Below are 57372 nucleotides of genomic sequence, written 5' to 3' on the forward strand. Positions count from 1 at the left end.
AAAAATAGAACTTCATGTATTTCAGTGGTAAACTCACCTCAACGGTGCAACCAAAATTGAAATCATTAATTAAAAATATGTTTACATGTAATATTAGACTAGGAGCTTGATACTAGTTTTTCTGTATTAAATATTAATTCTTCAAAAAATGACGGTATATGTTGATTGTGCCACAACCCTGTTGTCGGCTATTTATTTTAGTTAATCGAATTCCCTGGGATAAATCCACGATAATACACGTACTTATAACTTAATTTTCCGTTTGGACTGATTTGTAAATATATTATGTATCGGACTTCATTTGTAGTTAATTCAAGGGACGATTTTCCCTCAATTAAAGATAGCATGGGCAGCTTCTTTTATCTTATCGCGGTTCTAGGATCTGTTGACACAGGTGTGGGCTTGCAATTAACAGACATGTATACACATGGACTTCATATGGTGCAACATGATTATCTAATTATGAAACAAGTTGCAGTTTTTTTTTTTAATCAGTAAAACAATCAGTTTTGATCTACCACAGTGGTTTAATGTAAATGTTGCATAACAAGAACAATAAACATTTTACAAGATTTTTTTTAATATGTTTTGGGGAGGAAAAAAATTGTCATTCAAAATCTCTCACTTAAAAGAGTTGAAATCGGGGAAATCTCCCCTATACCGACTGTCAGAGGTTACAAGACCTCAAGTTTGGGAACCCCCTCATGTTTGGGGTACTACCCCTCATATGGCAGTTTTTAAGTCAATTATAAAACTTTAAAGTTATCTAAATACATGCATGCAATTTGTTTAAAGGTGGGAATATTTGTGTAATTTTAAGTAACTTTTGAAAATGAAGTACATTTTTATTTTCATTATTTTTAGTTACAGGCCCAAGTAAACGCAATATTTCAAGGCCCACAACTATTTAGATATATCCTGGATAGGAAAATTGAGAATATTATACTTTTGAAGTGCCTCGAATAAAACGTTTATTTCAAATTATAAGGAATAAGTGAACAATAGCCAATTTTAAAAGGTAAAAAGGAACTACATAAAAAAATATAAATCAAAGGTACAAAATTGACAAAATGACAATATGTCGTGAAATGTTAAAGTAAAGGTATATCTAATATTTAGTAGATATTAGAATAAAAGGTATCTTTATTCAGAAAAATATACTTAAAATACAATAAACATCCCCGCTTTTAAATAAAATAAGACAATTTAAAGACATTATAATGCTATAATGGATGAATAACTCATGTCGAGACTAATAAGGTTGTTGAGAGCTTTGAATTAAATTGTTGAGACAGTTTAAGACTTAGTTGAGACTGGTTGAGACTAAGTCGAGACTATTCGAGACTGGTAAGACTGTTTGAGACAGGTCAAGACTGTGTCAAGACAAGTCGAGACATGGTCGAGACTAGTTGAGACTAGTTTGGACAAGGTGAGACTCGGTCAAGATAACCCAAGTATTTTTCACAAATATTTAGAAAAGTTAAGACAGAGTTGGCACAAGTTAGAACACAATATACCCTATTCAGACTTATATAACTTAATAGTGTTTTTAGCGGTCACTTATATAAAGTTTAGCAGACAGAACACTTCTTTGTCGGATACCACGAAAAATTGGAACCAATCCTCCCAAGATCAGTGTACATATTGTCAAGGGCTAATTTGCCCATAATACCGTCTTTACAGGGCGGTCATGTTTGAAAATTTGGATAGTGAGTGCAAATCAGCAGGATTATGGTGATCTATTTTTGTGACAATTTTGGTTCCAATCCGTTGGACTGTTTTTAGGAATATATAAGAAGAAGGAGAATAAGGGGACACTGACAAAAAATATGTTCCTATGTTTCCCCACTCCGTTTAGGAAACAAAATGAATGAAATTATTACATATTGACAGGACCATTGAAATAATGCCAAAAAAAAGTTTCTTGGCAAATTCTTTTAGTGTGTAAACATGTTATTTACACTGTTTTAGGTATCTTCAGATTAGAATTAATCATCCATATAATCAATATAGTCGACATTATAATTAGCGGCAGTTATAATATTTTGACGTCATTTTGAGACTTCGTCAGCTGTTTCCTCAAAAACGATGTACCTGTGCCTCTCCTTAAAAAGAACAGTCACTTGGAGGTGGGAAATAACAGACCCGTCAGTATACAATGTACTACCAGTGGTTTTGAAGTTTTTTTCTGGAGGACCATATACCGGCAGCTTATGGACTTGTTTAAAGCATTTTCATGCGTCATAGTCTGCTATTAGGCCTGGGTAATACAGCACTCTTCGAAGTTATTGAAGAATGAAAACAAGCAGTCGATAAAAACTTCTACGCTGCTGCTGTGCTTATTGACCTTTCGAAAGCTTTCGGTTGCCTACCACATGGTCTTTTATTATTAAAACTACAAAAAAGTAAAAGACTAAAAATTGAAATAAAAAAATCAGTTTAGACAGTAAGAAATTAAATGTCAAACTCCTGGGTGTGACAATATACTATCAACTTAAATTTGATAAACATGTATCTGAAATTGTAAAAAAAAGCTGCAAGGCAGCTGAACGTACTGAAACATTTTCGAAAACATTTAACAAATTTGGGGAGGCAAATTATCTACTATTATTTCATCATGTCAAACTAATCATTTTTCAATTATTTGGCATTTCTGTGGGGAGGCACATTTTTGTAAATACTGAAAAATGGGAAAAAATTAAGAACGCGTCTTGAGATTTATTTACGAAGTCTATAACAGCCCTATGAAATTTTACTTCGGAAATCTGGTCTTCCAACATTAAAAATAAGGAGATTATGAATGGCTACATAAGTTTTTAAAATGCTATCCAAACAGTCTCCTTTATACTTACAATTACTTATAATTAAATGCATAAATACTTCTTATACTTTTGGAAAGGCAAATACAGTAGAAAAACCACAGGTAAAACAACAATACATGTATTTGAGTTACACTGATTCAGATATGGAGAATCAATATATATGGAATGAGCTGCCTGATAAAATTCGAAAAGAAACCTTGTACAATGCAAGAGTTTCATTAATAACTGGAATGACAGCTTATGCAAATGTGGTTCTTGCAGTTCTTTCTAATCATCTTTACTCATATAGCTTAGGTTTATCTCTAGCATGTTCTTGCCTTTATTTTACTCAGTAATTTTACTCAGTTATTTATTCATAAAGTCAGTGCTCATTTAAGCTTTCAGCTTGCTTTGATTAGTTTATCAATGTGCTTTTTATAGTGATTTAACATTGCATGTACTTTAATTTGATTGATTGATTGTTGTTGGGGTTTAACGCCCGAACAGCAATATTACAGCTATATTCAGGCGATGGACATTACATAGATGATAAAATGAACATGAAATGAAGATGATAATGAAATTAAAATTGGGATGGGACACAATGATAAAAGTGTTGACAAATGTTGGTTGCCACTAGAAATAAGGAGAGGTGGATAGGGTCGGGCAATTTAGCCTCCTGTGGCGGAGCGCAAAGGTTCAAAATTTTATCGAATACCACAGCAGGGTTCTTTAATGTTCGAGGATTGTGGCATCTTTCCCAACACGGGGCGCCACTCTGGTTTGCGGTCAGGTTTTCTTATTATAGCCCGACGATCCAAGCATGTAACATGCCCGGGGTACCCTATTCCACCACCTGGGGCACACAATCCAGTTGCTGTGTGGGCACAGCGCCCTAGCCCCGACAAGGGTTCTGAGCACTGCTTAGGCGCCTTTAACGACAAGCTTATAATTAGCGCTGATGTGGGGCTTTTGACACACAGACCCGCACGGGACACTAATTTGTGTGTATTTTAATGATATATGTATTGCATGCGTCTAATTAATATGCATCTGTATATCTGCATGTTTGCAAGACATTTGTGTAATTGTATGTGTTGTTTTGTTTTGTGAATCGGTATAAAAGCTCTACAGAGCTTATGTTGTATGTAATGTTTGCATTCAACAGAAAATAAAAAAAAAACATGTTCTGTACCGATCTCTAACATTTCCGTTCTGTTCTGTGAGTGGAAAGTCTCCAAATACAGTGTCGGATATCAGAAAAGGATTCCGGGATGGAATTCATTTGTGTTGCAAAAATGTTGTAATCTTGGGCAAAACTAGGGCTAAAATGTGGAAGTGCAGAAAACACCACTTTTATATTTTTGGGTCAGAATCACGCATTTTTTGTTTTTTTTTATTTACCCAGAAATTATACATCATATGTTTTTATTTGTTGTGACTTATATTCCCCCTTCTAAAGTGCTGTGGAAGGGGTAATGTCTATCAGCTGGGGGAATGAATCCTCCACCCTGGCAGACTAAAAACACAGGCTGGGATCGAGTGGTTGTTCTGGTAGTGATTTTATGTCGGTGGACAAAGTTCGGATGTTGACGAATTTATATAATTATGTTCTTCTACGGTATGATGTTCTGACAACTCACAAGAAACCGACTTAAAGTTAGCACTCCAATTATATTCTGTTATATACAAATGTACATGTACATGTTTATTTTTGTTCCGTTTGTTTTCGTTTTTATTTCTTTTTTTTTTAGTTTATGTATAGGTGAATTTAATAAGTATCAAGAAATGGCCACATTGAGTGCTTTCTGTATTTTTTTTCTGTTTTTGGATTTAGTGTTTATATCGGCTCATTATGGCGAAACCAAGATACCAATTATTGATACCCCTTCACCTCAAATTCAGTGAATGGCAACAATACAGTATAAACCAATTCTGCTGACTGGAAGATGACAAAACCCTATATCAAAAGATTAAGTCCAGAAGTACAGCACAGCTTGTTGCATTATATCAAGTGGCAAGTACCTGAAAAGTGTTACGAAAAGGGTAGCAGACAGATGGACACCTCTTGCTTTGATATGGCGGTATAAATGAATATATTCTTGTTTGCAGTATATTGATGTCGTGTTATTTGTCAAAACACTAAAATATTAAATGTCAAGCCCCCTTTCCTCTAGGCCAGCTAGCACCCCCCTTTTCAGAGCATGCCGATGAGTATACCGGTAGTAAATGAAATAATTCACGAAGCGATTACTCTGTCAACCGACAGTGGAATTCCTTAGCAATTAAATTGTTATTTTGTTCTGAAGCAATAGATACGGCGCTCGTAAACCACGTGATTAAACTGAAATCTGACCTATGTGTTTTGTTATGTTATACATTATGTGTTAATACATAATATTTTAGTGATTTGAATATCTCCGTGAAAGTGAAGTTTAGAGTATTTTTATCGATTACGGAGAACAGAGGAAATTTTCAAAATGTGAGTAAATCAATAATTTCAAATCAATATATAAAGTCGTACAAATGTAACCGAAACAAAAAAAAAGGCCTGGGGGTGATGTCCCCCTTTGTGAAACTGAACGTACTCAGATTGCAGTATAGATCGGTCAATGTTGCATGCATGACCTTTCCGCTTCACAGTAGACGAATAAAAAGAAAAAGAAGGCTTATTTTGCTATCGATGGCATCGTCACAAAACATAACAAAATGATTAAATAAATAAAGGAAGGACACGTGTAACTTCTCAAAATAATGTGAGTGAATCATTAATTTCAAATCACTATATGAAGCACTTGTATAAAGTCGTAGAAATGTAATCGCATCTTAAAGGCCTGGGGTGAGGCTGAGAATATCATTTTTCAAGTAACTTATTAAAGTGGTGTATCGGAAATATTCTGTCTGTCTGCCTTGAAATATTCTACTGGAAGGCTTTGCATCATATTTAGATCTACATGTAGGTGATAGATAAAAGATGTATATGAAGATAATTTATGTCAGACCACTGTTTGGGAGGTGGTGGTAATTCCAACCTGGATGCACTTCATTTGTAAGGTTGCTCACAGTATTTCTAGTTTTCAGTTGTCGCCATAGTGTGTTCTTATACACTGTGAGCTAGTAAAAATGTCTATAATATTTAATATGTTTTATATTGGCCATAATACTATTATTGTACTTTAACTTCTGTTTCTGAAAAGTAGCACCTCGATCCCTACTTGCTATAGGGCAACACATTGAAATTAAAATCTGACTTATTGAATATACATCTGTATTTATAATATTTAATTAGAGTATTTGTTCTATAATGTTTTGTTGTAATGTAGAGGTGTATATTTTCATGATAATTAGTTGCATGTCTAGATAAGCATATTTTGTTTTAGTCATTGCACCGTTAATCTTATACCCAGAAGTTTATCTTTATTATAATTTTAAGTGGTTTACTATTGGAAAGGTGATGAAGTACAGTATCATGTTACCCATGTAGGATGTTTTTAAGTAGCTGCACAAGTTTTTGATTTGGTGCTAAGTTGGTGTTGAATTGGTGCTTAATTTAGGTCAGTTAAGTAAGATATGATAATTAAAATAGTTGGTGCATAGTTGGTGTGAAGTTGGTGTTGAACAGTATATAAGGGCTTTGATTTTCAGTTGTTTTTTTTTTTTTTAAATGGGATTGAACTTGAGTAGTGGAATAGAATGGGATAGCCGACTAAACTTGATGTTGAGGAATATACGGCTGCAGGAATGTTGTTTTTGAGAGTTGCAACTTGCCGTAACTGGAAGTTTTGACGTATACTTGCTTTAGGGTGCACTATACAGTTACATTAAGGCGCACTGTTTCGCGTTACCCCGGTCAAATTTTGTAAAACTTAAAATTGAAAGTTGAAATTTGGTGGATATATTGTTTAAATTTGGATAAACATTTATATATAGACAGAAGTAATATATGTTCTGGTAAACAGGTGCAATTTAAATGAAAAATGGTATCCGGAAGGTTTCAGTCTCCTGCCGTGTTAGGTTCTCTCCTCAGCATCAGATGACTGATTTTCAAAATACCTTATTTCGCACGAACTTTTGGGACTAAAATTGTGAGAGAATGAATGGAAAAGGGTCTTATTATTTTTACCTTTTTTCCACCTACTCTAAGCATGCTTTCATCCTGTGGTAGTGTCTAAGTGCCTGATATTTTATAAAACATAGTATTTGGCTGTTAGTTTTGGAAAGGCACCCCTGACTTGTATTAAAACTCAGTAATATTTTTTTCAGTATGTTACCATGGCTACTAGATTTTATAAGAATAATCACTAAATTACTTATAAATGACTTGAACCTCCACACACCAAGGATTTAAAAAATATGCACTTTTTTGTGACAAAACACTAGAAATTTCTGTGTGGACTGCCTCAAAACAGCTTTATTTCAACAAAATGAGACCAAATTTTCAGAAATGACCTAACTGTATTGTACTACCTTAACAGGAAGTATTTGTATCCTGGACAATATATTCCGAGGTTCCGGACAATGGTCCGAGGTTATTGTGAATTATTGACGTTAGTATACATGTAACTTGCCTTAACATGCAGTTATCGTGTTCCGGACAATGGTCCGAGGTTCCGGACAGTGGTCTGAGGTTCCGGACAGTGGTCTGAGGTTATAGATTGTATATTGTTGAAGATAGTATAACTTGCCTTAACAGGAAGTTATCGCTGTATGGAGAATTCCTCGCTTGTTGATGTCTGTTGTATTGTTCCCCTGTGTCATGTGGATCCAATCCGTATTAAGGAATTCGATAACTTGATTGAGCGCACCGTATATGCGAGTTTTCGTAATTTCCTGATGTCGAAATAACTTTTCATTCTGTAACATGTATTTTCTGTATAGTCGTAATAAATTGTAGATTAGTGACAATTCTCTTTATTTTATACCCGCCTGGAATTGTGAGCAACTTGGCTTCTGTTGTTAAAACATACCAGCCAAGAGCTTTGCACATACTCGGCCGCCATGGCAGTAACTTAAAGTTGTTTTTTACCGGACTCAAATTCGGTACCAGTATTTATGTTAATTGTATAACCGACAATTTACCCAGCACATGTGACAGTTCATTTGAATCGTGTTATTCTAGGGCAGTCGATTAAGAACTAAAGATCGAAGAGGATAAAACAATTACGTTTTGTCTAGATTGCCAATTTCTTGGCCAAATTTTAAAAAAGTTCTAAACTCTCTATCACGCTAGGGTGTTGGTAACTTACTACACATATGTATCAAAGGGAATAGACTTGTTTTAATTTTGTGACTTGAACTAGTATAAAGTTGAGACCGCAAACAGACATTTCATTTCTCCGCGCAATGGTTATAGAGTCAAATTGTATATCTCTATGAAATCGTATTACAAGGTTCTATACAGCAAACAAGGTAGATTTGGTTTTATGACATGCAATTTGTAGGAAATATAATCAAACTGTGACCAAAAACATGTTCATGATAGTTAACAACACATACTTAATTACCGCCAAGTTTTCTATTTTAGAAATATTCAGATTGCGTGGTCAATTACTGAATAAGTAGAAAACTATATGTCCAAGAGAGCTTGAATCGCCAACCTGGATAACCATATGCTTTTGAAAAAAACTTGAGGAATGAGACAGGCTAAGTTAAAAATCAACTGAATGGTCAAATGCTGGAAATGCTTTCAATGTCATTTTGATGATCTGAGCCAGAATTTGGCTAAAGGCAACAATTTTTTAATTATTAAAAAAAAACTGGCTTCCGACCACTATATTTCAATTTTGAGTCGTTAATATTGTTACCGACTTTTGCACTTGTAATTTCAGTACTTAACATTTGCATATCATTTGCTTGAATATGTAGTTATACGACACATAATGATGCAGATCCTCGCCGTGTTTACCGCCATAGCGTCATAGTTCTAGCTTCATACGAGATAAAAATGTACCTCTTAAGTATCAAACATGTGTGTTCTACGTGTGTTTCTTGCTTGTACGAGAACGGGAAGTTTACATGAAATCATTGGTTAGCTTTTGATCATTAGCCAGTTTCCGATTCAGACACTGAGACTCGTTACAAGACAATATATATCATATACATTAGCACGCCCCAATATTTATGAATAATAGTCAGCTGCTTAATCTGGTCCCTAAACTGGTTCCCAGGTCAACATCATTAGCGACACAAACGCTACAACGTACCTTTTTAAAACATATACACATTTCTATGCGTGTTTTTTACTTGCATTAGAACGGGGAGTTTACATTATAATAGATAGAATAACCGGTTAGTATTGAATTTATGCCATATTGCCCAGTTTCCGATTCAAACAAAGGCGTTCCTTACAACTGATTATATAAAAGTCAAATATATTATAAGGACACCGATATCTATATACACATATATAGCCATTGCCAGTTGTTTGATCTGGTTCCGGGTAATTGACAACATTCGTGTCATCTCGGTTACATTTACATGTACGAAAGAGTACGCAATCGAATCAAGGAAACCAAGATTTTAGCGGAAGTCACCCGATTTTAGAGCATATCGTATTTTTGTACCATTTCGGATGTTGAAAGTAAACCAAAATTAGTGACAGTGAATACTTGACGATTAGCGACTTAGAAGACTTCAGTCTTTGATTAATATAGGCAGCCATATCTATTTACGGATTAAATAATCCCAACAGTCATTTTGAGCACAATACACTAAAGAATAGTCATGCTTGTTTTCATTAAATGATCTTAATAAATGGTTTTAGAGAAGATTTTCAAAGTTGTACATGTGAAAAAAAGCAAACAAAAACTGTTTCGGGGGCCGTAACTCCTACATCAGTGGATGGTTTTGAAAATTTCGGCATAGGTCCGTCTAATGATGCTGAACGATATCATTCCCTGCCAGAATTTCACTAAAGGCAACGGTTTTTGAGTTATTTGCAAAATAACTGCCTTCTGAGCCCTATGTTTCATTTTTAGTAACGATGGCCATGTTTTTTTCATGGATCAAAAATCTCAACGGAGTTGTGCAGAACACCCTAAGGAACTATGTTTGAAACCTGTCGGTCAAGTAGTTTCAGAGAAGATTTTTGAAAATTTGTCCACGACGACGACGGACACCAAGGAATGGCATACGCTCACATGGTCTTTGGCCAGGTAAGAAAATTAAATTGTTTAATCACTTTTTAAACCCATACCCCACCCCCCACCCCCACAAAGCAGTATGTATAGGTGTACAGGGTACTTCGTCAGTCCATGTAATCTGGTACAATTCTATATTTTAAAACCTTGTCAAGATTTGATCCTGTGTTAAACATTTAATAGTAATCCAATCTAGAGCTACATCAAGTTTGAAAGTTGTGTCCACAGTGTGTGTTCTCTCCCTGTGTTATTTCCATTGACCGATGCAGTCTTATCAAGCTGTGCCCGGCGAAGCATGCTACTCTTGACAGGATCACCGGTGAGGATCACGTAGTGATCCGAATTTGCTAGGGTGGGTTGAGGGATGCCCCACAAGAAGATTTTGAAATATTAAACCTCAAATCTTGCATTCTGAGAGTATCTTGAACAATTTTTCAACAATTTAAAAAAAAAATGCAATTTTCTAAGGGAGCAGCCCCTTAACCCCCCCTCTGGATCTGCCACTGGTACATGTATTAAGATTTTCGATTTAATTAATGCCCCTCTTGTCAAATGAACGAATTTGTTCCACGTCGAGCTCTGAATTCGTCAAGTGTTCCCATGTACTGCCTTTGGGATATTTTATTTGGTTTGGAAGGGGTAATCAGGTTTCAGATTTAACACCAACTACTTTTTTGTAAGTTTGATGACTTCAAACGTGCTACTTTCAAGAATAAGAATGTACAACATAAATTTTAAGTGATTCTTGAAGGTTCTTAATCTTGGATCCCAAAATGATGAAAAGTAAATACAATACGAGACAGGTATAGTGTGTGAAATATGTTATTTGACACCTCATCAGTTTTCGTTGTGAATTTGGGTCAGCTAGTGCTGAAACTGTGTATTACATGACATCATCAGAATTTATCGTGTAGCTACATTCATGTGTAGATCGATTCTGACTTACACGTTACCAAAATTTCATGCCACCCCCCTTTTTTGGAAAAAAATATATATTAGCGAGATATAATGTTATAGAACCTATCAAAACAATATTGAATTCATCATATTTTCGGTATTTCATGAAGTCGACTCATAGTTCAATCATGTATGCTATCATCTCAGCTTTCGCGCGACCTATATAAATGTCAATACGTCGACGTACATTTTCCTCTCTTTGCATAAAATGATAATCTCTATAAAAGTTGACTTGGGTAAAAGTATATGGGTCTCTCTATAGATTTGTACTACTGTTCCCTACCACGATGGATTTACTTCTTAAGAGGTAGGTTCAAAAAGGTGTCAGATCTGGCACTTTTTATTTTGAGCTACCGCTCTTATTAAGGTTAATTTAAATGTTTGGATCATAATAACTATAAAAATGGGCCCCTGTGGTTGTATCAAGCGGCACCCTTCTTTATTTCTTTTTTATGCAAGATTTATAATAAATTGAAAACAGTCTTTGGACTTGAAAATAAAGTCCTTTGAGCAACGGGGGCGTTTCACTGGTTGCGTATTTCATCATGCAGATTACAAATTGATACATGTACATGTCGGTATAAGGGTATTCCTAGACAAAGTACAATGTATACATATATGAATACTGTGCCTCAGATGTACACGTGTACATTCTCTGATATTGATGATGAAAAACATCTAAAATTTCGATTATCATGTACCTCTGCTCCTACTTTAAAAATAAAAAAAAACATAAGTAGTAAGATATGTGTTCAAACTTTAATAGATTTAACCAGAATAAAAAAAAAATTATTTGGACAATGCGGAAATGCTAGTCTCTATTTCTATATTTTAATCACAGAGAGTAAAAAAGTTTGTTGTTATTTGTCTGACTATTTTACATGTGGTACGAGGTGGCATTATAATTTAAAAAAATGTGTATATATTATTTGCATATTTATGCCTCACATAAACTACATCAAATTTTATGTAACTAAAAAATCAGTTTTCGATTTATTTCGCGTCATATGCCACCTATAGAATGCTTATGCAAGCACAAGTACCTAATAACAGATAAATGTCAAATGTTTCAATAGGTTATTTTAAAGGATTATTGATAAGTGAATGATAATGGCTTCAAACTGATGGAACTATAAAGCGACTCAGAAGTAATGTAACTATCTTAATATCACCAGCAGTATCTTTAATGATACAATGTTAAAAAAATGTCAGTTGCCTAGAACATGTATACATGTCTAATGTGAATTGGAATATAAAGCCGATTTTACATCAAGCCTTTTAATTTTAGTACACGTAACTTGTCGGAGGTTTAAATTACCTTGCAAGACCCAAGACTTGTGGTTCTTCACATAGACATTTGAGTTTTGAAAAGTGGCGACGTCGGGCACTTGATATGTATATTTTATCTCACGACATTCATTCAATCACCAGTACTGTCTTCTGAATTTTTCACAACATCCATTCAATTTCTGTACTCTGTCGTCTGGATTACGCAGAGGCAAATTCATTGGGGGGGAGGGGAGCGGACGTTCGCGCCCCGTTTCATTGAAAAAATGTGTATTACGTTTGATTTGTTCCTTTTGCATTAAAGCCATCAAATCTTGTTAAAAAGTAAACATGTATAAAAAAATAAAAATTTGGGCAGCTCCCCCAGCTGACCAAGGTCTTGATCCGCCACTGTTCCCCATCTATAACATTTCACCCGACACGAAAAAGTAAATTGAGTGAATTTTTTTGTACTATCCACATACTTGATTCTAAATTGTTAGTTAATTGTCCAATGAATAAAATACCGACCAGAAACAAGTAGCGATACGATGTTCGAACGCACCTCTTTTCGTGTTGCTAAGAAAGGAGACTTGTACCGTCACGCAATGACGATGCCGTAAAGGACCAGATCTATTTCATTCGGAAAATTGAGTTCTCTGAAGGATTATTAGCATACCATGTTATAGCATTCAAAATGCGATGCTTGATATGCGATTATTGTCAAAGTTGTACATGCGATGTTTAATTCGCATGCATGTATGTGAGATGAGGTTTATGCTAGTCTTGCCTGGACTAGTAAAAAGTGGCTTGATGCTGGCTTGAATTGGATAGACCAAAAGAATTTTCCTCTTCAAAGTATGTACAGTAATACACGATATGCATGCCTTTATACTATCAATAATACAACTTAGTTACTCAAAACACAGCCTTGAACTTGAACTTAGATATCTTTTCACATGTGTTGTAAGGGCGACACAAAATTAATTCCTTTCCCCTGGCGTTGGTTCTCATCACTGACACCAGGCACAGACACTTAGATCGACGGTGTGTACATAATGATTTGTCTGAGGAACGTGTGGTTAGTAAAGTCCCGTCATTGATAGAAGCAAGTTTTTCAATGCCTGTGTTCTCTAGTCGGCCTCCATGTGTACATGCATGCATGCATATAGCATGTACAGTGTACGTCGGGCGGATCACAGGATCTTTCTCCCACTATTAAATTAATCCCTTTTTGGATTCGCCAGTGGCCAAAACAAAAAATATCTCCACCCGTGATTCCCAAAAGGGATTAGCTATTAAATATGCAGCCCCACTAGTATGTAACCACAAAAAGGTTGATCCCTGATTTGGGTGTGTCTTGCCGTGTTTAACTCATTTTTTTCAAATAAAATTGGTTATGACAAATGATAAATCAAATGGATGATGATTGGGGGTTTTAACGGTCCTGACTATGCTTACGGATCTCGCACAACCGCCCCTTACAGGGATTCTGTTAGTAAATGTCTGTTAGTAGTTGGAGGTAGCAGAGCCCAGCCTTTGGGATACCCGACCGAAGAACTCAGTCGGAGTATGTCTTACTAGCAGCTGGGCTGCTCTGTTGACGCTCTGGCCTACTCCCATACCCCATATGGGTCTGAGAGCGTTTCCCCACTCTAACTATTTGAGAGTATGTCAATACGTAGAGTGAATCAAATGGGAAAAAAACAGGTTACATATACTAGTTGGAGCTGTGTGTGTGTGTGTGGGGGGGGGGATTTGGGTTGGGGACACAAACTGACAACTTAGACCGAGAGCTACATGTATATAGTTTTTTGGAAAGAATATAAAAAACATAGGAATGTCTATGATATTGTTCCATAATATTTTCTACCTTAATAGGTAGACTTTGATTGATTTTGGTGATGAAACATGAACTTTTCAGAAATTAGGGGCCAAAAAGGGGGAGTTGAAGCATGCATTTTCCATGAAGGAACTAGGATTAGTTTTGCAGGTTTAACTTGAAACATTTTGGAGTAAGGGCCAAAAAATGACCACTTTTGGTTCTCGTCAAATGTGTCAATGCTTGCCCCCAGCTGTTCAGGGTTTGACCTCTACGTACACATGAAGCTGGTCCCTGTGAAGTACTTTATCTCTCAAGAAGCATTATTTCTGTCTGATTAATTAATTTGATTAGATTAATATTGTTGCTATTTCACTTAATAAACTTCATTGCAAGCTATGCCTTTGCCATATGCATATTTGCATATCATCATGGTCATATATTCATTGGATATGGTGACTTCCAATTTGCAGGTCAAGCATTAACATTCCAAATTCACTTGCTTATACCAGGTTGAGCAATAGTGTAGTAAGTCAGATACATTTTTCAGCTCCACATTTCTGGTAAGCACAACTCCTCCTAAACGATTTAAGCGTTTGGATAAAATTTTATAGTTTTCGTTGCATATTATATGTAGATGCACATGAAGGAATATAATTGCTGTCAGAGGGACTCCAAAGGGAAATAATTCAAATTAAGTAAGCACAACTCCTCCTAAACCCCTCTTGGGATTCTAATGAAATTTTATGGGAAGGTTGGGCATCATGTGCAGATTAGCATGAAGGAATATGTCGGAGGACTCCAAAAGGAAATAGTCCAAACTAAGGGTCTTGCATGTTAAAACCTTGTAAACACAACACCTGAAACTGCTCAAGAAAATTATATACAATTTTATAGGAAGGTTGGTTATCAAGAAATTTGAATTTAAAGGGAGATAATTCAAATTATGGTCAAGGTTCAGTGAGGTCTCACTAACCACTTCCGGGTCAAATGGCCCCCCCCCCCCCCTATGTAGTACGAAAAACACACTGAACCTATACATATGCATTGTTAGTGCATTATTTGTGTGTATTATGATTAAAAATAGTCAAAATGAAGCTGAGAATGTGTACTTTAAAATCATATATGTAATTAACTACAAAAGTGTATGAATATTGTTTACATGTGTGAGTAATTTGCCTCCATGCTGTCAGTTAGCAGAATAGGTAAAAATGTGGATTTTCAGTATTATTTATGCAAGTAAATTTTGTGAAGAATTTCTGCTATCATCGTACCATTAGCATAATGATTTTGGAAGCCTTATTTTCCAAGCTTCGCAGCGGTATGCAACTTTAAGATGTCATTTGTCCTGGGAATTCACAGTGAGACTTTGAAAATTACTTTTTTAACATGTAAAGTAATGGAAACATTAGAAGTGGTTAGTGAGACCATAAATTAAATTATGGCATATTTCAGGGAAATGCATAATTTGAGAAAAAATGCCTTTCCTGGTCATTATTTCCATTTTCCCATAAAATCAGTATAGTGATATTGGTAATCTGGCTATATTTTAAGAGGTGCATTGTGCAAGGTATTTTAAAAAACAACATAGCAACAAGATTTTTATCAGTAATAGTGACTCATAACTTTACGTCATCCATGAAATACACAACGTCACTGCTTGGGATATTCAAAGTACTCAAATAGTCACACAGCACAGACTTAGAATCACACAGTAATAAAATAGGTATGATATAAATTGTTGAAATCTGTTCTTTTTTCATAATGATAAATGATATTTGCTATTACAACTTCTTGAATTATCATAGGTATCACTTTGGTGTGACAAGTTAGTTAAAATTGTAATTTTTTAGTAATTCAGGGAAAATATCACTGAGGGGCATGATATAAAAATGACCATTTCTTTGTAGTCCTATGTCTGATTTTGATAGTTTTGGTCTTATTAGACTCACAATACCACAAGCTTTCATCAAATTTAAAAAAAGAAAAACATAAAAACTCATAAAATGTTTTTAATGTCTCACTAACCACTTCCGGGTCAAATGGCCACCCCCTATGTAGTACCAAAAACACACTGAACCTAGACATATGCATTGTAAGTGCATTATTTGTGTGTATTATGATTAAAAGTAGTCAAAATGAAGCTGAGAATGTGTACTTTAAAATCATATATGTAATTAACTACAAAAGTGTATGAATATTGTTTGCATGTGTGAGTAATTTGCCTCCATGCTGTCAGTTAGCAGAATAGGTAAAAATGTGGATTTTCAGTATTATTTATGCAAGTAAATTTTGTGAAGAATTTCTACTATCATCGTACCATTAGCATAATGATTTTGGAAGCCCTATTTTCCAAGCTTCGCAGCGGTATGCAACTTTAAGATGTCATTTGTCCTGGGAATTCACAGTGAGACTTTGAAAATTACTTTTTTAACATGTAAAGTAATGGAAACATTAGAAGTGGTTAGTGAGACCTGAGGCATCTGCCCATAGAATAAAAAAAAATGTTAGAGCTTGTCATTCGACATAACACTCTAATTTTCAACATAGGTTACAGGGTTTAATGGAGAAAAAACAAATTTCATTTCAAGCAATAAGTAACATAAAAATATATAGAAATCACTGGAAATCTAGTAATATATACCACATTATGTGTTGTTATTATACAGAACACAAAATCTGATACATAAAATTTCTTGAAAACCTTGTATTCCTTAGTATAGTATAGGGAACATTTTTAGTAAATACAATTTTAGCGTCACCAGCCTTGTTTATTCACTATGGACATTGTTAGAAACTTAATTGTTGGTCAACATAGACCCATCATAAGTTATGTAGACTGCACTGTACATTTCAAAAGATATTGAGCCTGCTTGATTTTACATAGACTCCGTCTGTAAGTCTACTGTTAATTTCTTTCTCTGCATGGACAAAGAGATATGACGAATTTGTTATAAAAAATGGAAAAAGGGCAACTTTACCTTGTTTTATGGGCTTTGCTTGTCTCTTAATTTTATTCAATGTCTAATAGCATAGAACTTAAGTTTCTGATTTAGTCATTATAAAGGTCTAACCAAGGACATAACATGCATATTGCTGGAAAGTAAAATGACTAGCCTTTGAAAGAAATAGTTCCTTGTTAATTTGTATAACTTCAAGAGTTGTGACATATTTTTGAATTCAGATGAATCGTTTCTTTCGTTATTTTCTTTCTTGAAGGTCAATGCAATGTGCATTGTTTCTATTATTATTATAGAATTAATCAGCTTGAAACAGTTTTAGGTCAAGGTCTACCCAAGAATTTTTTTTTTAAAGATTTAATTTTCATCATAAGTCCCTGGAGTATTTATGGCGAAATATGAATATTCCGTTAGGCTTGGATAACTCTTAACCATAGAAATCACTGGAATTATAAAGGTTTCGGTACAACCATTTGATTTCTAACTATTAGAATCATAAGCTGATGAATACAGATATCTATGGTAATTTGAAGTACACATACAGTTACTTGCTAGGTGCAATAAATGAACTATACGAGATTAAGTTGTTTGGTTGTAGTTTCAAGAAACCAAGAGGTTTAACATTTTTGCTAGAATTACACTTCCAGTAGCAAATGCTGTAGTGGTCCATACTTTGCTACCTGTAATGCACGAAACAAGTAAACAAGTGTAGAAATAGATAACACAATATGTTAAAACACACCAGATTTTTACATTTTCAGAGCACATGATGTCAGTCATTATTAGCAATTTAGTTTAAAACAGGATTTCATTATTTTTTATTAAGCATCAATAGACAAGCAGTGCTATAGTTCAAGAAAAAATTAATTGGATCCGGTTTAATGGTACAAATGTATTTTATAAATAATATACATAATGGCTACTTAACCAAGCCAGACATAGGGTTATAACGGTTAGCATGTTAAAATTTTTGACACTTAGTTTTCATTGTTTTGTTTTCAAATGGTGGATGATATGCATTTCTGGTGCTTCAAATTTTTATTGGATAAGAATGTCTTCTGTGACCATAAATGATAGAACATACTCTTTTGGTTTAATGGTCTTATGAAAAGAAAGGCTTTATTTTTTTATAATTGCTGCTGTTCTAAAATGCATGAATCTGTGACGGATACATTGGGATGATTTCGGGATTAGGTCATCTTTTTTTTCATAAATTATACTAAAAAATGAGCAAATAATTGCCTGGTACCCCTTCCTCTATTTGAATTACTGTTCCATTTTATAGCTCACCTGGTAGTCGTCGGTTGTCGTCGTTGAAGTGCTCACCTTTAGCCACTAGCCTGATGCCTGGGGCTAGTAAAAATTGATTCGGCTAGTGAAATGATATGTACTTTTCTTGTTTTGGGCTAGTTGAATCCCATACAGTCCTCTATTATTTGGGCTAGTTGTTGAGAATTTGAAGGAAAGGACTGTCGCTGTTGTTAACAATTTTTCAAAACTCTTCTCCTCTGACAATACTTGACCAATTAGAACTTAACTTGGTATGAATGTTCCTTTAGGTATAGAGCTATGGTGGGGATTTTTGATCTGTCGAAAATGTGGCTACTGTTACTAAAAACAGAACATAGGGGTCAGAGAGTAGTTTTTCACAAAATTATTTCAAAATTGTAAGGCTTAGCCAAATTCTGACAGACGATAAAAGTGTTCAGCATGATGCGATGTATCATAGGTGAAATCATTGTTTTATTCTGTTAAGCTACATGTACATGTACATGTATGTTGGAGTTATTGCCCTAAGACTTGTTAGCTCACATACAAAATGTAGCTGACGGCCATGTGAGCTATTGCAATCACTTGGTGTTTGTTGTTGTTGTCGTTGGCGTGCCCCGTGCTGGTCCGGATGTCTAAAGAATAGGCCTGCAGCAGCGCTAAGCTTGTCGTAAAAGGTGACTAAATAGTGCTCAGAAACCTAGCCGGGGGCTAGGCGCTCTGCCCACAGAGCAACTGGGATGTGTGCCCCAGGTGGTGGAATGGGGTACCCCTGGTGTGTTATATGATGGGGTTGTCAGGCTATAATACGGAAAACCTGACTACACACGTTAAAGAACCTGCTGTCGTATTTGATAGGAGTAGGATCCTTGGCGCTCCGCCACAGGAGGCTAAATTGTCCGACCCTGCCCATCCTTCTTTTTTGTCTTGTGGCAATCAAAATTTGTCGACCCTATTATCATGTTGATCGCCTGAATATAGCTGAAATATTGCTGCTTGGGCGTTAAATCCCAATAATCAATCAATCATTGTTGGCATTGTCATCCATTGTTGTTAAAAATTTTTCAAAACTGTTTTCTTCTGACACTACTTGACCAGTTAGAACCAAACTTGGGGTATTCTGCAGAGAACTGATGTAGGGATTCGTGAGCCATAAAAAAACATGATAACTGTTACTAAAAATAGATCATAGAGGTCAGACAGTATCTTCAAAACTGTTCGGTTTAGCCAAACTCTGAAAAAGTGAAAGTGTTCAGCATGATGAGATCAACTTGTGATCAAATTTCTGTTTTAATCCGTAAAGCCATATTAGAGTAATTGGTGAACCTGGTCCATGGTCACAGTTTTTAGTGGAGTCCGAGTTGCTCATATACTTTTGTTTCTATGTATTATTTTAATTCCTTTATGTTCTTCGTTGTGTTTGTCTGTTTTCCATTCTTGTCTTTGTCCCTGGATTACATTCATTTGATTTCTGCTGGAATCTTGATTCCCTTGATTACTCTTTTTGCCCTTTTATGATGTTTTTTTTTGCTATTTGTAATGTTATTTCTTGAAAAAAATCTCCTTTAAAACCTCTTGACAAATTGGAACTAAACTTGGTATGAATATTCCTTGGTGTATCATGCATATAACTGATGAGAGGATTTTTGAGCAATCCAAAAACATGGCTGCTATTACCAAAAATAGAATAGGGATCAGACAATAACTTCAAAACTGTTAGGTTTAGTCAAATTCTTTCAGTTGCTGAAATGATACTCATTATAAGGCCTAGAAAAGTTTCCAAAGGATCAAAGTTGTCAGGTGACTCTTGTAAGAGTTATTGCCCTTGAAGGTGAAAAAAGATGTTTTTTTTTTTTACAGTTTTCCGTCAATATCTTAACTCGAATAATTTAGCGCCCTCTATCAGTCAGAGTCCTCTCAAGTTAATGGAACAATCAGAGACAGTGGAATATAAAGACTGATATTATTCAGGTTGAATATGCTGAAATGATCCTTATGATAAGGCCTACAAAGTTGGTGGGTATCAAAGTTACAATGTATTAGACAACTCCTTGTTGTTTTATGCAGTTTTCAGCCAATATCTTAAAAACTATAATAGATAGAATGAAACTTTCAAATGAGCAATACATATAGGTTCTGATATGAGTACATGTATGAAGTCAACTATTTTTAATTTGGTTGTGTTGTTAATTCAAACCAAATTAATCAGCATATTTAGTTTGGAGTTAAAGTTGTGTATTGGTTTTATTTATTTGCTTAAATATCATGAAATTGATTCTGATATTTTAGAAATAATGGTAAAGGGTAATTAAGTATTTACATTAGAACCTAAATGGTGTTTGCCAGTGGAACTATTTTTTCTGCGTAGGTGAAAGAGATAGTTGTATATGCTAACATGCTTTACAAATTTATAGGCTCTGGCAACTGCAATATCAATTCTGATCTATGATCTTAATTGATAACTACTGTAATTAATAAAACTGTCAATGTTTGGTGCTGTCCTGAAACAATTATATGCAAATGTATAAAATTGAACTGGACACGCTTTGCTTACAGTATGCATGTGGAATGTGAAAGTTTAATATATAAAAATAGGAAATGTGGTATTATTTTACCAGTGAAATACTCACCAAATCCCAAGAAATGAACAAAGATCCAGAAAAGTGCAGCACTCCTAGTGATCAAATTCAGGCTGTTTTTCTTCAGTGACGTAACAATACTACATAGTTACCCCTTCTGCAGCATTCACTACTAAATCTTTATATTAAGGGTTTTGCATGTTAAAACCTCATAAGCACAACTTCTCATAAAGAGCTCAAGTGATTTTTATTAACTTTTATAGAAAGTTTGGGCATCATATGTAGATGACATGCATATATGAATATAATTACTGTTCGAAGAATGGAAATGGAGATACATGTAATCCAATTTTTTAAGATTTTTACTTTATGAAACCCTGTTAACATAACTCCTCCTAAACTGCACAAGGGATATTTCTTTAAATTTTAAAGCAAGGTTGGGCATTTTTTGAGGCTGGGGTATTCTTTTCTTGAGCTTGCTTACAGTATTTCCAGTTAGCTAAGGCTCAGATAGGATAAATGTATTTATCGAAGGGGATATCAAATGCAGTATTGAAAGTTGAAGTACTCTATAACATCATATTTTTTTTCTTGTTTCTAAACATACATTCATTCATTCATGTCTGTATATTACAAAATCAGCATAACAAAATAAATGTATATTATAATACTAACTATTGCTATGGTATGTAAAAAAAATGCTTTCTAAATATTACTTGCTAATGTATGTATAATCAAAGTGCTGAGGCACTGAATCAAGGAAGGTTTCAAAGTAATCAAAAATATTCATGTAACCAACTTGTAGGCTAAATAAACCGATCAAAACTTAGTCCTTTTAAAGAATAACCATTTGTTTTAGCGCCGTGTATATTTATACAGTCCGTTTATCAATATATATTTTTGGATCTTATTTTGTATTGTTGCTTTTGGTATTCCTGGCTGTACACATATGTTGATGTCCTCAAATTCCTGAACACTTAAATTTGCATATCTTACAAAATATGAATTCCACTGAGAATCACTGACTATTAATATTCGATGAATTTTCAAAGTTAGAATGGATCCACACCTTGAAATTTCAGTTTGGAGATGCATGAAGTAGAAATGAATCCTGTAGACTGGATTGATTGATTGATTGTTGGGGTTTAACGTCCGAGCAGCAATATTTCAGCTATATTCAGACGATGAACATGAAATGGATGATATAATGAACATGAAATGAAAAATGGGATGGGACACAAGGACGATAGGGTCGACAATTTTTGATTGCCACAAGTCAAAAGGGAGGGATGGGTAGGGTCGGGCACCCCAGCCTCCCATGGCGGAGCGCAAAGGTCCCTGCTCTCATCGAACACCACAGCCGGGCCCTTCAACGTGCGAGGAATGTGGCAACCTTCCCAACACGGTACACCACTATGGTTTACAGCTAATCTTTCCATATTACAGCCTGACAACCCCAGCATGCAACACGCCAGGGGTACCCCATTCCACCACCTTGGGCACACATTCCAGTTGCTCTGTGGGCAGAGTGCCCAGCCCCCAGCCAGGTCTCCGAGCACCACCCAGTCACCCCTCACGACAAGCCCAGCGCCGCCGCAGGCCCACCCCCTGACACCCAAACCTGCACGGGGCTCGACAAAGTTTGATTTCCACTAGAAAAAGGGGGATGGGTAAGGTCGTTCAATTTAGCCTCCTGTGACAGAGCGCAAAGGTTCCTACTCCTATTGAATACCACAGCAGGGTTCTTTAACGTGCGAGGAATGTGACATCTTTCCCAAGACGGTGCACCACTATAGTTTGCGGTCAGGTTTTCCGTATTATAGCCTGACAAGCCCAGCATGTAACATGCCAGGGGTACCCCATTCCACCACCTGGGACACACATCCCAGTTGCTCTGTGGGAAGAGCGCCTAACCCTGGCTAGGTTACAGAGCACTATTTAGTTTTTACGACAAGCTTAGCGCTGCTGCAGGCCTATTCTTTTAACACCCAGACCTGCACGGGTCCTTTAGACTGGAGGAAGTTGAATTCAGTAGCCTAATTCAGACAACAATAACATGGAAAAATTTTAGTTTCATGACCAAAAAAAATTCTACATCAAAGTGAGCACAAACAGGGAAAAGTTTTTTTGCTCATTTCTCCCTTGAGATTTGGCCTCTGCAGACTGGAGGAACAAAGGCCTAATCTCAAGGGAGAAATGTGCAAAAAACTTTTCCTTGTTTGTGCTCACTTTAATGTAGAATTTTTTTTGTAATGAAACTAAAATTTGTCCTTGTTATTGTTGTCTGAATTAGGCTACGGTTTAACTCGTTGGAACTGTGCATGTATTTACAACAAATGATTACCTTTCTCTAGGATTTTTTCAGTTCAAATAAGGATAAAAATTCTTGTTGTAAAAATAACTATGCAGTTTAAAGATCATTAAACTAAAATCAAGATTTGAACAATTTAAGATTCCAATTAAGTTGGAAAGTCAATGGTATAGAGATGTGGTGAATACAGGATATATGATATCTTTGTCACAAATGCACTTTGAGTATAAATCCATCTTTTTTCACTCCAAAACAAAAAAGTACTAGTGAACCCATAACCCATAAGTACCACTTTGTTTATGATGAATCACTACTGCTGAGTGTTTTATAGATGTCTGCCTTCAATAGTGTAGGCACATTTCTTTCACTTTTTTCTGCATGAAATATAATTATAATACAAGTAACTCTTATGTTTTGCAAATATGTAAGTGCTAATATATCAGGCTTCATGTTTTTATAGTTTTTTTATTAAGAGATGTTGACATATACATTTACTGCTGCTTTGTAGTGTTCCAGCACAGAAATGGTCTGTTTTACTTTTGCTTTCCTCTCACTTCATCTAGTGAAACTTCTAAGTGATAACCACTGAAAAGAAATCAAGGAAAAAATCATAACAGTGTCTGATATATGCAAAATGTTACACAGTAAATTCATGAAAATGTACATTTATTTCGACTATATGATATGGAGAAACATCCTCTTGTTTGGAAATATTGTTACATGTAATATAATTTTGTGCAAATCAGGCAAAAATAATTAATGGTTGGGTGGTTATAACAGTACCAGGTTTTAACAGGTTTTTAAACCACCTGGTCAATATTCCCACAGAGATCAATACTGGTCAAGTGAAATTTTGCAAACAATATTTCTGTCTTTATTCATAGATTTTTGTCCTACATTAAAAAATGTTAATATAGTATACATTTACTATATTTCAATGTTCTTAGATTTTGTTCTTTTAATAACTCTATAAGCTGTATTTATGATTAAGAAAAAATAAACATTAACAGAAATAATATAACAAACGTTACAAAAATGTACAGTGTATTTCATGAGCACATCTTTGTTTCAATAACTATTAATAACAGGTACCATAAGTAAGAGTAGAAAAGGTTACTTTTCACCTGTCATTGTTAAAACAACATTCCCTCATTACCAGATACATTTTGTAAATCATTAAAAGTGGTTTGAAGTCATGAGTTTAAAACAATAAATTAAAGGCATTTCATTTACCAGACAAAAACCTTCTAAATACAGAAAATGGAAAGCTTGCTATGGATATTGCTTTAGGGCTTCTTCCATGTATGATTTTAGCTACCTGCTGATTTATAATGATGTTTGGACCCCATTTCAAAATGTCTGGATTAATCCCTGAATGTTGATTTATCTATGAGCAATTAATGTCACACTGTAAAGTAGAAAACCAATTAGATACATGTATTACTATATTTCAAGTATCATATTTCATGTACGAAATCTTAAATTGATACTGTACTGCATATGCCAGTAACCATAGATAGAGAACATGCACATGTATTTTTGTGGTTTTCAGTGTAAATTTCTTGTTTACAGACATACAAATGTAAACTGCAAATTTTGCTAAGAAATATGACAACACTGTTCTACACTGTTCTAAAAAAGTATACCTATTACTCGTTTTGAAAATTTTGAATAACTGTGTACGTACAAAGTAAATGAATAAATAATGTATACCTTCAACACTTACTTAGTACATTTTACATGTAAGAATGTCCATGAAAATCTGCTCTTAGAAAAGGTCTACTTTTGGTAGCCTTGATATCCAACACATTTTCAATGCACTTTCATGGACACAGAATTTCTAACATAACTGTCTTTCTTGAGGCATAAAAATCTTGTTTCTTACTTTATTATCTGCATTCAAAATAAATGTATCTGGTATATCTTGACCATGTACTGAAAAGAAACATATTGATAATCATAGTTATGACTCACATGGATATATACACATGTTCATTGTATTACTATTTCTTTAAACTCCATACTGAATTGTACATGCTAAAATGGAAAGTTTTGAATTTCAAGAAGAGATATTATAATTATTGTAGTGTTAAATATATTTCTGAAGTGTAAATAAAATATTTTATTTTAACAATAGAATATTGATCATTACATTCGTACGAACAGGATACAAATGCGCAATTGTTTGTTTACATTCTACCGGGAACTTTTTTACCCCAACATGGTACTGAGTACTGAATACAAGGTGGTACCTGATTGGTTGGATATGGCTTGAAATTTATTTTCATTTCAAAGCTTACCCATTTATGATTGATTTTATTTTGGTAATAATTAATAAAATGTTATAGGGTTGAAATGATTTCTCATAAATGAAATCTAGGTGCTTCATTTTTTTTGCAGTGTATTTTGTGCTGAATTTTCAAGCGTCCATAACAACTGAAATTTAGGTCAACTTTTGCCGCATGACCATGTACTTTTTTTTTGTGCAAATAAAAAGTATGCTTTTCTAGTTTTAGGAACAGAAACTCATTTTCTGCTAATTTGTGTTGTTTTCTTGAAATTAATTTTCATACTACATAGGTACCCTATGGAAAATGCATTACAAATAATTGCGCTCTTGTATCCTATAGAGAATGTGTACTTTCACATTCACTTTTTTCCTTCATCACTGTTTTTTGGTGCTTAGCTTTCCTGCAAACTCTGTGGTGACTTTGATCATTCTTTTTTCAAAATGGATGCTTTTTGGGCTGATATTGAGAAAAAGTTTTTCAGAAAGGCTATTTTAATGGGCAGTGGTAAGGGATGCATTGAATGGATAGGGGCACGGATGTCCAAGTCAGGTTATGGGGTCCAAGTTGTGAAATGGCCTGATGGAGAGGGCAAAAGGGAGGCTGCACACAGGCTTTCCTACATGATAAGGCATAGGATCACAAGGAATGACTTTCAAAAATCTTTTAATGACAAAGAGTGCAGCCATATCTGCCATGAGAAACTGTGTGTCAATCCAGACCACATAGCCATAGAACAAAATGAGTTTAACCAGGAGAGAATTCACTGCAAAAGTAAAGGCCTCTGCTCAAAATCACACAAACCATATTGTTTAATATGTAATTTTATTAATATAAAAACTATTTTCTAACAGAAATTCTCCTTTTCTTGCTTTTTACACTGTAGGAATGGTCTGTGTGTTTGTTTTGAGAAGAAGGTTTCTGTTCTTTTTCACTTTTCAGTAGCAAGTTTTTCTCGTACGCAATAATTTCACTTAATTTTTCATACAGTTTGTACAGTTTTTCACGTTTTTCACTTCTATATTTCTTGTATTCCATTGTTTGCTTATGCTGCTTTTGTAAAATGTCTAATTTCTGCACACTTTTCAGAGCCTGGTAAGCTGTACTCCCAACTGGAATGTCACAGTGTAAGGCACTGCACAACTCAAGGATGGATTCACCTGGACCAAGATTTACACTATGGATGGCTGAGTGTGCCCTTCCAGAATAGTTCTTTTTGTACGTTACATTTGAAGGTAAGGAACGCCTTATGCTACGATTCACACCCTCGACAAAGTTAGTGTTCATATTAAGCCTGGTCTTCTCAAGTGCTTTTGGTCCGAGGCGCTTATTTACTGCGATACGAATAAAATCCATGTTTTCATGGGTATGCATGATTTTGAATGTCTTTGGTAGTAGACTTCTCCTCTTGAGCCACTCACTCTTGCCACATACAAAAGAATATTTCTTGCATAAGTCATGTTTTGCCATGTAGCACCGGATAACTGCATCAACTGTATGAGACATCTTTGATTTAACTCTTTTAAAATTTCCTCCAAATTGCTTAGTACATACAGCAAGTTCAGAATTGCACCTTTCAGTTAAGTCTGTTGCAAAGTTATTCAGTAGCTTTTGGCGTTGCTTTTGTGTCCGTGCTGGCATGATTTTTAGGAGACTTTTGTCTTTCTTCACACTTTTCCGCATATTTTCCGACAAATGCCTGGTATCAATGAAATGCTGAGGCTCAGTTTTTGATTTTCCCTCCTCATACAAATCAACTGCAGCTCTGTAAGCTGAACTGTCTGGGTCAGTAACTAAATAGTCTACTTCTATGTTGTCTTTTAAAAGGTCTTCAAGGCACTCCCTGGCCCATGCATATTCATCACCAATGCTCTTCACCATTGGAATATTAGCACTGCATTCATCTGTACATTCAGAGTGGAGTTGGCCTGAGTCAAAATCAACATCTAGTGAAGAATGCTCTGAACAGAGCTTATTTTTGTCAACCAAATTAACAATATTATGTTTTTTTGTTACATTTTCAGCTGATGTATACACAACCTGATTAGCCGGTTGGAACGGTGTGCGTCCAATTCCTGAGTAGGGTCTGTTGCTGTACATGCCATCCATTTGAACACTAATACATCTTGGATTTTTCTTTCCTCGGAGGCGGTTTATTTCGACTAATTCTTCCCTTCTTCTTTTCATGTCTTTTTTTACAACTTGTACAATGTTTTTATATACTTGATTTGTCCTTCTTTGCAGGCTAGAGGCTGCTGGAGTTGAAATATTGCCACTTAGAAAGATTTTGCGCAAGCTTGTAGGACCAATTGGAGTCTGACTCAGGCCAACTAGTACACCAGTTGTTAGTTTTGAGGGTTTTCTACCCGGTCTGCCGGTTTCAAGTTCCTCATACTGTGTATACATCTTCGAGAAGTATTTACACGATGCGCAAATAAGTCGAAATCTTGATGAGAAACCTCTTTTTTCTTCTTTGTCCAAATCGTATAGTAAAATACCATCACAGTCTGGACTTTTCATCATATGCTCTCTAAATGCGCAATTCCACATGTTTTCTGACTTGTAAAGGCACAGCACTCTGTGGGAATCAGAATTCAACCTGAAAATTAGAAAAGAAACCATATTTAATGTCCTACTAACACTATAGTTATTTCTATATTCAAATGCAATTTAGAGTTATCTCCCCCTTAATTTTAATATTTTTTTAATGGAGCATTTATGTATATTGGGCTGATATCTAGTTGATTTTTTCCTACTTTATAACTTAAATAAAGATTAATTACTATACAAAGTGCAAGAATTTGTGTTCTTGGAAATTAATTTGCAAGTTTTAAGGAAAAAACATCCTAAATAGTTTGAAAATTGTGCACATATGGCATATATTTTTTATTTTTTTTCAAAATCTACATTAATAAACTGTTTGATTGTAAGTTAATTATGTTATTTATTTTTACATGTCCTACCTTTTTTCTTTTTTAGCTCCTTTCTTAGATTTCCTAGCAACAGGAACAGATTTAGATTTTGGTCGCAGTAACTTGGCCGCACGACTGGACCGCTCTGCCTTCTCCTCTGGATCAGTGTATGGATCATTAACAACCAGTTCATGAGTTTTCCTTGTAAGTCTAATGTATTTAGGTGTTTCTAAGTCACTTTTCACTGTTGAAAGTTTAGTCCTTGCTTTGTTGTGAGGTAAATTCCCAGATTTAAATGTGTATTTATTTCCTTTTTTGAATCCTGACATTTTATAAATTTGAAATGTTGACTCTATTAATTTAGCTTTGATAAGTGTTGGTGTGCTCTGATGCAAGTTTATTTTATACCCTTGTTTTGCAGTACAAGTTGATGTGAAAAGTTCAGTCTTTGCACTATTTACAGGATAAACAACAGGTGCCCCACCCCTTCAAACATATAAAATTCTTCAAAGATGCCATTTGATGATCTTATGGCTCTTCTATAATTATCATGATGACAAGCAAAATTTGTTGCTGTCATTCTGGTACCTCTTATCACCAACAATTAAAAATTACATGATAAAGTTAGAAAGTGCATCTTCATTTCACTTAATTTAGAAAGTTTTAAGGAAAATTTCCAACTTTTGGCCATTTTTTTGTATTTTTACTATTAGAAGGGTAGATTCTACTCTTAAAAAATTTAGATTTCAACTTGTACATGCATAGAAGGAGTATTGCTTAAAGTATTGGAAAACATAAGTCATAATAATTTCTAAGATATTTTAATAAGAAATTTTTCCATTTTTAATTTTTTATTTTTGCTTTCTGTGGAAATTTTTCATCACTGGCCGCAAACTCGCACTCCAAACTAAAAAGGGAATATCTCGACTAAACTTTAACGGATTTTCACCTAACTTGGTTTCTGTACTTGTAATTAGATGTGCTTTATGAATGCGAACTTGAGTACTGATTCTTAACCGCTTCATGTTTTCTATAGGATACAAATGCGCAATTGTTTGTTTACATTCTACCGGGAACTTTTTTACCCCAACATGGTACTGAGTACTGAATACAAGGTGGTACCTGATTGGTTGGATATGGCTTGAAATTTATTTTCATTTCAAAGCTTACCCATTTATGATTGATTTTATTTTGGTAATAATTAATAAAATGTTATGGGGTTGAAATGATTTCTCATAAATGAAATCTAGGTGCTTCATTTTTTTTGCAGTGTATTTTGTGCTGAATTTTCAAGCGTCCATAACAACTGAAATTTAGGTCAACTTTTGCCGCATGACCATGTACTTTTTTTTTGTGCAAATAAAAAGTATGCTTTTCTAGTTTTAGGAACAGAAACTCATTTTCTGCTAATTTGTGTTGTTTTCTTGAAATTAATTTTCATACTACATAGGTACCCTATGGAAAATGCATTACAAATAATTGCGCTCTTGTATCCTATAGAGAATGTGTACTTTCACATTCACTTTTTTCCTTCATCACTGTTTTTTGGTGCTTAGCTTTCCTGCAAACTCTGTGGTGACTTTGATCATTCTTTTTTCAAAATGGATGCTTTTTGGGCTGATATTGAGAAAAAGTTTTTCAGAAAGGCTATTTTAATGGGCAGTGGTAAGGGATGCATTGAATGGATAGGGGCACGGATGTCCAAGTCAGGTTATGGGGTCCAAGTTGTGAAATGGCCTGATGGAGAGGGCAAAAGGGAGGCTGCACACAGGCTTTCCTACATGATAAGGCATAGGATCACAAGGAATGACTTTCAAAAATCTTTTAATGACAAAGAGTGCAGCCATATCTGCCATGAGAAACTGTGTGTCAATCCAGACCACATAGCCATAGAACAAAATGAGTTTAACCAGGAGAGAATTCACTGCAAAAGTAAAGGCCTCTGCTCAAAATCACACAAACCATATTGTTTAATATGTAATTTTATTAATATAAAAACTATTTTCTAACAGAAATTCTCCTTTTCTTGCTTTTTACACTGTAGGAATGGTCTGTGTGTTTGTTTTGAGAAGAAGGTTTCTGTTCTTTTTCACTTTTCAGTAGCAAGTTTTTCTCGTACGCAATAATTTCACTTAATTTTTCATACAGTTTGTACAGTTTTTCACGTTTTTCACTTCTATATTTCTTGTATTCCATTGTTTGCTTATGCTGCTTTTGTAAAATGTCTAATTTCTGCACACTTTTCAGAGCCTGGTAAGCTGTACTCCCAACTGGAATGTCACAGTGTAAGGCACTGCACAACTCAAGGATGGATTCACCTGGACCAAGATTTACACTATGGATGGCTGAGTGTGCCCTTCCAGAATAGTTCTTTTTGTACGTTACATTTGAAGGTAAGGAACGCCTTATGCTACGATTCACACCCTCGACAAAGTTAGTGTTCATATTAAGCCTGGTCTTCTCAAGTGCTTTTGGTCCGAGGCGCTTATTTACTGCGATACGAATAAAATCCATGTTTTCATGGGTATGCATGATTTTGAATGTCTTTGGTAGTAGACTTCTCCTCTTGAGCCACTCACTCTTGCCACATACAAAAGAATATTTCTTGCATAAGTCATGTTTTGCCATGTAGCACCGGATAACTGCATCAACTGTATGAGACATCTTTGATTTAACTCTTTTAAAATTTCCTCCAAATTGCTTAGTACATACAGCAAGTTCAGAATTGCACCTTTCAGTTAAGTCTGTTGCAAAGTTATTCAGTAGCTTTTGGCGTTGCTTTTGTGTCCGTGCTGGCATGATTTTTAGGAGACTTTTGTCTTTCTTCACACTTTTCCGCATATTTTCCGACAAATGCCTGGTATCAATGAAATGCTGAGGCTCAGTTTTTGATTTTCCCTCCTCATACAAATCAACTGCAGCTCTGTAAGCTGAACTGTCTGGGTCAGTAACTAAATAGTCTACTTCTATGTTGTCTTTTAAAAGGTCTTCAAGGCACTCCCTGGCCCATGCATATTCATCACCAATGCTCTTCACCATTGGAATATTAGCACTGCATTCATCTGTACATTCAGAGTGGAGTTGGCCTGAGTCAAAATCAACATCTAGTGAAGAATGCTCTGAACAGAGCTTATTTTTGTCAACCAAATTAACAATATTATGTTTTTTTGTTACATTTTCAGCTGATGTATACACAACCTGATTAGCCGGTTGGAACGGTGTGCGTCCAATTCCTGAGTAGGGTCTGTTGCTGTACATGCCATCCATTTGAACACTAATACATCTTGGATTTTTCTTTCCTCGGAGGCGGTTTATTTCGACTAATTCTTCCCTTCTTCTTTTCATGTCTTTTTTTACAACTTGTACAATGTTTTTATATACTTGATTTGTCCTTCTTTGCAGGCTAGAGGCTGCTGGAGTTGAAATATTGCCACTTAGAAAGATTTTGCGCAAGCTTGTAGGACCAATTGGAGTCTGACTCAGGCCAACTAGTACACCAGTTGTTAGTTTTGAGGGTTTTCTACCCGGTCTGCCAGTTTCAAGTTCCTCATACTGTGTATACATCTTCGAGAAGTATTTACACGATGCGCAAATAAGTCGAAATCTTGATGAGAAACCTCTTTTTTCTTCTTTGTCCAAATCGTATAGTAAAATACCATCACAGTCTGGACTTTTCATCATATGCTCTCTAAATGCGCAATTCCACATGTTTTCTGACTTGTAAAGGCACAGCACTCTGTGGGAATCAGAATTCAACCTGAAAATTAGAAAAGAAACCATATTTAATGTCCTACTAACACTATAGTTATTTCTATATTCAAATGCAATTTAGAGTTATCTCCCCCTTAATTTTAATATTTTTTTAATGGAGCATTTATGTATATTGGGCTGATATCTAGTTGATTTTTTCCTACTTTATAACTTAAATAAAGATTAATTACTATACAAAGTGCAAGAATTTGTGTTCTTGGAAATTAATTTGCAAGTTTTAAGGAAAAAACATCCTAAATAGTTTGAAAATTGTGCACATATGGCATATATTTTTTATTTTTTTTCAAAATCTACATTAATAAACTGTTTGATTGTAAGTTAATTATGTTATTTATTTTTACATGTCCTACCTTTTTTCTTTTTTAGCTCCTTTCTTAGATTTCCTAGCAACAGGAACAGATTTAGATTTTGGTCGCAGTAACTTGGCCGCACGACTGGACCGCTCTGCCTTCTCCTCTGGATCAGTGTATGGATCATTAACAACCAGTTCATGAGTTTTCCTTGTAAGTCTAATGTATTTAGGTGTTTCTAAGTCACTTTTCACTGTTGAAAGTTTAGTCCTTGCTTTGTTGTGAGGTAAATTCCCAGATTTAAATGTGTATTTATTTCCTTTTTTGAATCCTGACATTTTATAAATTTGAAATGTTGACTCTATTAATTTAGCTTTGATAAGTGTTGGTGTGCTCTGATGCAAGTTTATTTTATACCCTTGTTTTGCAGTACAAGTTGATGTGAAAAGTTCAGTCTTTGCACTATTTACAGGATAAACAACAGGTGCCCCCCCCCCTTCAAACATATAAAATTCTTCAAAGATGCCATTTGATGATCTTATGGCTCTTCTATAATTATCATGATGACAAGCAAAATTTGTTGCTGTCATTCTGGTACCTCTTATCACCAACAATTAAAAATTACATGATAAAGTTAGAAAGTGCATCTTCATTTCACTTAATTTAGAAAGTTTTAAGGAAAATTTCCAACTTTTGGCCATTTTTTTGTATTTTTACTATTAGAAGGGTAGATTCTACTCTTAAAAAATTTAGATTTCAACTTGTACATGCATAGAAGGAGTATTGCTTAAAGTATTGGAAAACATAAGTCATAATAATTTCTAAGATATTTTAATAAGAAATTTTTCCATTTTTAATTTTTTATTTTTGCTTTCTGTGGAAATTTTTCATCACTGGCCGCAAACTCGCACTCCAAACTAAAAAGGGAATATCTCGACTAAACTTTAACGGATTTTCACCTAACTTGGTTTCTGTACTTGTAATTAGATGTGCTTTATGAATGCGAACTTGAGTACTGATTCTTAACCGCTTCATGTTTTCTATAGGATACAAATGCGCAATTGTTTGTTTACATTCTACCGGGAACTTTTTTACCCCAACATGGTACTGAGTACTGAATACAAGGTGGTACCTGATTGGTTGGATATGGCTTGAAATTTATTTTCATTTCAAAGCTTACCCATTTATGATTGATTTTATTTTGGTAATAATTAATAAAATGTTATGGGGTTGAAATGATTTCTCATAAATGAAATCTAGGTGCTTCATTTTTTTTGCAGTGTATTTTGTGCTGAATTTTCAAGCGTCCATAACAACTGAAATTTAGGTCAACTTTTGCCGCATGACCATGTACTTTTTTTTTGTGCAAATAAAAAGTATGCTTTTCTAGTTTTAGGAACAGAAACTCATTTTCTGCTAATTTGTGTTGTTTTCTTGAAATTAATTTTCATACTACATAGGTACCCTATGGAAAATGCATTACAAATAATTGCGCTCTTGTATCCTATAGAGAATGTGTACTTTCACATTCACTTTTTTCCTTCATCACTGTTTTTTGGTGCTTAGCTTTCCTGCAAACTCTGTGGTGACTTTGATCATTCCTTTTTCAAAATGGATGCTTTTTGGGCTGATATTGAGAAAAAGTTTTTCAAAAAGGCTATTTTAATGGGCAGTGGTAAGGGATGCATTGAATGGATAGGGGCACGGAAGTCCAAGTCAGGTTATGGGGTCCAAGTTGTGAAATGGCCTGATGGAGAGGGTAAAAGGGAGGCTGCACACAGGCTTTCCTACATGATAAGGCATAGGATCACAAGGAATGACTTTCAAAAATCTTTTAATGACAAAGAGTGCAGCCATATCTGCCATGAGAAACTGTGTGTCAATCCAGACCACATAGCCATAGAACAAAATGAGTTTAACCAGGAGAGAATTCACTGCAAAAGTAAAGGCCTCTGCTCAAAATCACACAAACCATATTGTTTAATATGTAATTTTATTAATATAAAAACTATTTTCTAACAGAAATTCTCCTTTTCTTGCTTTTTACACTGTAGGAATGGTCTGTGTGTTTGTTTTGAGAAGAAGGTTTCTGTTCTTTTTCACTTTTCAGTAGCAAGTTTTTCTCGTACGCAATAATTTCACTTAATTTTTCATACAGTTTGTACAGTTTTTCACGTTTTTCACTTCTGTATTTCTTGTATTCCATTGTTTGCTTATGCTGCTTTTGTAAAATGTCTAATTTCTGCACACTTTTCAGAGCCTGGTAAGCTGTACTCCCAACTGGAATGTCACAGTGTAAGGCACTGCACAACTCAAGGATGGATTCACCTGGACCAAGATTTACACTATGGATGGCTGAGTGTGCCCTTCCAGAATAGTTCTTTTTGTACGTTACATTTGAAGGTAAGGAACGCCTTATGCTACGATTCACACCCTCGACAAAGTTAGTGTTCATATTAAGCCTGGTCTTCTCAAGTGCTTTTGGTCCGAGGCGCTTATTTACTGCGATACGAATAAAATCCATGTTTTCATGGGTATGCATGATTTTGAATGTCTTTGGTAGTAGACTTCTCCTCTTGAGCCACTCACTCTTGCCACATACAAAAGAATATTTCTTGCATAAGTCATGTTTTGCCATGTAGCACCGGATAACTGCATCAACTGTATGAGACATCTTTGATTTAACTCTTTTAAAATTTCCTCCAAATTGCTTAGTACATACAGCAAGTTCAGAATTGCACCTTTCAGTTAAGTCTGTTGCAGAGTTATTCAGTAGCTTTTGGCGTTGCTTTTGTGTCCGTGCTGGCATGATTTTTAGGAGACTTTTGTCTTTCTTCACACTTTTCCGCATATTTTCCGACAAATGCCTGGTATCAATGAAATGCTGAGGCTCAGTTTTTGATTTTCCCTCCTCATACAAATCAACTGCAGCTCTGTAAGCTGAACTGTCTGGGTCAGTAACTAAATAGTCTACTTCTATGTTGTCTTTTAAAAGGTCTTCAAGGCACTCCCTGGCCCATGCATATTCATCACCAATGCTCTTCACCATTGGAATATTAGCACTGCATTCATCTGTACATTCAGAGTGGAGTTGGCCTGAGTCAAAATCAACATCTAGTGAAGAATGCTCTGAACAGAGCTTATTTTTGTCAACCAAATTAACAATATTATGTTTTTTTGTTACATTTTCAGCTGATGTATACACAACCTGATTAGCCGGTTGGAACGGTGTGCGTCCAATTCCTGAGTAGGGTCTGTTGCTGTACATGCCATCCATTTGAACACTAATACATCTTGGATTTTTCTTTCCTCGGAGGCGGTTTATTTCGACTAATTCTTCCCTTCTTCTTTTCATGTCTTTTTTTACAACTTGTACAATGTTTTTATATACTTGATTTGTCCTTCTTTGCAGGCTAGAGGCTGCTGGAGTTGAAATATTGCCACTTAGAAAGATTTTGCGCAAGCTTGTAGGACCAATTGGAGTCTGACTCAGGCCAACTAGTACACCAGTTGTTAGTTTTGAGGGTTTTCTACCCGGTCTGCCGGTTTCAAGTTCCTCATACTGTGTATACATCTTCGAGAAGTATTTACACGATGCGCAAATAAGTCGAAATCTTGATGAGAAACCTCTTTTTTCTTCTTTGTCCAAATCGTATAGTAAAATACCATCACAGTCTGGACTTTTCATCATATGCTCTCTAAATGCGCAATTCCACATGTTTTCTGACTTGTAAAGGCACAGCACTCTGTGGGAATCAGAATTCAACCTGAAAATTAGAAAAGAAACCATATTTAATGTCCTACTAACACTATAGTTATTTCTATATTCAAATGCAATTTAGAGTTATCTCCCCCTTAATTTTAATATTTTTTTAATGGAGCATTTATGTATATTGGGCTGATATCTAGTTGATTTTTTCCTACTTTATAACTTAAATAAAGATTAATTACTATACAAAGTGCAAGAATTTGTGTTCTTGGAAATTAATTTGCAAGTTTTAAGGAAAAAACATCCTAAATAGTTTGAAAATTGTGCACATATGGCATATATTTTTTATTTTTTTTCAAAATCTACATTAATAAACTGTTTGATTGTAAGTTAATTATGTTATTTATTTTTACATGTCCTACCTTTTTTCTTTTTTAGCTCCTTTCTTAGATTTCCTAGCAACAGGAACAGATTTAGATTTTGGTCGCAGTAACTTGGCCGCACGACTGGACCGCTCTGCCTTCTCCTCTGGATCAGTGTATGGATCATTAACAACCAGTTCATGAGTTTTCCTTGTAAGTCTAATGTATTTAGGTGTTTCTAAGTCACTTTTCACTGTTGAAAGTTTAGTCCTTGCTTTGTTGTGAGGTAAATTCCCAGATTTAAATGTGTATTTATTTCCTTTTTTGAATCCTGACATTTTATAAATTTGAAATGTTGACTCTATTAATTTAGCTTTGATAAGTGTTGGTGTGCTCTGATGCAAGTTTATTTTATACCCTTGTTTTGCAGTACAAGTTGATGTGAAAAGTTCAGTCTTTGCACTATTTACAGGATAAACAACAGGTGCCCCCCCCTTCAAACATATAAAATTCTTCAAAGATGCCATTTGATGATCTTATGGCTCTTCTATAATTATCATGATGACAAGCAAAATTTGTTGCTGTCATTCTGGTACCTCTTATCACCAACAATTAAAAATTACATGATAAAGTTAGAAAGTGCATCTTCATTTCACTTAATTTAGAAAGTTTTAAGGAAAATTTCCAACTTTTGGCCATTTTTTTGTATTTTTACTATTAGAAGGGTAGATTCTACTCTTAAAAAATTTAGATTTCAACTTGTACATGCATAGAAGGAGTATTGCTTAAAGTATTGGAAAACATAAGTCATAATAATTTCTAAGATATTTTAATAAGAAATTTTTCCATTTTTAATTTTTTATTTTTGCTTTCTGTGGAAATTTTTCATCACTGGCCGCAAACTCGCACTCCAAACTAAAAAGGGAATATCTCGACTAAACTTTAACGGATTTTCACCTAACTTGGTTTCTGTACTTGTAATTAGATGTGCTTTATGAATGCGAACTTGAGTACTGATTCTTAACCGCTTCATGTTTTCTATAGGATACAAATGCGCAATTGTTTGTTTACATTCTACCGGGAACTTTTTTACCCCAACATGGTACTGAGTACTGAATACAAGGTGGTACCTGATTGGTTGGATATGGCTTGAAATTTATTTTCATTTCAAAGCTTACCCATTTATGATTGATTTTATTTTGGTAATAATTAATAAAATGTTATAGGGTTGAAATGATTTCTCATAAATGAAATCTAGGTGCTTCATTTTTTTTGCAGTGTATTTTGTGCTGAATTTTCAAGAGTCCATAACAACTGAAATTTAGGTCAACTTTTGCCGCATGACCATGTACTTTTTTTTTGTGCAAATAAAAAGTATGCTTTTCTAGTTTTAGGAACAGAAACTCATTTTCTGCTAATTTGTGTTGTTTTCTTGAAATTAATTTTCAAACTACATAGGTACCCTATGGAAAATGCATTACAAATAATTGCGCTCTTGTATCCTATAGAGAATGTGTACTTTCACATTCACTTTTTTCCTTCATCACTGTTTTTTGGTGCTTAGCTTTCCTGCAAACTCTGTGGTGACTTTGATCATTCCTTTTTCAAAATGGATGCTTTTTGGGCTGATATTGAGAAAAAGTTTTTCAAAAAGGCTATTTTAATGGGCAGTGGTAAGGGATGCATTGAATGGATAGGGGCACGGAAGTCCAAGTCAGGTTATGGGGTCCAAGTTGTGAAATGGCCTGATGGAGAGGGCAAAAGGGAGGCTGCACACAGGCTTTCCTACATGATAAGGCATAGGATCACAAGGGATGACTTTCAAAAATCTTTTAATGACAAAGAGTGCAGCCATATCTGCCATGAGAAACTGTGTGTCAATCCAGACCACATAGCCATAGAACAAAATGAGTTTAACCAGGAGAGAATTCACTGCAAAAGTAAAGGCCTCTGCTCAAAATCACACAAACCATATTGTTTAATATGTAATTTTATTAATATAAAAACTATTTTCTAACAGAAATTCTCCTTTTCTTGCTTTTTACACTGTAGGAATGGTCTGTGTGTTTGTTTTGAGAAGAAGGTTTCTGTTCTTTTTCACTTTTCAGTAGCAAGTTTTTCTCGTACGCAATAATTTCACTTAATTTTTCATACAGTTTGTACAGTTTTTCACGTTTTTCACTTCTGTATTTCTTGTATTCCATTGTTTGCTTATGCTGCTTTTGTAAAATGTCTAATTTCTGCACACTTTTCAGAGCCTGGTAAGCTGTACTCCCAACTGGAATGTCACAGTGTAAGGCACTGCACAACTCAAGGATGGATTCACCTGGACCAAGATTTACACTATAGATGGCTGAGTGTGCCCTTCCAGAATAGTTCTTTTTGTACGTTACATTTGAAGGTAAGGAACGCCTTATGCTACGATTCACACCCTCGACAAAGTTAGTGTTCATATTAAGCCTGGTCTTCTCAAGTGCTTTTGGTCCGAGGCGCTTATTTACTGCGATACGAATAAAATCCATGTTTTCATGGGTATGCATGATTTTGAATGTCTTTGGTAGTAGACTTCTCCTCTTGAGCCACTCACTCTTGCCACATACAAAAGAATATTTCTTGCATAAGTCATGTTTTGCCATGTAGCACCGGATAACTGCATCAACTGTATGAGACATCTTTGATTTAACTCTTTTAAAATTTCCTCCAAATTGCTTAGTACATACAGCAAGTTCAGAATTGCACCTTTCAGTTAAGTCTGTTGCAAAGTTATTCAGTAGCTTTTGGCGTTGCTTTTGTGTCCGTGCTGGCATGATTTTTAGGAGACTTTTGTCTTTCTTCACACTTTTCCGCATATTTTCCGACAAATGCCTGGTATCAATGAAATGCTGAGGCTCAGTTTTTGATTTTCCCTCCTCATACAAATCAACTGCAGCTCTGTAAGCTGAACTGTCTGGGTCAGTAACTAAATAGTCTACTTCTATGTTGTCTTTTAAAAGGTCTTCAAGGCACTCCCTGGCCCATGCATATTCATCACCAATGCTCTTCACCATTGGAATATTAGCACTGCATTCATCTGTACATTCAGAGTGGAGTTGGCCTGAGTCAAAATCAACATCTAGTGAAGAATGCTCTGAACAGAGCTTATTTTTGTCAACCAAATTAACAATATTATGTTTTTTTGTTACATTTTCAGCTGATGTATACACAACCTGATTAGCCGGTTGGAACGGTGTGCGTCCAATTCCTGAGTAGGGTCTGTTGCTGTACATGCCATCCATTTGAACACTAATACATCTTGGATTTTTCTTTCCTCGGAGGCGGTTTATTTCGACTAATTCTTCCCTTCTTCTTTTCATGTCTTTTTTTACAACTTGTACAATGTTTTTATATACTTGATTTGTCCTTCTTTGCAGGCTAGAGGCTGCTGGAGTTGAAATATTGCCACTTAGAAAGATTTTGCGCAAGCTTGTAGGACCAATTGGAGTCTGACTCAGGCCAACTAGTACACCAGTTGTTAGTTTTGAGGGTTTTCTACCCGGTCTGCCGGTTTCAAGTTCCTCATACTGTGTATACATCTTCGAGAAGTATTTACACGATGCGCAAATAAGTTGAAATCTTGATGAGAAACCTCTTTTTTCTTCTTTGTCCAAATCGTATAGTAAAATACCATCACAGTCTGGACTTTTCATCATATGCTCTCTAAATGCGCAATTCCACATGTTTTCTGACTTGTAAAGGCACAGCACTCTGTGGGAATCAGAATTCAACCTGAAAATTAGAAAAGAAACCATATTTAATGTCCTACTAACACTATAGTTATTTCTATATTCAAATGCAATTTAGAGTTATCTCCCCCTTAATTTTAATATTTTTTTAATGGAGCATTTATGTATATTGGGCTGATATCTAGTTGATTTTTTCCTACTTTATAACTTAAATAAAGATTAATTACTATACAAAGTGCAAGAATTTGTGTTCTTGGAAATTAATTTGCAAGTTTTAAGGAAAAAACATCCTAAATAGTTTGAAAATTGTGCACATATGGCATATATTTTTTATTTTTTTTCAAAATCTACATTAATAAACTGTTTGATTGTAAGTTAATTATGTTATTTATTTTTACATGTCCTACCTTTTTTCTTTTTTAGCTCCTTTCTTAGATTTCCTAGCAACAGGAACAGATTTAGATTTTGGTCGCAGTAACTTGGCCGCACGACTGGACCGCTCTGCCTTCTCCTCTGGATCAGTGTATGGATCATTAACAACCAGTTCATGAGTTTTCCTTGTAAGTCTAATGTATTTAGGTGTTTCTAAGTCACTTTTCACTGTTGAAAGTTTAGTCCTTGCTTTGTTGTGAGGTAAATTCCCAGATTTAAATGTGTATTTATTTCCTTTTTTGAATCCTGACATTTTATAAATTTGAAATGTTGACTCTATTAATTTAGCTTTGATAAGTGTTGGTGTGCTCTGATGCAAGTTTATTTTATACCCTTGTTTTGCAGTACAAGTTGATGTGAAAAGTTCAGTCTTTGCACTATTTACAGGATAAACAACAGGTGCCCCCCCCTTCAAACATATAAAATTCTTCAAAGATGCCATTTGATGATCTTATGGCTCTTCTATAATTATCATGATGACAAGCAAAATTTGTTGCTGTCATTCTGGTACCTCTTATCACCAACAATTAAAAATTACATGATAAAGTTAGAAAGTGCATCTTCATTTCACTTAATTTAGAAAGTTTTAAGGAAAATTTCCAACTTTTGGCCATTTTTTTGTATTTTTACTATTAGAAGGGTAGATTCTACTCTTAAAAAATTTAGATTTCAACTTGTACATGCATAGAAGGAGTATTGCTTAAAGTATTGGAAAACATAAGTCATAATAATTTCTAAGATATTTTAATAAGAAATTTTTCCATTTTTAATTTTTTATTTTTGCTTTCTGTGGAAATTTTTCATCACTGGCCGCAAACTCGCACTCCAAACTAAAAAGGGAATATCTCGACTAAACTTTAACGGATTTTCACCTAACTTGGTTTCTGTACTTGTAATTAGATGTGCTTTATGAATGCGAACTTGAGTACTGATTCTTAACCGCTTCATGTTTTCTATAGGATACAAATGCGCAATTATTTGTTTACATTCTACTGGGAACTTTTTTACCCCAACATGGTACTGAGTACTGAATACAAGGTGGTACCTGATTGGTTGGATATGGCTTGAAATTTATTTTCATTTCAAAGCTTACCCATTTATGATTGATTTTATTTTGGTAATAATTAATAAAATGTTATAGGGTTGAAATGATTTCTCATAAATGAAATCTAGGTGCTTCATTTTTTTTGCAGTGTATTTTGTGCTGAATTTTCAAGAGTCCATAACAACTGAAATTTAGGTCAACTTTTGCCGCATGACCATGTACTTTTTTTTTTGTGCAAATAAAAAGTATGCTTTTCTAGTTTTAGGAACAGAAACTCATTTTCTGCTAATTTGTGTTGTTTTCTTGAAATTAATTTTCAAACTACATAGGTACCCTATGGAAAATGCATTACAAATAATTGCGCTCTTGTATCCAACAAGTGTTCTCATCGCAATTAAAAACATCCGAGTGAATCCGAATTCGCCACATCCGGTTTCGTCATCACCCGGAAACGCACCTGGAAATACAGGTAAGCAATTTAGTTTTAAATTATAACACTCATAAAATTATTATTGGGGCGGTGGTGGGTCATTAAGAAGTATATTTAACACTACAATTATTATAAAATCTCCTTGAAATTAAAAAATTTCCATTTTATAATAATTATGTTAAATATATTTCTGAAGTGTAAATAAAATAATATTTTATTTTCACAATAGAATACTCACAGTTTCCAACTGATTCCAAAGTATATTTCCTTGTAGGTGGTGTACAAATAATTTCATATACTCTGTACAAATAAAATCCTTAAACCAATAACTTCAAATGTCAGAAAACATCAGAACAGTATATACAGAAACTATATACATACAACTGGTCATTCACTGTTCTGAAAAACACATACATGAACATAAAAACCTTACTGTAATAGTTGTTGGGAATCTAACTCCCTCAAATAAAATTTGGCAAAAGTTGACTCAGAAGTCCAATCTGCTGCTTCTAAAATAGTTTTTACAGATGCACCCTTGTACAATGCCCAAGTTGGAGCAATCGCTCTTGTAGAATGAGCTTTAACTTTCATATCTTTATCTGCATATGCCATTTTGATTGCCTGAAGAACCAACTTGAAATAGTAACTGTTGATACTGATTTATGTGGTTCTTTAATAGCCAGAAATAACCTAAAACTGTCTGGCGCTTCCAACCTATGTCGAAAATCTTTAGTCATATCTAAATAGATTTTCAAACATCTATTACGATCCAAAAGTGGCCTTTCCTCAAAATGAGGAACATGTGTTTTCATCCCAAAATGCCTTTGTCTATCCTGTTTAGATAAACCATGTCTTATGAAAGTAACACCCTTCTCTTGTACCTTCATAGACTCCTGATCTATTCTGAGACTACACCACTACAAATCACTACATCTTCTAAAAGTAGTTATTGCCAACAGAATACTGTTTTTAAAGTAACCAATTTTAATGAAACTTTATCAAGAGGTTTAAACTTTGAATCTCTAAAGCTTGTAAAACAGTTTCTAAATCCCATTCAGGGAGTAATTTTACTTGAGGTGGCCTAGAATGAAAAATTCCCTTAATCAATCTTGAAATGTTTGGATTTTTTCCCACTGGACAATTCTGAATTGGAGGCAAAATTGCTGACAACATAGATCTATAACCAGATATGGTTCTATATTGTAAACCTGATTCATATAAATAAACCAAAAAATCATCTACTTCACTTAAAAGGTGCTGAATATGGATCAATTTGTTTTGAACTTCACCAACTATTGTATTTGACAAATTTGGTGGAATAATCCATCTGAGTTCCCTGCCTCCATGAAGCAGTGAGCAACTCTCTAACTGGTTCTGAAAAACCTTCTGCTTTGAAGTTTCTGTCGAAAGAAGCCAAGCATTCAGTTTTAACATCTGTGGATCTGGATGATAAATCTGAGTTCCTGGTTGAGTCAACAGATATTTTTGTAATGGAAGTTTGAGGGGAGGAGCTATCAACAACTCCTATATCTCCGGATACCAAATTCTCCTTGACCACTGAGGAGCTATCAAAATTACCTGACAACGATACTGCTTGATATATTTCAGTATCTTCTGAATTAGACAAATTGGAGGGAAAATGTAAACAAACATGTTCTCCCATGAAATCGACAGTGCATCCAAAGCCACTGATTCCGGATCCACTGATCCACTGAAGTACAGTACTTCACAATCTGATTGTTCTGCACCGAGGCAAAATGATCAATCTGAGGTTTCCCAACCTTGGAAAAGATCTGCTGAACAATTTCCTTGTTCAACATCCATTCTGTTGGTCGAATTTTGAATCGACTCAACTGATTGGATAATATATTTTTCTTGCCCATTATATGAGCTGCTTTCAAAATTATACCATTTTGAATTGCCATCTGCCACAATTCCCTTGTCAGAAGACACAATTTCGGTGGTCGTGTCCCCCCCCTGACGAGTTACGTATGGAACACAACTGGTATTGTCGGTCCTGATCAAAACTACCTTGCCTTGTAGTTGATTCAGAAAATGTTTCATTGTCAGAAATATGGCTTTCATCTCTAAACAATTTATATGCCAACTTTTCTGATCTACATTCCATTCCCCTTGAAAAATTTTGGTCCCAATATAGCCCCCAAAATCTTTCATTGAAGGACCTGTCGTGACTATAACATCGACTTTCGGAAAGACTAAAAATCAGCCTTTCAGCATGTTGACTGAATTTTTCCATCATAAAAGATGGTACTTGAGATGTTGAGCAAATGGAAGTACTTTTGACATATCTCTGGAAAATATCTCCAAAAATGCAATAGATGTAACTGAATGGGTCTCATGTGTAGACGAGCATTTGGTACTAACTCCACACAAGAAACCATCATACCCAGAATATTTAGATAATCCAAAGCCACTGTCTGACCTGAAAACGTCTTCTGAATCAAGGTTTGAATTTTTGTACCCTTTCCAATGTTGGATGTACAATTCCCTTGTCTAAATGAAAAACTCTTTCTAGATAAGTTATTTTCTGAGTTGGAATCATAATGGATTTCTCCTTGTTTTATTATGAGCCCTAATGAAACCAGAAGATTGACACATTTCTCTCGATCTTCTATCAACTGATGTTTTGACGGACAGACTATCATTATATCGTCTAAATATACTACTAGTCTGATGTTCTGTTTTCTTAAGTAAGCTGCCACTACAGATACTATTTTTGTAAATATTCGTGGAGAAAATGTTGGACCAAAGCACATTGCTTTCCACTGATAACTTTGTTTTTGAACTCGAAAGCGCATATATTGCCTGTGATTGTAATAAATTGGTACATGTAGATATGCGTCTGACAGATCAAGAGATTTTGCCCAATCGTTTGGCTTTACTAGGCTCAATACTTTGCTAAGTGTCCATTTTGAAATGAATCTTTTTCAAATACCCATTTAGAGGTTTGAGGTTTGTCACCATTCTCATTTTCCAGTTCTTCTTTGGAACAGGAAATGATATACTGTAAAAACTGTTTACAGCCTGTGGAAAATTTACCTTTTCTATGACATCTTTTGCCAAAAGAGTATCTATTTCTTGCATAAAAACTCTTGATTTTTTTGAGAAACCAAAGTAGTCTTTATTCCCTTCCAAAGAGGTTTCTCTTGAAATTCCAATTTATAACCCTCTTGAATAATCGAAATTATCCACCGATTTGTGGAATTGTTCTGCCAATCTTGAACAAATTTTGTTAGGTTACCCCCAACAGGTATTTGTGGACACAAACATATTGTACTTGCCTCTGAGTCAACTGTCATTCTTCTTGGGGATCGGAAAAGAACCCCCAGAACTCTTGTCAGACTTGCCATCTTTCTTCTGGTTAGCCTGGTTAGTCTTATACACCACTGACTTCAATTCCCCTTTCTCACGATTAAGTAAATGACAAAAAGGTCCGAACTGACCCGCTTGGTCAAGAGTTTTTTTTGACATTGCAGATAGGTCCTTAACAGTTTGACCTACAGTTTCTTTGTCAGTGTCCTTATCCAATGCATTTAACAAAGACCTAATGCCTGTTGCATGTAAAGAATAGAAATAATGTTCATATGAGATGAAAGCTGTGCTTTTCAATTTGACATAGTGGTTGGGTATACAACTGACGGTGACTATCCCAAGATTTAACAGCCTTCTGACCATGAGTTTGTTGAAGCATAGGTTCACGAATATCTAAAGTAGGAACCTTCAAAAACTCTACTGCACTATCATGTATAGGGAAAATGTTCTCATATTCCTCCTTGTAAGATGTAATGCGATCAGGGTTCTTGCTATGCCAAGAATTTTCAAGAATATCTATTTGTGCTTGGTCTAATATTAACCCTACCCTACTCTTTTGTTTCGCAATGTCTTCCTTAAAGATCTGCGACAAAAAATTACTCTTTGTCTGACTACTTTCAGACTGTTCATTAGTCAACTCATGCTCACTCACAGATTGCTGCAAATCTGTATTATGTGTTTTAGCACATGAAATATGTTTCAGAAACCATTCAACCTTACTGTTTGAAACATTACTTGTATTGTCATTTACAGTGTCTCTTTTAACTGGATTATTTCCAGAAACACTTCCATTTGGTTCACTTTTGTCATATTCAGACCTTATGTCTAACTCCTGACGTTCCCTTTCATTAACCATAATAAGCAATTCTGTGTCAAAGAGTAATCAAGGGAACCAAGGTTATAGCGGTAATTAAAAGAATGTAATCCAGGGACAAAGACCAGACATGGAAAACAGACATACACAACAAAGAACATAAAGTAACTAAAATCATACATACAAAGTAACAAAAGCAAATGAGCAACTCGGACTCCACTAAAAACTGGGAGCATGGACCGGGTGCACCGGTAGGGTAAGCGTCCTCTGCTTTTCTAGAAACACCCGTCAAGTTCAGGGTAGACAAATGAGGAAAGGAAAACTTTGATCCGTTGAATAAATCAGTTTTCATGGTGCAGATGGATACACCATAACGATCCACAAGTTCATTATGACGACCATAAAACTTCTGTAGTGATGACTTCAATCTTGTAGCAACATAACCCTGTTCCAGAAGCCCATTTGTTAGAGTTCTAGCGTGATACAAAAAGCCTACATAGTTTCGGCAAGCTCTGGCATAACGTATGAGTTGTGATATGAACACTCCATGCATAGGTGCCGAAGGGATGTTGTCACAGATGAAAGGAAAGTTGACAATACTGAATGAAAAGTCATCACGTTTGTCGTAATAGTTTTCCTTTACCATTGATTTCTAAATGTAGGTCAAGATATGAGGCTGACTTCACAGTGTCTGTAGTATCCTTTATCTCAAGTTTTTTTGGGTAGATGCGATGTATCAAATCCCCGAAATTAGGATTGTTTAAAGATAATACGTCATCTATATAGCGGAAGCTGAGATTGAAGGAGCTAGCCAAACAATATTCTTTCTTCCTGATCAGATCAGCTATAAAGAAAGCCTCATAAGAGTGAAGGAATAGGTCAGCAAGTAAAGGAGCACAATTTGTTCCCATTAGAATGCCGACCGTTTGTTGAAAAACACATCCACCACACTGGACAAATATGTTGTCGATTAAAAATTCCAGCAATTTGTAAACATCTTCCTCTGTATATTTGGTAGAGAGAACAAAAGAGGATAGCACAGATTTATGGTTTTCCACAATCTCTACTTAGAAAGTCTCTATTACGAGATATTCTAGGAGAACCTAAATCTTCATCTAAATTAGGATTTAACCCTATAATTTGTCACTGTGGTCTACGCACCCTTACTGGGTCATTATCCACCTCTCGACCATCAGATCTAGACAGAGCTGAGCTCTCCTTATTCTGACATTTACTATCTTGGGAAAATAGCTGAAAAAGTCTATCAAACTTATCATTGAAACTATTTTCCATGTTACTAAGTTTTTTGTCTACCTCAGCCCGAATAGTTTCTGTTTTCGATGGTTTCGAAGAATGCTTCCTCTTACTTGGGACCTTTTCTGTCTGTGAACAAGAAGAATTATCACTCACAACCCTGGCTGTCGGATTCTGAAAGTGAGTCGTGACAATCTGATTCAACCTCCATACTGCTTGTAAATGTTAGTACTAGAAATGCAACTTGAACTATACACTTTGAAACGTAAAATTTCCAAAGCTATGATAAATTTACGATGAGTCTGTCTTGAACGCAAAAATTAATTCTAAATTGCTTACCTGTATTTCCAGGTGCGTTTCCGGGTGATGAAGGAACCGGATGTGGTGAATTTGAATTCACTCAGATGTTTTTAATTGCGATAAGAACACGTGTTTGTACGAACGTAATGATCAATATTCTATTGTTAAAATAAAATATTATTTTATTTACACTTCAGAAATATATTTAACATAATTATTATAAAATCTGTTTCACATGCAGTATCAACAGGTGACTCCTATATCAACTCAAGGGCCACTGCAATATTTCAGCTATATTCAGACGATGAACATGAAATTGATGCTAAAATGAACATGAAATGATGATGAAATAAAAAAGAGAAGGGACACAAGGACAATGGGGTCGACAAATTTTGATTGCCATTGGAAATAGGGAGAGGTGGGTAGGGTCGGGTAATTTAGCCTCCTGTGGCGGAGCCCTATGGTTCCTACTCCGGGAGAATACCACAGTAGGGTTTTTAAACGTGCGAGGAACGTGGCATCTTTCCCAACACGGTGCACCACTATGGTTTGCGGTTGGGTTTTCTGTATTATAGCCTGACAACCCCAGCATGTAACACGCGAGGGGTACCGCATTCCACCACCTGGGGCACACATTCCAATTGCTTTGTGCGCAGAGCACCCTAGACCCCGGCTAGGGTTCTGAGCACTATTTAGTCGCCTTTTACGAGAAGCTTAGCGCTGCTGCAGGTCTATTCTTTTAGCACCCGGACCTGCACGGGGAAATACATACAATTGAAAACCAAAACAAAAAAACAAAAAAAAATTGTAAAACAAAGTTTCTGCTGGTTATTGAACTTTTATTTAAATACATGTACATCTACCGAAAATAAAATGATTTCTTTGTATCAACTAAGGTACAACAATAAGTAAATTAATTTTCTTCAGAAATAAGAAGGAACTATTTTTTGTGAGGAATGACTTATTAGTATGCGAGTTTTCTGAATTAAAATTTTGGCACTCAGAAGGGTTAATGGCTGACATTGCAGTTAATTCCAGTAGAAATTCCATTGGGCATTTCGCCCAAATTTTCACTGTAATTTCAGTGGATTCCATTGGAAATTCAACCAAATAACAGTTGAAATTTCACTGGAATTTGGGTGAAATTGCCCACTGGTATACTAATGGAATTCCAGTGTTTATTTTCACTAGGGGGCCCTCCTTTTTGATAGTTCAAGATAACCTACTGAATATGATGATTATGCCACATGACCTCCTTTCATCCTTACATTGTTTATGTCTCTGCTTTGAAATCATAATAATTGATTGAACAATTCTGTTTATTTTCTATATTAAATACATCATTGTTTGCTACAAGTATGTACATGTACAAGTGTGTTTACCATTTTATTTTATTTATGGACATGTACATGCAGTAATTAACATATATGTACACTGTGCTTGCATTTTATGTACAGAAGTTCAATTAATCACACATGACATTTTCCAATAAAAAGGAGGGGTGCCCTCCCCTGGATCTGCCACCGTAATCTATACTTACTACACAAAAAATGTACATTGCAGCTTCGAAAATCTGTCATTAGAAGCTCCCGACTTCTTCATTAGAAGGGTCAGAATGAGTGAAATAAATTGGCAAATCTCGATTGAGCTTTCCTCCCTGCGAATGTTTAGGTCAGTGATGAAATACTCCAGCTCTCTGCGTCAGAATTTAAATAGTTAATATCATATAATCATTGAAATCTTGCTGTTCAACGCATATTAAATAGCATTAATATTGTTATACGCCCATGTCATATTTAAAGTACATATCACATATTTGACATGGAGTATGATCAGCGGTGGAGCGATATCTTAATGTAAACTTTGCAAGGAGAATAACCCGTGGAGTGTTATTTTGGTAGTTATATGTTGAAATGTCTATCCTTGTTACGTAATTTGGTTGCCAACAATCTCTAAGTCAAGTTCAGTCTATAAATAGACTTCCTTGGCAAAAAATAGAGTGTTGGGGTACATCATGCATTGGCAGTAAGTCGGTTATATCTGGCAGAAGACTGAATAATGTTGTGACGACAAAGTTTCCTTAATTAAGTGGGTTCCCAGTCTTTTAGATCAGTTGGCGTCCATTTTCCTGATAAGATTTAGTACAAATCCTCATCATTATAACATGAAAGTGCCTGGTAATTTCTCAATTATTATGTCTGACCATGTATCAGAAATGTTAATGTGTGAACAACTATGTAGGAAATATGTGCTAACTGATCTCTGTATATTCAACCTTAAATGGAACAATACTTCACTGATAGTTCAAGAATGTCACATAACAATTTCCTAATAAAATTATACCAAGTACTAATTTCACTGTAACAGAAATTTGCAAATGTAAAAGTTGCAGCTATTGTGCAATACTATCAAGATTTGAAATGCTAGTTCAGTTCAATACCTTCATGAGTTTAACTTTTGACACAAATAAAATGTCTCCACTTATTTTCCATACATAGTTTTCTGCAACAGGTCTTATATTCAATAAAAATGATTAAAAGAAGATTTGTTTGCACTAAAAAGCTACTTTCTTATGAATAACTGAAGCAGACATCCAGCATACATTGGACAGTAGCCTCATCATTTCTGATGCATAATATATCATCTGGGATAAGGGCACAGCTAACAATATTAATAATACCGGTATAAGAATTTGAACATTCAGTATCATACAATAGATTGTTAACAAAGACTAAATATTACAAGACAGACAAAAAGTGCACCCTGTCTCACACTTTCAAGAATTCTGAAACAAAGTGACTTATTGATTTAGTGTTGATTTACTACAATAACACTATGAGTATGAATATTACAGTCGTCAATGATTTGGCTTAATTTGCCTTTAACCCATAACTGAGTTAACCCTTACCCCATACTGTAACTGATGCTTTCCTGCGATCTAGGAAAGCAACATGTAAACATTTCTAAATTATAATGCTAGCTGTGCTCTGGGAAACATTTTGTTGTTATACTGTGCACCAATCTACTTATAGACAGACCTTACTTCACTTTATATCGGAATTCTGATTTTTCAATGCAAGGTTTTAATGTTATGATTCATTTTTCCGAGTTGCTCATTTGCTTTTGTTACTTTGTATGATTTTAGCTACTTTGTGTTCTTTGTTGTGTATCTTTGTTTTCCATGTCTGGTCTTTGTCTCTGGATTACATTCTTTTGATTACCGCTGTAACCTTGGTTCCCTTGATTACTCTTACTATATATTTACTTCTGATTTTGCCATTTTCCACCATGTTTCTTGACCTTGGAAAATCAGGTCTGTTAATGATTGAGAATTATTCAATGTGTCTGAATTCTTGAAGTCCCATTGTCATTGACCCAAGAATAGGTTACACTTTACAGATCTACATTGTATGCCATTGAGGTGCACTGTTTTGTACTCAAAAGTAGGCCCGGTCTAATTTAGTAAAATTTAAAAATAATAGGTGAAACTAAATGATGTTGATTGTTGGTAGTAAAGGGCTTACATTTAAATATGTGAAATACTTGAAAAAAAAGTGTAAAGTGCATGCTTTAAGCTGTCCAGAAAGCTTCAGATCCTCACTGGATTTCACTACTCTGTACAAGCTGGGTGTTTCTCAAAAAAATGCATAGTTTCACACAAACTTTAAAGTTAAAATCATGAAAAAAATGAGAACAAACAGGTACATATTTTTATATGCATCACCACAAGTAGTGGCCCTATGATAAAACAAAACAAAACAAAACAAAAAAAAAGGAAAAGAATGAAAAGAAAAAATGGGAAACTTCTAACCTGTTTTCATGTTCAGGGCCATATATTTGGATTTTTATATGTTTGAACTGTTCCATTGTTCATGCCTCAGTATTTTTTTTCATATTTAATATCAATAAACAAGCCGTGGTGAGTCATAATGATTTCATGAGCATACATATACCATATATGTTAATTTATAATTTTGATTTCAGGATAAGGAAAGTGAATAAATAAACTGTGAGTTTACTTAATTTAAAAGTCCCATTGATTGGTTACTGCAATACTGGTCCATTTTTTATGCAATCCACCAAGTCACACTTTTACTGGAATCAATTAGATTAATTATCTGTACAATACCACAAATTGGCAGAAAAGTTACAGAAAAATATGCCCCACAACTTGAAAAGTGTTAGAATTTGCACCCTGACGGCTCCTGGATTTAGGTTAAACGGTACTATTTATTTCTTTTATAGGCAATAGTAAAACTTTTGAAAAATTGACCTCTTTAAATAATGATGGAACTATAAACTGACTTCTCCAGTCATTATCTTCATTTCCTTTACTTAAAATGTGAGCAAAGTCATAGCATAACAGTCTCCTTTCTTTGGTATTTTAAGCAGATGATTTTTAATATCGAAGTTCCTTATTTCTATGAATATTTATATAAAATAGTTTACAAAAAATGTTATGCAGTTGTAAAGTATGATAATGTTAGAGTCTGGAATTAATAAAAACAAATTGTCCAATCATGGTGTCCGGAAGTATTTATTTAAGTAGGATAAATGAAAGGCCAACCTGAAAATGAGAAATAGTACTGGTCTGCCTGTGCAGAGAACCCATCACTTTACCTCTTACTTTAAAATCATATAATGAGTCATCAATTATTATTGAGATTTTCTAAAGAATATGAATGACTATGACAGTATTCCACAATATTCTACATGACAATACTCAGACTGGTATTGATTTTGGGAGTTAAGATTTGAACATTTTTAGAAGTTAGGGGCCAAAAGGGGGCCAGAAACATGTATTTTCCTGAAGTCCAGACAATAATTTGACTATTACATGTATTAATAAAGTGATCTCTTTGAATATGACTGTATTACAAGATGCTTCATCACCAAAAGAAGACTTGGATTGATTTTGTGGATTAAGAGTTGAAGTACTTTTGAATTAGAGGCCAAAAAGATGTCTGGAACAAGCATTTTCCTTATGTCCAGACAATTACTTGAGAAAAAGTGAATGGATCTGATATAAATTTTACTACAAATTGCCATATGATGAAAGGAAGACTGGGAATAGTATTTTGGGTTGTTAGTAGAGCAAAGTAAGAATATGGGAGCACAAAGGTGCCCGAAACTACAAGGTGCCCTTTGAGGTTTTAACTGAAACCGATTAAGAATAAGGGCCAAAAAGTAGGAACTAAGATGCTGGTCATATACTTATCCTGTGTTAAATATCTACTAATAATCTTAAGTTCAAAGTTGTATCAAGTTTGAATAAGTGTGTCCATATTTTCCCTGGCTGTTCCAGATTTGACCTCCGTGTTCGTATCAAGCTGTATCCTGCAAAGCATTTCATTGTTGATTAAAGTAGAGCTATTCCTGGGCGATATTAATTTTCTTGATGGTTTGTTAGTTCACAGTTTACTAAACTTGAGAACTGAATATCAAATTAGAATATGAAATCGAATAAATTGAGTGTCAACCATAAGAAATGTGCTGTTAACCCTATCACACTTGCAAGCTTCAGTTTTTCCCTGCTTTCTTAATCTTGGCTACATCTTGGAAATGGGAATGTTATTTTAAGACAAACATCTTTGAATAGTAAAATTGATAATGAATTGATGTGTGATTTTTATTGGCCTAAAACTGGATTCAACATATTGAATACTGCTCTGTTTTGAATTCTGTACTACAACAACCATGAGTAAAATGACATGTGATACTAATGTAATGACATCAAAATATGTGATTCTATGTAGAAGTACAACCATAGTCAGAATGGTATACTGTTGTTAACAGTATTTATGAATGCTTTAGTCCTAAAGGAAAACTACCAGTATGTAGTGTAAAGAAATTTAAACTATATCTGTTCACCATTACAAACTTAATAAGTTGGAGACCTGACTTAAGTTGATTAAATTTCTTAAAACAAGTGCTTACATTATATGAAGATCAAATATTTTTTTTATCAAATAGTACCTGATTGTTACTGGATTCATGCAACTAAAACTTTTTTTCAGCGAGGAGAAGTATTCTCTGACTAATTGGTGAAATAAAGCCACAGTGTGGAGCGGAACCACTGTCTGCTGACCAATGTGTATCTGTGAGTTTAATATCCTGAATATTTTATCTGATGTTTTCGACAAAATTCTCAAAAATGGACTGCAGATATCACTTATGGTATAATAAATGGTTTTTTAACAAGTGCAAAAATTTTGTGGTTGTATAATGGTATGATGCTTTGTTGCCATTGTCAATGTCTTCATTGTCTCCGTCATCCATAGACATTTTGTTTTGGCTCAATAACTTGAACTTTGGTTTGTTGATTTTTACAAGATTTATTAACAAGGCTACAAACTGCAAAAGGAAGGTTGATATTGATTTTGTGGCTTATGGTTCTAACCGGTTTAGAATTATGAACCTGAAACAAGCCAAAAACAAGCATTTTATCAAATTTAAATGTATAACTCCAGTTAAAGAATATGAATGACTATGACAGTATTCCACAATATTCTACATGACAATACTCAGACTGGTATTGATTTTGGGAGTTAAGATTTGAACATTTTTAGAAGTTAGGGGCCAAAAGGGGGCCAGAAACATGTATTTTCCTGAAGTCCAGACAATAATTTGACTATTACATGTATTAATAAAGTGATCTCTTTGAATATGACTGTATTACAAGATGCTTCATCACCAAAAGAAGACTTGGATTGATTTTGTGGATTAAGAGTTAAAGAATTTTTGAATTAGAGGCCAAAAAGATGTCTGGAACAAGCATTTTTCTTATGTCCAGACAATTACTTGAAAAAAAGTGAATGGATCTGATATAAATTTTACTAAAAGTTGCCATATGATGAAAGGAAGACTGGGAATAGTATTTTGGGTTGTTAGTAGAGCAAAGTAAGAATATGGGAGCACAAAGGTGCCCGAAACTACAAGGTGCCCTTTGAGGTTTTAACTGAAACCGATTAAGAATAAGGGCCAAAAAGTAGGAACTAAGATTCTGGTCATATACTTATCCTGTGTTAAATATCTAATAGTAATCTTAAGTTCAAAGTTGTATCAAGTTTGAATAAGTGTGTCCATATTTTCCCTAGCTGTTCCAGATTTGACCTCTGTGTTCGTATCAAGCTGTGTCCTGCAAAGCATTTCATTGTTGATTAAAGTAGAGCTATTCCTTGGCGATATTAATTTTCTTGATGGTTTGTTAGTTCACAGTTGACTAAACTGGAGAACTGAATATCAAATTAGAATATGAAATCGAATAAATTGAGTGTCAACCATAAGAAATGTGCTGTTAACCCTATCACACTTGCAAGCTTCAGTTTTTCCCTGCTTTCTTAATCTTGGCTACATCTTGGAAATGGGAATGTTATTTTAAGACAAGCATCTTTGAATAGTAAAATTGATAATTAATTGATGTGTGATTTTTATTGGCCTAAAACTGGATGCAACATATTGAATACTGCTCTGTTTTGAATTCTGTACTACAACAACATGAGTAAAATGACATGTGATACTAATGTAATGACATCAAAATATGTGATTCTATGTAGAAGTACAACCATAGTCAGAATGGTATACTGTTGTTAACAGTATTTATGAATGCTTTAGTCCTTAAGGAAAACTACCAGTATGTAGTGTAAAGAAATTTAAACTATATCTGTTCACCATTACAAACTTTATAAGTTGGAGACCTGACTTAAGTTGATTAAATTTCTTAAAACAAGTGCTTACATTATATGAAGATCAACTTTTTTTTTTCATCAAATAGTACCTGATTGTTACTGGATTCATGCAACTAAAACTTTTTTTCAGCGAGGAGAAGTATTCTCTGATTAATTGGTGAAATAAAGCCACCGTGTGGAGCGGAACCACTGTCTGCTGACCAATGTGTATCTGTGAGTTTAATATCCTGAATATTTTATCTGATGTTTTTGACAAAATTCTCAAAAATGGACTGCAGATATCACTTATGGTATAATATATGGTTTTAATCAAGTGCAAAAAATTTGTTGTTGTATAATGGTATGATGCTTTGTTGCCATTGTCAGTGTCTTCATTGTCTCCGTCATTCTTAGACATTCTGTTTTGGCTCAATAGCTTGAACTTTGGTTTGTTGATTTTTACAAGATTTATTAAAATGTTTTCCGAACTATATCTGTTTATGATTTCATGGTGATCATTCCCTAAGTGGTAATAGTTACTCTCTTGAGAATAAGAATTGAGTATATATTATCCCAATTTAATAAAATTTTAATATTTTCATACTCTTAGTTTAGTCAAAATGTTTTGCCGAAGGCTATGTGAGCTATTGCCCTCACTGGGGGACGGTCATTGTCCGTCGTTGTTAACATTTTTTCAAACCTCTTCTCCTCTGAAACTACTTAACCAGTTGGAACCAAACTTGGTATGAATGTTCCTTGGTGTATCCTGCATAGAACTGATTTGGGGATTTTTGATCCGTAGAAAAACATGGCCGTTGTTACTGAAAATAGAACATAGGGCACGGACAGTAGTTTTTTGCATATATCTTCAAAACAGTTAGGTTTAGCCAAATTCTGGCAAGGTAAAAATGTTCAGCATGATGAGATCTATCTGCTTTTAAATTTTCATTTTAATCTATGAAGCCATGTTGGAGTTATTGCCCTTTTTCGACGTATTTTGCTATTTTTAATGTTATTTCTTTCAAAAATCTTCTTCTCTGACACTACTTGACCAATTGGAACCAAACGTGGTATCCTGCATAGAACTGATGTGTGGATTTTTGATCCCTCGAAAAACATGGCCGCTGTTACTAAAAATAGGACATAGCGGTCAGGCAATAGTTTTTCGCATATATCTCCAAAACGGGTTAGGTTTAGCCCATTCTGGAAGGAGTAAAAGTGTTCATCATGATGAGATCTATCTGTGGTCAAATTTTCATTTTTATCTATTAAGCCATGTTGGAGTAATTACCCCTTTTTCAGTTTTTTGCTATTTTTAATGTTATTTCTTTCAAAAATCTTTTCCTCTGACACTATTTTACCAATTGAAGCAAAACTAGGTATAAGTGTTCTCCTGGGTATCCTGTATAACATTGAAGTGGGTTTTTTTTGATCTGTTGAAAAACATGGTCACTGTTACTGAAAATAGAACATAGTGGTCAGACAGTAGTTTATCGCATATATCCAAAACCGTTCAGTTTAGCCAAATTCTTTCATAGCTGAAATGATCCTTATTTTTAGGATTACAAAAGTCTTCAGGCATAAAATTTGTCAGACGCCTTCTTATAAGAGTTATTGCCCTTCACAGGGGAAAATGACAGTTTTTTTTTGTTTTTTTTACTGTTTTCAGCCAATGTCTTGAAAACTATGATAGATTTAGACTTTCATTTACTGAAATGATCCTAATGATAAGTCCTATCAAAGTTATCTTGAGTCAAAATTGTTGGACAACTTCTTGTTTAATTTATTGCCCTTGAAAGGCAAAATTCATCCAGGTGAGCGATTCAGACTCCTGGGAGCCTCTTGTTTAGAAAAAATAAGATGGTATTGCAGTATCTAAAATAGATAAATTATTTAAAAAAAGAGTGCTTTTTACAAATATTCTATGAAACTTTGGTAT

The 57372-nt window shown here is 34.7% G+C and overlaps 4 protein-coding genes and 2 long non-coding RNA genes across 20 annotated transcripts; 1 reads left to right on the top strand and 5 right to left on the bottom strand.

Annotated features, from left to right (window-relative positions):
• Positions 1–23553: 23553 nt before the first annotated feature.
• On the bottom strand, positions 23554–25519 carry LOC148600034 (uncharacterized). The gene is made up of 4 exons (XR_015918105.1): positions 25257–25519; positions 24990–25039; positions 24423–24512; positions 23554–23689 (listed from the first exon to the last, which is right to left on the bottom strand). It is a non-coding gene; the product is annotated as an uncharacterized LOC148600034 (long non-coding RNA).
• A 621-nt stretch (positions 25520–26140) lies between these two features.
• On the bottom strand, positions 26141–29508 carry LOC148600035 (uncharacterized). Its single transcript, XM_088557321.1, has 2 exons — positions 28356–29508; positions 26141–27991 (listed from the first exon to the last, which is right to left on the bottom strand). The coding sequence occupies exons 1-2, from the start codon at positions 28631–28633 to the stop codon at positions 26233–26235; spliced, it is 2037 nt and encodes a 678-aa protein (XP_088413447.1). The 5' UTR covers positions 28634–29508; the 3' UTR covers positions 26141–26232.
• On the top strand, positions 26486–40716 carry LOC148600036 (uncharacterized). 15 transcript variants are annotated; one of them, XR_015917692.1, is made up of 10 exons: positions 26486–26627; positions 27637–27807; positions 28372–28508; positions 30552–30697; positions 32442–32578; positions 34623–34768; positions 36513–36649; positions 38692–38837; positions 39847–40000; positions 40582–40716. It is a non-coding gene; the product is annotated as an uncharacterized LOC148600036 (long non-coding RNA). The 15 variants fall into 15 exon arrangements; XR_015917691.1 differs by having other exon boundaries at positions 27637–27790; XR_015917696.1 differs by having other exon boundaries at positions 27637–27736.
• LOC148600037 (uncharacterized) lies at positions 30198–33579 on the bottom strand. The gene is made up of 2 exons (XM_088557323.1): positions 32426–33579; positions 30198–32061 (listed from the first exon to the last, which is right to left on the bottom strand). Exons 1-2 carry the CDS (start codon positions 32953–32955, stop codon positions 30303–30305), a joined length of 2289 nt encoding a protein of 762 aa, XP_088413449.1. The 5' UTR covers positions 32956–33579; the 3' UTR covers positions 30198–30302.
• LOC148600038 (uncharacterized) lies at positions 34155–37140 on the bottom strand. Its single transcript, XM_088557324.1, has 2 exons — positions 36497–37140; positions 34155–36132 (listed from the first exon to the last, which is right to left on the bottom strand). Exons 1-2 carry the CDS (start codon positions 36961–36963, stop codon positions 34374–34376), a joined length of 2226 nt encoding a protein of 741 aa, XP_088413450.1. The 5' UTR covers positions 36964–37140; the 3' UTR covers positions 34155–34373.
• Positions 38365–41032, bottom strand: LOC148600039 (uncharacterized). Its single transcript, XM_088557325.1, has 2 exons — positions 40566–41032; positions 38365–40201 (listed from the first exon to the last, which is right to left on the bottom strand). The coding sequence occupies exons 1-2, from the start codon at positions 41030–41032 to the stop codon at positions 38443–38445; spliced, it is 2226 nt and encodes a 741-aa protein (XP_088413451.1). The 3' UTR covers positions 38365–38442.
• Between the last annotated feature and the right edge of the window lie 16340 nt (positions 41033–57372).

The sequence above is a fragment of the Perna viridis genome, chromosome 13, assembly GCF_037379345.1.
Source record: "Perna viridis isolate PV_CMFRI_1.1 ecotype Kerala chromosome 13, ASM3737934v1, whole genome shotgun sequence".
NCBI classification, from domain to species: domain Eukaryota; kingdom Metazoa; phylum Mollusca; class Bivalvia; order Mytilida; family Mytilidae; genus Perna; species Perna viridis.

What these genes read in the sequence shown, in the direction of transcription:
- LOC148600037 (XM_088557323.1), bottom strand. Translation starts at nt 32,955, where the DNA reads ATGACAGCAACAAATTTTGCTTGTCATCATGATAATTATAGAAGAGCC. An exon ending in GGAGCTAAAAAAGAAAAAAG is followed by an intron (nt 32,062 to 32,425) that starts GTAGGACATGTA and finishes TCTAATTTTCAG; the next exon opens with GTTGAATTCTGATTCCCACA.
- LOC148600038 (XM_088557324.1), bottom strand. Translation starts at nt 36,963, where the DNA reads ATGGCATCTTTGAAGAATTTTATATGTTTGAAGGGGGGGGCACCTGTT. An exon ending in GGAGCTAAAAAAGAAAAAAG is followed by an intron (nt 36,133 to 36,496) that starts GTAGGACATGTA and finishes TCTAATTTTCAG; the next exon opens with GTTGAATTCTGATTCCCACA.
- LOC148600039 (XM_088557325.1), bottom strand. Translation starts at nt 41,032, where the DNA reads ATGGCATCTTTGAAGAATTTTATATGTTTGAAGGGGGGGGCACCTGTT. An exon ending in GGAGCTAAAAAAGAAAAAAG is followed by an intron (nt 40,202 to 40,565) that starts GTAGGACATGTA and finishes TCTAATTTTCAG; the next exon opens with GTTGAATTCTGATTCCCACA.
- LOC148600035 (XM_088557321.1), bottom strand. Translation starts at nt 28,633, where the DNA reads ATGTCAGGATTCAAAAAAGGAAATAAATACACATTTAAATCTGGGAAT. An exon ending in GGAGCTAAAAAAGAAAAAAG is followed by an intron (nt 27,992 to 28,355) that starts GTAGGACATGTA and finishes TCTAATTTTCAG; the next exon opens with GTTGAATTCTGATTCCCACA.